Source organism: Denticeps clupeoides, unplaced genomic scaffold (genome assembly GCF_900700375.1).
Source record: "Denticeps clupeoides unplaced genomic scaffold, fDenClu1.1, whole genome shotgun sequence".
NCBI classification, from domain to species: Eukaryota; Metazoa; Chordata; class Actinopteri; order Clupeiformes; family Denticipitidae; genus Denticeps; species Denticeps clupeoides.
Genome location: NW_021629734.1, coordinates 1 through 70,020, shown reverse-complemented (window position 1 = coordinate 70,020; position 70,020 = coordinate 1). Strand labels below are relative to the sequence as shown.

Sequence of the window (70,020 nt, the reverse complement as noted above, 5' to 3'; positions counted from 1 at the left end):
AGCACAGCCACTTCCTTACCTGCCAGCCCCCCTCATGGGTTAAATGCAGATGCCATTTCGCTGTGTTGCTGTGCTGGGGTGCTAGTAGCCTAGTGGGGTAACACACTCGCCTATGAACCAGAAGACCCAGGTTCAAACCCCACTTACTACCATTGTGTCCCTGACCAGGACACTTAACCCTGAGTGTCTCCAGGGGGGGACTGTCCCTGTCACTACTGATAAATACTGTAAATGTAAAATAATGTAAATGTAAATGTAAATGCTGCTTTCTCTTTCTTGTAGGTCACATGACTTTAGAGGAGGGCAGCAGGCAGTGGGCGGCTGCAGATTGAGATCATCAGGAATAAAACCAGAAATCCAGCAGCTTCCTGACAGTGAGACAGCAGACCAGAGTCTCGGGTAAGAACCTGCTCACCTCTAGATAATCTCTAGTTCGTTTTAATAAGCATGTGTGTGCTGCTTGTGTTCTGTAGGTATTTTGGAACCCCTTTTGTCTGCTTTTAATAAAACTCTTCATAGTTGGCAGCTATGGCAGGGGAGATGAAGGGAAACCCTTTTCTGGGTTTTAGTGTTTCTCTTGATTTGTATAGAATTTTTTTCCCAAAATGTATTCAGTGATAAAGAAATGTAAATATATTTTAAATATTCTTACAATGTATTTTTTATTGGCATTTGCATATGTTGGTAAAGCCAAAAAAACATATTGTTTTCCATCTTCTTCTTCTCTTTATTATTATTATCGTGATTTCATTTTACAGCCTCAAAATTTCACACATTTATTCGGCTCATATCCACTGGGTGGATCAATCGAACATTCAGATTTTATAGTGGAAGCATTTTTCCACCGACACACACGTCTAGCTGTGGGAATGTGGTTCTTCTGTTCAAACCAGTCCTGTAAGTTCATAAGAACAATCTGGGAGCCGTCAGCGATGAGAGCCATGCTTCGACAGAGGCGTGGCTTTCCTCCTGAGCTACCCAGAATGCACTGCAGATATATATATATTAAAAAGTTAAAATCACACTGGTCATATAATTCACCTGCAGATTAAAAAAAAGACTCTTAGTGATTGTAATTGTGAAACGCAGCACATCATAATAAAAATGCATCATATTACATCATATTGCCTGATGAGACATTTATAAATGTAATTTTTTAATAAAAGCATCTTCGTAAAGGCTAGTTGAGGGAATGTGGTTCTTCTAATCTGATTACATGCCTTTTTCCCCATGAACAATACTCATGTTAGTCCAGGTTCTAAAAGAAATATTGTTCTGTTGATACAGCTACATGCTGATATATTAACGCTACTTTTATTATTCTGTCACATGATGGCTTATTCTTAACTTTATCATGTGTCAATAATTATACCTTTATTATCTATCTGTTCTCCTTCTTTTTCGGCTCTGCTAAGCCCATCTGGAGTTTGTTCACAGACTTTCATTCTAGTTAATAAATTGCTCTATTATTATTTTTCTCTTCACCTGAATAAAGTTTCTTCTCTACAGGACACTGAGCTTCTATCATGGCCGCAGCTAAGGAGATGAAGCCATGTGCTGTTCCACAGGGCACCTGCTCATCTGGTCAGGGTGGAGACACTGATGAGATGGTGTGGGTCGGGTTCCTAGACTCTCTTCCTGTCATCGGCTCTGTTAAAAAGGCTGTGGAGTGGGTCCTGGCTCTGGGTGAAGGAGATCCCATGCTTGCTGCTGAGAAGATGATGGTTGCACTGGGGCTGCAAAAGCAGACCAGTGGAAGAAGCTCTGGAAGATCATCTGGGTTCAGCTCAGCCGATGAAGGGGATGCAGGCGCGGCCATGGCGGGAACTGACGCTGCAGTCCATGGTAAGGTTCTGGCTCATGTTGGGCCCATTGTGGCCTGCAGACTCACCGCACAGAATCCTCAGACAGCAGGGTCAGCAACAGCGAGGGCGGTCAGGTAGAAGATCCAAGCAACGTGCATCCAGTCAACAAGGCGGGAATCCAAAGAGCGAAGGCCAGGAACGCAGGGGCTCTCACAGGCCACCAGACAGGCTGCCCCGCCCCTGCCTGCATTGATTGGCCAAGTACGTCCACGCAGTCAGATGAAAACAGAGATGTGGACATTTTGTCTTGCTAATGAAATAACTGAAGGGGTGAAATTATCGTACAGTATTTGATTTTTGGAATTATTGATCGTACATCGTATAAAATTAAAATTATAGTACAGTGGGGTGCAGTGGTGGTCTAGCGGTTAAGGAAGCAGCCCTGTAATCGTAAGGTTGTGGGTTCGAGTCCCGATCTGCCAAAGTGCCACTGAGGTCCCCTTGATGAACTGTCCCCACACACGGCTCCCCGGGCGCCTGTCATGGTGCCCACTGCTCACTCAGGGTGATGGTTATAAATACAGAGGACACGTGTCACCGTGTCCTGCGCTGCTGTGTTTCACATTGACAATCACTCAAAAAAAATTAAAATATGATAATTATTGTACGTTTGGAAACGTTGATGCGATGGTGGATGTGAGGATGAGCGTGTGCCCCCTGCTGGCGTGGTGGGTGAAGGAGAGCCGTGACAAGAAGGTGAATTTCAGTGTCTGTAAGGGGGACGTCTAGTTCTGCCCGTGTGAGACAGAGATGTCTCTCATGTCTCTCACTGATCATGTGTCAGTTCAGAAATGTAAAAACTCTGATGTCTACATAGAAGAATCATCTACACAGGTTACATGTCTACATAGAAGAATCATCTACACAGGTTACATGTCTACATAGAAGAATCATCTACACAGGTTACATGTCTACATAGGTTCATGCTGACATCATGCACCAGACCCCCACTGATTCGTCCTACAGAAGACCACTCTGATTTCTCTTGTTCTTACAGGTGTTCCACTCATCAGCCTGACTTCTTACATAGAGAACAAGGCACCTAAAGGGAAGAAAGGATCTGTGTCTCAAAAAGCCGATCAACAGCAGAAGAAAATGATTGGAATTAAAAACATGATAAAGAAGGCGATTCGCTGTATAGATCCAGACTACCAAATTGACGAGAAGCTTCTTAAAGACACTGGTGTACGTTCTCGAAGAGGAGAGCATGTGATCAACAACAATGTTCTTAAATTTCACACCAAAATCCTGACAGAGAGAAGAGTCCAGCGTGATGTGGAGTGTCCCCTGGATAAAAGTATTCAGAATGATATCATGTATGAGATGGTGGCAGAGTTTGAACCATACGAGCTGTACATCAATGTGAACGCTGTGATTTTTGGAGTTTATTGGGGTGTGTTAAAAATCGCTCTGTTTAAGCTGCTGCATCCAAACAATTACATGATATTCAGCTCCTTCCCAGCAGTTCATAACTGGATGACAGAAATAAGTAGGACTGAAAATGTGAACTGGAAAGATGAGGCCGACCGTATCATTACTAACATGAACGTCCACCAGGCTTATGTGGATCTTTTGGCGAAGGAGAAGTGGACTGGAAATTCACCTGACAACCTTAGAAAGTTTGAAGCTGCTAGACAAAGTGTAGCGGTCATGTACCAAGTCACATGTGAAACTCTTTACATATTCAGATTGTACACTCTAAGAACAACCCAATTTGGGTTATTTTGGTAACCCAGCGCTGGATCAAAAAGGGACCAACCCAACGCTGGGTTATTTTGACCCAACAAGTTGGGTTACACGTTTAACCCAGCATGCTGGGTTGTGATTATTAACCCAACTATTAGTTAAAAATGACTACGCTGTTGGGTTGAATGGAACCTAAAATGGGTCAGAAATTTAATATAGAAACTTGTGATTAAAATTACTAAAATAAAAACAATTATACAGCAATACATATTTCAATAATGGAATTTTATTAATGACAAAACATGTAAAAAATGTGTCCATATGAATTTAAGACTTTTTTTTCCATCTCCACCTCAACATTAAGACAATTTTTATGAAAATGTATCAAACTGTAGTCACAGTGTTTCTGGAATAAAGTCAGTAACAATGAATCAGATTGAAGCCAAATTAACTTTAGAAAAACACAATTTGACATGTAAATGTAATGAAAAAAAGTTTTCTTATCATGCATAAACTAAGATATAAGAGTCATCTGTAAGAAACACACAACAAAGCAGGCATTAAGAACATCTATGCAGTAAGGATCAGATTTGGTCAAAATAAACTTGCAACTTTCCTAAAATGTGCCCTCAGTAAAAAAAAATAATAATACAATACTAGACACATCAAGCACAAGAAGAATCAGATACAAAATGAACAACTGCAAGCTAATTTGCTCTAATCACTGCAAAGTAATTGTACAACAATCAGGCATGAAGAGCTGTGCTATAAGCATAATTGTGTCTTACCCTGCTAGCTCATTCTTCAGCTTCTGAACTTCTACCTTAATTTCACAGTGCCTGCTGAATGAAGGTAACTGTGTTTTCAAGCACTTTGGGTGCTGCAGGTGAAGTGCGTAGGTTAAGCCAAACAAGAGGCACATTGCTTGAGGTAGGTTGGTGAGTGCTTCCCTTGCCCTCTCGGTTGATGCCCAGTCTTGAGGGGTTGAGTTATGGCAATGCTGGGCTTGCTGAACTGTTGTCCTCATAATAGAGGATTCCCACTGGGATGTCCATGGAGTCTCCATAGACTCTACATAGTGCAAGAAACAAGACAAAAAGAGAATATTCAGGTTAACAGCAATTTGTCTACAATCAACTGTATAGAATCATCTAATATTATAGATTTTGTAATTCAATGTGATTTTATTTTAGGCACTGTAAACAATCTATTTTGTGTGTTTATATATAGGCGTCTTTCATGTTGTGACAGTAGGTGGTATATTACACAATTTGATATTTGAATGGTACAAATGGAGAAAGGGTTTACTCACTGAACTGCTCTTGAAGAACATAGATGCATCATCTCCAAGAATTATTGGAAGTCCTCTCAGGACAAGGCATCTAATGGCTGTTGGCTCTGTGCTCTGCAAAGTGGTATAAAACACACTTGAATGTAGAACAAAGGAAACAAATCTTATATCAGTTTATTTGTCCATATAGAGAAATACCACAAGAGATCAAGTTTATGTATTGAACTAACCATCAATACCATTATGAGAAGAAAAGAGAAATATCAACCCACCGTTGTGTTGTAGCAGGTCAGCTAATTGCTTTTCTATCCGACCTGTCTTCCTCTTGAAATTTCCATCAAAATTGGACACAACCCATCAAGAACACCAAAGAACTCTTCTTTAAAATTTCTACCAACAATCCTGTTAAACTCCAGGTAAAGCTGAAAAATATTAAATATGCTCAGTTTTGATATTCAGGCAGAGTTATTTATAACACAAATAAACCTCTCTGAACATCATGTATGTAAAACAAATAAGAAAAAAAAACATTAAAGGACACATCCACAAACCTGGTTTTCAGTGAAAAGCACTGGCCAGCTTTGGATCATCTGGTTGATGTCAGGTTCATCCTTTACAACCTCCTCTCGTCTAAGAACAAACATGATTCCTGATGCAAGCAAGGAAAGGGCTTAGTTCCTTCTTGCATAAGTTCCATGTTTTAGCCTGTAACGTTTATGTTAGCATAGCAAGTGTTAGCAAGATATTAAGCAGTGAAGTTTGCAGAAAAATGTCTCCTCTGTCCTTCTACCCGCAGCTTTTGCCTCAGAATTTTTTTCCGCCCGTCTCCTAACCCCGCGGCTTTCGCTCATAAAATAATTTTTTCGCCCTTCAGAAATTTTTTTTTTTCGCCCTTCAGAAACTAAAGACGGTGCAAAGACAATGGCGGCTTCTCTCGCTGATGTCCCAGGTAGTTGACGTGACGTGCGTGCTCTCTTTCAGGTCCGCGTTCCCAACCCAGCACCGCTGGGTTACAGATCAAGACCGATTTTCAACCCAAATTGGGTTAAATCAACCCAACAGCAGCCTCAACTAAGCATTTGGGTTGAAAAAACAACCCAGCGTTTTTTAGAGTGTAGCTGCTTGAGACCCAAGTATGAGATCTTCTGTCTTATCAGGGTTTAACAGGAGAAAGTTGGTGAGCATCCACTGTCTAATGTCCTTCAGACAATTCTCTATTCTGTTCAGCTGCTGCCTCTGATCTGGCATTGCTGACAGATACAACTGTGTGTCGTCAGCGTAGCAATGAAAGCTAATACCATGTTTGCGGATGACATTTACATTTAAATTTACATTTACGGCATTTGGCAGACGCCCTTATCCAGAGCAACTTACAATGATGAAGAGATCAATTCCGGTTCACTAGGACCCCAACTATGAATACATCTATTTTATTCACTCTGTTGTAGATTCTGTACACAAGTTCGACAACAAGAACATTACAATTTAATCTAAATCTTCTTTAAAGAGGAAGGTCTTGAGCTGCCGTGTGAAGGTGCTCAGTGACTGAGATGTTCTGACCTCGAGGGGAAGTTCATTCCACCACAGAGTGGCCAAGACGGAGAAGAGTCTAGATGGAGATGGAGGGACCAGGCGAGCAGTACTGGACGCTCGGAGTATACGAGGTGCAGTGCGAGGTGTAATAAGGGCTGTGAGGTAGGATGGTGCTGCTCCATGTTTGGCTTTGTAGGCCAGCATCAGTATTTTGAACCTGATGCGTGCAGCTACTGGGAGCCGGTGGAGGGAACGTAGCAGAGGGGCGGTGTGGAGAACTTGGGAAGGTTGAAGATCAGTCGTGCTGCTGCATTTTGTATGAGTTGTAGAGGTCGGATGGTACATAGTGGTAGACCAGCTAGAAGGGAGTTACAGTAGTCCAGTCGTGAGATTACTAAGGACTGAACCAGGATCTGGGTGGCCTGGGTTGACAGATAAGGGCGGATTCGTCTGATATTGTAGAGAAGGAATCTACATTTACATTTACATTTACATTTACAGCATTTATCAGACGCCCTTATCCAGAGCGACTTACAATCAGTATTTACAGGGACAGTCTCCCTGGAGCCACTTAGGGTTAAGTGTCTTGCTCAGGGACACAATGGTAGTAAGTGGGATTTGAACCCGGGTCCTACCCACTAGGCTACTACCACAGGCGAGTGTCTTACCCACTAGGCTACTACCACCTTATAGGCGTCCAAATGTGGGTCAGGTCTTTCTGTCACGTCCATGCGGGCATGGCGCGGCGGGTGATCGGAGAGGAGGACGAAGAGTCGAGAAGGAGAGTTGGTTGTCTATTGTTACTCCAAGGTTGCGGGCTGTTGTAGAAGGAGAGAGCTGTGAGTTGTCTAGGTAAATAGCAAGATCCTGATGTGGTGAAGAATCTGAAAATTAGTTCAGTTTTGGTGGGATTGAGTTGGAGGTGATGGGCTGCCATCCAAGACGAGATGTCGGTTAGACATGCAGAGATTTTGGAAGCAGCATGTAGGTCAGAGGGAGGAAAGGAGTTGTGTGTCGTCAGCATAGCAGTGGTAGGATAATCCATGTGAGGAAATAACCTCACCAAGTGATCTCGTGTAGAGGGAGAAAAGGAGAGGACCTAGCAGCGAGCCTTGAGGGACACCAGTGGAGAGTCTACTTGAGGTAGAGGTGGATCATTTCCAAGTCACTTGGTAAGATCGCTCATCAAGGTAGGAAGCAAACCACTGCCTACACAACGTCACCTAAAGGTATCATGTATAGGGAAAAAAGTAACGGACCTAGGACAGAACCTTGTGGAACACCAAACTCTACTTTACTATGTGAAGACGAAACACCATTGATGTCCACAAACTGATATCGGTTGGTCAAATATGATCTGAACCATTCAAGAGCTGTTCCCTTAATCCCAATAACATTCTCTAACCTGGCAAGGAGAATAGCATGATCGATAGTGTCAAACGCTGCACTCAGATCAAGCAGGACAAGCAGCGAGATGCGTCCCTGATCAGAGGCCAACAGCAGGTCATTAACCACTTTAACCAGCGCTGTCTCAGTGCTATGATGAGGTCTAAATCCTGATTGATATACTTCATGGATGTTGTTACAGTCTAGGTATGCGCTCAGCTGCTGGGCTACGACTTTTTCTAAGATTTTTGATATAAACGGAAGGTTGGATATCGGTCTATAATTTGAAAGCTGACTGCGATTAAGATCCGGCTTTTTAATCAGGGGTCTAATGACTTCTACCTTGAACAAACTTTGGTTACTTCCTGGTATTTTTGGTGTTTCTGTTCTGTGTTTGTGCTGTGTTTGCTGGTGCCTGGTGATTACAAATTCAGCCAACCTGTTCCTGCTGTGGACAAACAAGACAAAAGGAGCCTTAGTCTCCTTTTTCGGGGCTGCGTTTGCCGGTTAGGGATCAGAATTCCCACACACATACGTTGTTAAGGATGCGGATGAATTAAAGATGCACAAATATTCTTTACGGGAGCAGCAGATGCAATACGACGCAGCCAAGTGGAGATCTGAACGTGACAGCCGTGCTGTACGTGAGAAGGAGAATCTATTTGACCGCTGGTGTACGTCAGAACATGTTACAACCCACGAACAGTTGAGAGAGTTAATCCTATTGTTCCTGATGCTGTTGCTACCTATCTGCATGATCGACAGGTGACAAGCTGCTGTTTGTGCTGATCAGTATGCTCTGACACACAAAAGTGTCTTCGTCCCATTCTCTTCGTCTCCCTCACGCTGCATTCGCTTGCCACCTTTCAGTCCGAATTCCCGATAAATCTTCACCCTCCAAAGACCCTCGTGGGTGTTTTTATTGTCATGAGCCGGTAATTGCTGCATGTCCTCGGTTACAGAAAAAGAATTCAGCATCATCAAAATCACACCCAAGAAAGTTGGGCTGGTGCACACTTTAACTTTTGAAAACATTAACGATGAGGTTGATCCTGGCTATGAGCCTTTGGTTTTAAATGGAACGGTGTCTCTTACTGGCCGTGTGGAAGATGACGTTACTATTAAAATTCTGCGTGATACTGGTGCTGCACAATCATTCATTTTAGATTCGGCTTTCCCATTCTCTACAGAGAGTTGTTGTGATTCCGATGTGCTGGTGCAGGGAATTGAAATGGGGTTCACTAGAGTCCCATTTCACACTCTGCACTTAAAAAGCGAGTTGGTCTGGGGGGTTTTTAGGGTTGCAGTTTGTTCTTGGCTTCCATTGAACTTGAGGAAAAGTCCTTCCAGTTCCAGAAGTACCGATGTAGACGTACCGATGTTGGTTACAGACGTGGACTCTAGTCTGGCTTCAGTCTTTTCTGCATGTGTCGTTACTCGAGCTCGTATCAAGATTACGTCGGGTTATGTGGTCCGACCCTTCGCCTGCGAGATCTGCACCTGCCTCTTCTGCGCATGCACCTGAGGCGATTTCCACATCTGGTGGTACTGCAGCTGCTGATGACATGCGGCTGAGTGTAGATAAAGAGTTGATTGCTGATGAACAGAAGACCAATTCTTCTCTGGCCCGGAGCCAGATTGTGGTTCCTGCTAAATTTAGAGGTCAGGTACTGGCCGTCAGGCACCACCATGACTTTGCTGGTCATTTGGGGGTAAATAAGACATACCACCGTATAATACGCCACTTCTTTTGGCCAGGTTTAAAATCTGATGTGGTTAAAACTGCCGGTCATGCCATCTCTGTCAGATAGCAGGAAAACCAAATCAGGTGATTCCCCCTGCTCCGCTCCGTCCCATCCCAGTCATTTCTGAGCCATTTGAGAGAATTATTTTAGATTTTGTAGGACCTTTGCCTAAGACAAAGTCTGGGCATTGATATTTGCTGACTATTATGTGTGCTGCAACACGCTATTCTGAAGCTGTCCCCTTACGTTCACGCAAGGCTAAACCTGTGTTACGAGCACTGATCCGGTTCTTTTCTACGTTTGGACTACCAAAGGTAGTACAGACAGATCAGGGCTCTAACTTTCTATCACGCCTGTTTAAGAAAGTGAGTTGTCCATTTAGCATGTGGTGTCTAGTGCTTATCATCCAGAGTCTCAAGGAGCCTTGGAAAGGTTTCATCAGACGTTGAAGACCATGTTCCGTACGTACAGTGATGACACTAAAGAGTGGGATGATGGGTTGCCACTACTATTGTTCGCTGTTCGTGAAACACCCCAAGAACCACTAGGCTTTAGTCCTGCTGATTTGATCTTTGGTCACACCATCCGTGGCCCATTGAAGTTTTGCATGAGAAGTGGGGGTCTCAGGGCAAAGATCATCCATGGAACATCCTTGATTATGTGAGTTCATTTCGTGAGTGGTTGCATCGAGCATGTGAGTGTGCACGCGAAGCTTTATCAAAATTATCTTTAATATTTATTAAAGATGAAGGGGCGTTATGATCGTAAGGCTGTGAGTCGGGAGTTCCAGCCTGGTGAAAAAGTGCTTGTGCTCTTGCCTGTTGTAGGATCTGCTTTACAGGCAAGGTTTTCTGGCCCTTATGAAGTTGTGTCTAAACTGAGTGAAACAGATTATGTCATTCGTACGCCTGATAGACGGCGTAAAAGTAGAGTGTGCCACATCAATATGCTCAAGTCGTATGTTACAGGGATGTGGAGAAAGTAGCTGCTGGGGCAGTTCCAGTTGCAGCCGTGTCCTTTGCTGTGACTCTGTGCTACAGTCCTGAGGAGGACGGCCTTACTCTGTGAGACGTTCCTGTGACTTGTGCCTGTCTCCAGAACTCTGAAATGGTCTCTGATCTGGACTCGTTTCTGTCACATCTCTCTGATCAGCATCAAATAAAAATGTAATAGGCCTCTTTCCTTATTTGTTTTCAGTGGTGCCATCTTGTTGTAATGTCCTGTGCCATAATATTGACTCCCATAAAGCAGCATGCATACCGCCTCAATCCCGCAAAGAGGGCTATGATGGCAGCTGAGGTGGCCTATCTTGCTGATCAAGTTCCAGTGCCTGGAGTTCTGGTTCCTAAACCAGATGGCACTCATCGGTTCTGCACTGACTAAAGCGAGTGCAGTCACTCCACACTGTGTTTGACCGGTTGTGTAAGGCTTCGCTCAACCTAAACTTGGCGAAGTGTGAGTTTGCTAAAGAAACTGTGAGTTACTTAGGTCAGGGACCAACTTGTTGTTTTTCTAAGAAGTTCTTGAAGCTTCAACTCAACTACAGTACCATCGAGAAGGAAGCCTTGGCGTTGTTGCTGTCATTGCAACATTTCGAAGTTTATGTGGAGTCGCCAATCAGCATCTTATGCGCTGGTCCTTATATTTACAAGGGTTTAATTTGGAGATCAGGTATAAAAGGGGCTCTGATAATGTTTTGGCGGAAGCCTTGTCACGCTCCTACCAATAAATGTTTTTTGATCAACAGTAAATGTTTTTTAGTGGTGGGGGTGTTACGTCCTACTATTTTTGGTGTGTTTCTGTTCTGGGTTTATGTTGTGTTTGCAAATGCCTGGCGATAACAAATTCAGCCAACCTGTTCCTGCTGTGGGACCGACAGAATAAAAAGAGCCTCAGTCTCCTTTTTCGGGGCTGCGCTTGCCATGCCATCCACCCACCCACCTCCCTACCATTTCCCTTTTGCAGTGGTGGCCTAGTGGTTAAGGAAGCGGCCCCGTAATCAGAAGGTTGCTGGTTCGAATCCCGATCCGCCAAGGTACCACTGAGGTGCCACTGAGCAAAGCACCGTCCCCACACACTGCTCCCCGGGCGCCTGTCATGGCTGCCCACTGCTCACTAAGGGTGATGGGTTAAATGCAGAGGACAAATTTCACTGTGTGCTGTGCTGCTGTGTATCACATGTGACAATCACTTCACTTTCACTTTCATTTCCGGTTTCCCCATCGCTTCCCCTAGGAGAACAAGTTGTGTCTGCCTGCTTCGGTGTTTGTTTTCACGTTTTGTTTGTCGTTATGCGTTGTAATTCATTTCGTATGGATTTCTTCTTTATTTATATATTTATTTGTTAATAAAATACTTGTTAAATTTCTCTGTTTCATCTTAGTAGGTTTTATTTTTTGTCATTTCTTTTGTTATGGGCCGGACCCCCTAGATCGGCTCGTAACATGCGGCTACAGGAAAACTACATACAGGCAGATTATGAATGGATGCACAATACACAATGCATAATACAAAAATGGAACAAAACATGTAAAATTGTTATGAGCTACTTCAGCATCAAAAACAGGTTTAGGTCCTACAGGAAAAAGAGAGACACCAAGAAAAGCAAAAAGATTCAAGGTTTTCTTGAGTCATAAGACAGGTCAAATTCAGTTCAGGTGGAGTGGGAACAACATTCAACAAAGTTCTAAACATACAATGCAATCAGATTTTACAGTCTCACCAGTAGCTTCTGCAAGCAATAACCAGTTATTAATGTGGCCAGATATTCCTGTGATCAAATCAAAATAGTCATCAGTGTTTAGGCCAGAGACAAACACTAACACCTATGGAGACAGATGTGGGGCTCCGAGTGGGCTTGCTAGCGACATTCACAGGTTCCTGGCATAAAATATTAGAAAACAGGACATCGGTACAGCTACAATAAGTCCATAAGCAAAACAACAACAGTCATTGTGAAGGGCGTCAGAGGTTTCCTTTACTGATCTTGCTCGGGTTCGCTGTCTGCTCAGGTTGAACGGCCTTCTGGTGGTGCTCGAACCCTCTTACAGTGGGACGCATGGATCCATGTGGCTGTGTCTGCGATCTTGACTGCTGTGTGAGCTGTCAGCAGGATCTGGAAGTGTCCCATTCAGCGTTGATGGTTGGGGTGAAGTCTCCTGGCTGGAAGTGAAGAAGTTGGATCTCGGATAGTTGTGGAACTTTCACACAGGGCAGTGAAGGAGATATATTTCTGGAGGGAGAGAGACCTGTGTTAAGTGGCATTGCAAACAAGATTTCATATGGACTCGTGCCAATTCTGCTGCTTTTTCCTCATTGTCATGTAGGACAAGAAGTAGAGCTTTTTAGCCAGATGTGGGGAATGCCTCCACCCACTTTGACCACGTATAGGGTTTTTTTTCACTTTATGTGAAGTGCATATCATGCATGATTGACAGTATTTTGAGTAAAAACAATGAAATCTTTTTGTGAACCTGTCACGTCCCCGTCTAGGGGTTGGGAAACATGACAACAAACAAGGAATGTGTGCGGTGCGAATACACAGATACCAGGACCAAGTGAAATAGTGTGCTTTTATTTACAGTGAGTAGTGAACAACCAACCAAACCTAAAGTGCTACATACAACAACTACACAACAATCCACAGGAAGACAACACACCATGAAAGGAGAGACTCTACAAATACACAACAAACCCACAACTAACCACACTAATCATTAACACACAACAAAGGCTTATCTGCAACTCTACAAGAATCCAAAACGCTCCTCTCACTTCCTCCTCCTCCAGCTCCACAACAATGAGCCCCGACTGGTGGTTGGAATGGTCCTAAAGGGAAACACGCACAACACAGAGCACCCCAAACCATTCTACAGCCCAAAGGCCTTAACAACCAATGAGCTGCAATAGCAGACACCATCCCTCCTTTTGACACATGATCCAATCCATGGGTCAATTGAACATAAATTGGCAACTTAGGCTACTGAAGTGAGTTGAGTGGAAGAAGCAGAGCTGGCCTGAATCAGAGTTAGAAGTGGTGAAGTGCTAGTGCATTTAAGAGACCCTCCGTGTTTCCACAGGGTACCAAAGTCATGAACAACACCTATAGCATAACATGAATCAGTGTCGATGGTGACAGTTTGTTTGCAGCTAAAGTGCGTGCATGCGTGAGAGCCGCCACCTCAGTAATCCACGCTGAGAAAACAAAAAAGAGATTTCAAGGTGGAGTGGGCATCACAGAATGCATTCCAAACACAAGAAGAACCATCAGGTAGGCGCAAAGCTGATCCATCCACAAAGAAAACAAAATTCAGGGTTGTCAAGTGGACTGTCAAGACACTCAGCTTCCATCATGGCCGCAGCTGAGGAGATGAAGCCACGTGCTGTTCCACAGGGCAGCTGCTCATCTGGTCAGGGTGGAGACACTGATGAAATGGTGTGGGTTGGGTTCCTAGACTCTCTTCCTGTCATCGGCTCTGTTAAAGAGGCTGTGGAGTGGGTCCTGGCTCTGTGGGAAGGAGATCCCATGCTTGCTGCTGAGAAGCAGGAGAAGATGATGGTTGCACTGGGGCTGCAAAAGGAGACCAGTGGAAGAAGCTCTGGAAGATCATCTGGGTTCAGCTCAGCCGATGAAGGGGAACTTCTTCATGCATCACATGCATGTATGTATCACATGTATCACATGCATGCGTGGACATTTGAAACTGATTAAAATAGTCACAACCATGCGTGGACAGGAAAGAGGGAGCGAGGGCGGTCAGGTAGAAGATCCAAGCAAGGTGCATCCAGTCAACAAGGCGGTAATCCAAAGAGCGAAGGCCAGGAACGCAGGGGCTCTCACAGGCCACCAGACAGGCTGCCCCGCCCCTGCCTGCATTGATTGGCCAAGTACGTCCGCGCAGTCAGATGAAAACAGAGATGTGGACATTTTGTCTTGCTAATGAAATAACTGAAGGGGTGAAATTATCGTACAGTATTTGATTTTTGGAATTATTGATCGTACATCGTATAAAATTAAAATTATAGTACAGTGGGGTGCAGTGGTGGTCTAGCGGTTAAGGAAGCAGCCCTGTAATCGTAAGGTTGTGGGTTCGAGTCCCGATCTGCCAAGGTGCCACTGAGGTCCCCTTGATGAACGTACTGTCCCCACACACGGCTCCCCGGGCGCCTGTCATGGTGCCCACTGCTCACTCAGGGTGATGGTTATAAATACAGAGGACACGTGTCACTGTGTCCTGCGCTGCTGTGTTTCACATTGACAATCACTCAAAAAAAATTAAAATACGATAATTATTGTACGTTTGGAAATGTTGATGCGATGGTGGATGTGAGGATGAGCGTGTGCCCCCTGCTGGCGTGGTGGGTGAATGAGAGCCGTGACAAGAAGGTGAATTTCAGTGTCTGTAAGGGGGACGTCTAGTTCTGCCCGTGTGAGACGAGATGTCTCTCATGTCTCTCACTGATCATGTGTCAGTTCAGAAATGTAAATATTCTGATGTCTACATAGAAGAATCATCTACACAGGTTACATGTCTACATAGAAGAATCATCTACACAGGTTACATGTCTACATAGCTTCATGCTGACATCATGCACCAGACCCCCACTGATTCGTCCTACAGAAGACCACTCTGATTTCTCTTGTTCTTACAGGTGTTCCACTCATCAGCCTGACTTCTTACATAGAGAACATGGCGTCTAAAGGGAAGAAAGGATCCAGGTCTCAAGAAGCCGGTCAACAGCAGAAGAAAATGATTGAAATTAAAAACATGATACAGGAGGCGTTTCGCCGTATAGATCCAGACTACCAAATTGACGAGCAGCTTCTTACAGACACTGGTGTACGTTCTCGAAGAGGAGAGCATGTGATCAACAACGATGTTCTTAAATTTCACACCAAAATCCTGACAGAGAGAGGAATCCAGCGTGATGTGCAGTGTCCCCTGAAGAGAAGTATTCAGAATGATATCATGTATGAGATGGTGGCAGAGTTTGAACCATACGAGCTGTACATCAATGTGAACGCTGTGATTTATGGATTTTATTGTGGTGTGTTAAGAATCGCTCTGTGGAAGCTGCTGGAACCAACCAGTCAGATGAAATCCAACCCCCTCCCAGCAGTTCAGAACTGGAGGATACAAATGCATAGAAGGACTGAAGAGGTGAACTGGAGAGATGAGGCCGACCATATCATTACTAACATGAACGTCCACCAGGCTTATGTGGATCCTTTTGCAAAAGTTAAGTGGACTGGAAATTCAAGTGCCAAACTTAGAAAGTTTGAAGCTGCTAGAGAAAGTGTAGCGGTCATGTACCAAGACATACGTGGACCTGGTTACTTTGAGAATCTGTCAGTTTCTGTTTAGATGGGTGAGGAGGTCTTATTAAGCTCGACTAAATCATTACTCCTTCAGTATGCATGTGGAGTAATAAAGAGATAATAACTACTTTATTACTGTAAACTCAGTGCTCAGTGCTGTTTTGATGGTACCATGTCTCCTCGCATCTTTCTCGTTTTGTTTCAGGCCATCAAGAAAAAATCTTGAATCTGTTTCTGCTCTATTGGTTTCTAGTAACTACATTAAACAAAATAAAGGTGGGATTTTGTGTATTTGTCTTACTCGCTTACAAAGACATAATATGTTATCATGCACAAATCTAGTGATGGTCCAGCATTTTATCTTAGCGTACATGGGTTAGCATGCAACCGTGCAAGCAAGCAAGCAGCAGGATATAGTCAACAAAAAATACGTCTCCGCCCACTCCCACGTACACAGGTGTGCAGATGTTAATAAGCACGACCTAACATTAAATAACTGGCTCCGCCCACTCCCACGTACACAGGTGTGCAGATGTTAATAAGCACGACCTAACATGAAATAACTGGCTCCGCCCACTCCCACGTACACAGGTGTGCAGATGTTAATAAGCACGACCTAACATTAAATAACTGGCTCCGCCCACTCCCACGTACACAGGTGTGCAGATGTTAATAAGCACGACCTAACATGAAATAACTGGCTCCGCCCACTCCCACGTACACAGGTGTGCAGATGTTAATAAGCACGACCTAACATGAAATAACTGGCTCCGCCCACTCCCACGTACACAGGTGTGCAGATGTTAATAAGCACGACCTAACATTAAATAACTGTCTCCGCCCACTCCCACGTACACAGGTGTGCAGATGTTAATAAGCACGACTTAACATGAAATAACTGGCTCCGCCCACTCCCACGTACACAGGTGTGCAGATGTTAATAAGCACGACCTAACATTAAATAACTGGCTCCGCCCACTCCCACGTACACAGGTGTGCAGATGTTAATAAGCACGACCTAACATTAAATAACTGGCTCCGCCCACTCCCACGTACACAGGTGTGCAGATGTTAATAAGCACGACCTAACATGAAATAACTGCCTCCGCCCACTCCCACGTACACAGGTGAGCAGATGAAAGTGAACACACAGCACACGGTGACACAGTGAAATACATCCTCTGTATTTTACCATCACACAGATTTCTATATCGGCGCTGATGTTCCGGCTGAACGTGGTACAGTCCTGACTTCCCAGATGTTCTCCACTCCGATCTCTGAATCCTGGATTCGTTCTGATTCCTGCCTGATCCAGCGATCCGTGTTTCCCTGCCGACTGTAAGCGTTCTTATTAAAACTTCTTCATTAAGTGTCTTCATTTGGTCAAACATCCTCAGTGTTCACACATTACATCCCGTGACCAGAGGGAACTCATCTCAACTGTTACCACATGACATTGAGACCTGAAAGAGGAGCAGATATCCAGGTCCAGGTTCTTTCATGTTCTGTCAGGGGGAGTGACTGTGGACTTGAGGTTTTGATGGTGTAGAGGAGGGCGCAGGTTGGGGTTGAAAACCTGCAAGAACACCTGATTTGGAAGAAGAGCAGAAGAGAAAATGTTTGGAATTGCATTTTAAAGTATAATAATTGAGTATGTTTGACAAATGAGAAATATCATTATGTCATGGGGTGGTAGTATCCTGGTGGGTAAGACACTCGCTTCTTAACCAGAAGACCACAAAGTCCCAGGTTCAAAGTCCACTTGCTGTAAATGTCACAGAAACTGGTCAGCTGTTCTGTTTCAGAAATATGAAGCCAGCAGGGCCACCAAGACCCTGTTTTCCTGTTCAGTGACGTTAGGAGGTGTCAAGTCTCACAACTTACAGCTTGACAGTCAAACCACTTTGTTTACGCTCCATTAGTATTTCATGCTTAACACACCATGGATTAATAATGTACGCACATGGACTTGATTAGCCAAGATGGCGGCGCGTGCACACGCAGCGGCTTCACTCTCTCCTGACCAAACAGCGTTTTCATGTTTGTCGTCCTGTAAGTCGCAGTGTTTTTGTACGTCTTCGTCACGATTATCTGCCCTTAAGCGTTCGTATAGCCGAACATTTTTGCTCGACGTTGGCAGAAACAAAGTTTTTAAGTTGAACTGAAGAGCTGAATGACCTGGGTCTGCTCCGGAGGCCTACTCAATCACCGACCCCCACTCCTGCACCTCGCCCACAATGGAGGCGCCTCAAGCGGTGTGAGAGAAAGCAGAATAGGGGTAAGCGTGGAGGTATCCGAGCTAGGCTAGCGGCTAGCCCACACAAACCCGCTATCCCTTCCATCGTTCCGGCCAACGTTCGCTCATTAGAAAAAAAACTGGACTACATCCGACTACTACGTTCATCTCAAAGGAACGTAAAGGACTGTTGTGTTTTTGTGTTCACGGAAACATGGCTCAGCGACAGTGTCCCGGACCAGCTGACATGCTATCGTGCCGACAGGGTTGTCGTCACGGGGGGTAAGACACGCGGTGGCGGACTCTGTGTTTATATCAGTGCCGCTTGGTGCCGCGATGCTGTTGTAGTCTGTAAATACTGCTCACCAGTGCTGGAAGTTATGGTTATTAAGTGCCGGCCGTTCTACCTACCGAGGGAATATACAGCCATACTGCTGTGTGCGGTGTACATCCCTCCCACCTCCAACAACAACAGGAGCGAGGCACTACACCATCCCTCCCACCTCCAACAATAACAGGAGCGAGGCACTACACCATCCCTCCCACCTCCAACAACAACAGGAGCGAGGCACTACACCATCCCTCCCACCTCCAACAACAACAGGAGCGAGGCACTACACCATCCCTCCCACCTCCAACAACAACAGGAGCGAGGCACTACACCATCCCTCCCACCTCCAACAATAACAGGAGCGAGGCACTACACCATCCCTCCCACCTCCAACAACAACAGGAGCGAGGCACTACACCATCCCTCCCACCTCCAACAACAACAGGAGCGAGGCACTACACCATCCCTCCCACCTCCAACAACAACAGGAGCGAGGCACTACACCATCCCTCCCACCTCCAACAATAACAGGAGCGAGGCACTACACCATCCCTCCCACCTCCAAAAACAACAGGAGCGAGGCACTACACCATCCCTCCCACCTCCAACAACAACAGGAGCGAGGCACTACACCATCCCTCCCACCTCCAACAATAACAGGAGCGAGACACTACACCATCCCTCACATCTCCAACAACAACAGGAGCGAGGCACTACACCATCCCTCCCACCTCCAACAATAACAGGAGCGAGGCACTACACCATCCCTCCCACCTCCAACAAGAACAAGAGCGAGGCACTACACCATCCCTCCCACCTCCAACAATAACAGGAGCGAGGCACTACACCATCCCTCCCACCTCCAACATCAACAGGAGCGAGGCACTACACCATCCCTCCCACCTCCAACAACAACAGGAGCGAGGCACTACACCATCCCCCCCCACTTCCAACAACAACAGGAGCGAGGCACTACACCATCCCTCCCACCTCCAACAATAAAGGGAGCGAGGCACTACACCATCCCCCCCACCTCCAACAACAACAGGAGCGAGGCACTACACCATCCCTCCCACCTCCAACATCAACAGGAGCGAGGCACTACACCATCCCTCCCACCTCCAACAACAACAGGAGCGAGGCACTACACCATCCCTCCCACCTCCAACAACAACAGGAGCGAAGCACTACACCATCCCTCCCACCTCCAACAACAACAGGAGCGAGGCACTACACCATCCCTCCCACCTCCAACAACAACAGGAGCGAGGCACTACACCATCCCTCCCACCTCCAACAACAACAGGAGCGAGGCACTACACCATCCCTCCCACCTCCAACAATAACAGGAGCGAGGCACTACACCATCCCTCCCACCTCCAACAAGAACAGGAGCGAGGCACTACACCATCCCTCCCACCTCCAACAATAACAGGAGCGAGGCACTACACCATCCCTCCCACCTCCAACAAGAACAGGAGCGAGGCACTACACCATCCCTCCCACCTCCAACAATAACAGGAGCGAGGCACTACACCATCCCTCCCACCTTCAACAATAACAGGAGCGAGGCACTACACCATCCCTCCCATCTCCAACAACAACAGGAGCGAGGCACTACACCATCCCTCCCACCTCCAACAAGAACAGGAGCGAGGCACTACACCATCCCTCCCACCTCCAACAATAACAGGAGCGAGGCACTACACCATCCCTCCCACCTTCAACAATAACAGGAGCGAGGCACTACACCATCCCTCCCATCTCCAACAACAACAGGAGCGAGGCACTACACCATCCCTCCCACCTCCAACAACAACAGGAGCGAGGCACTACACCATCCCTCCCACCTCCAACAACAACAGGAGCGAGGCACTACACCATCCCTCCCACCTCCAACAACAACAGGAGCGAGGCACTACACCATCCCTCCCACCTCCAACAACAACAGGAGCGAGGCACTACACCATCCCTCCCACCTCCAACATCAGGATTGCCTGCAGCTGGGCTCCACACCTGACTCCAATCCTGACGCCCCATAAATGCCGGATGTTTCCGCCCCTTCTAGGTCTCCGGCATTTTGGTGAACTTCATTTGGCAACTGTGTGTATGTTTGTGATTTGAGTTCTGGCAATCGCCCCACGCCTACGGGTTAGTTTGTGTTCTTTGTTTAAGTTAAATCGTTTTCGGCCACCACGCCCGTCTTTATTTGTGTTTAGTGTTTGTTTATTAATAAAAACCCCCTTCCCAGTATGTCCTTCCCCCGTAAGTCCGTAGTCGTGACAACATCAGTGAGCAGCAAACAGCCCACCCCGATGCTTTTCTCAATGTGGCTGGGGATTTCAATCCTGCAGACTTAAAAAATACAGCAACACATTGACTTTCCAACACGGGGAAATAACACTCTGGACCTTGTTTACACCATCCAGAGAGGAGCCTACAACGCTTTTCCCCTCCCTCACCTCGGCGCCTCTGATCACATCTCTGTCATGCTAATGCCCTCTTACAGACCGCTGGTAAAAGTCAACAAACCAGTTCATAAGCAGATACAAGTGTGGCCAGAGGGATCTTCAGAGGTTTTACAGGACTGCTTTAACACCACAGACTGGAATATGTTCAAACAGGCTGCCACTTACAACAACATCACTGACCTCCAGGAGTACACAGAGACTGTTAGAGCCTACATCAACAAATGCACTGGTGTAACAGTCACCAAAACCATCACTGTCCGTGCCAACCAAAAGCCATGGATGACATGGGAGGTCTACAGGCTGCTGAAAGCTCGGAACGCTGCCTTCAGAGTTGGAGACAAGGCGAGCCTGAAGACAGCCAGGACCAACCTTTCCCGTGGCATCAGAGAGGCTAAGAGACAGTACTCCAGAGGAATATCTTGTCGCTTCAATGACAGCAGAGACACACGGAGCCTGTGGCGGGGCATACAAACCATCACGGATTACAAGCCCCCTCCACAGACCTGTGATAGCACCATCTCCCTGCTGAATGAGCTGAACACCTTTTTCGCTCGCTTTGAAGTGAAAAACAGCCCCACAGCACAGAAGACCCCACCCCCTCCTGGTGACCAGGTAATGACTCTGTCCCTGGACAGTGTGAGGAGATCCCTCGGCAGGATCAACGCTCGCAAAGCTCCGGACCCTGACAACATTCCTGGTCGTGTACTGAAGGACTGTGCAGTGGAACTCACTGATGTCTTCACAGACATCTTTAACATCTCACTCTCCCAGGCTGTCGTCCCCACCTGCTTCAAAGATACCACAATCATTCTGGTGCCAAAAAAGTCATCTCTTTCCTGCTTTAATGACTACCATCCAATTGCACTTACCCCCATCCTCATGAAGTGCTTTGAACTGCTAGACATGAAGCACATTAAGTCTGCCCTCCCCCCCTCACTGGACCCCTTCCAGTTTACATATCGGCCCAACCGCTCGACCGATGATGCCATCTCCACTGCACTCCACTCAGCACTCACACATCTGGACAAAAAAGACTCATATGTCCGAATGCTGTTCATAGACTTCAGTTCAGCATTTAACACTATAATCCCACAACAGCTCACACAAAAACTGATCCAGCTGGGGCTCAACACCTCACTGTGTAACTGGCTGTTGGACTTCCTCACAGGAAGACCACAAGCAGTAACACATCCAGCACCATCGTTCTAAACAAGGGGGCTCCTCAGGGATGTGTGCTGAGCCCCCTTCTCTTCTCTTCACTCTGCTGACCCATGACTGCACTCCGTCACACTGCTCCAACCTCTTCATCAAGTTTGCGGATGACACGCCTGTGGTGGGTCTCATTAATAACAGGGATGAGTCCAACTACAGAAGCGAGGTGAGCCGCCTGGCCACGTGGTGCGGAGACAACAATCTCTCTCTGAATGTGGAGAAGACTAAATAGATTGTTGTTGACTTCAGGAGAGGAAATACTCAGCATGCTCCTCTGAACATCAACGGTGCATCTGTGGAGAGAGTGAGCAGCACCAAATTCCTGGGTGTGCACATCACTGAGGATCTCTCCTGGACAAATAACACCACTGCACTGGCCAAGAAAGCACAGCAGCGTCTCTACTTCCTCCGCAAACATAGAAGAGCAAGAGCACCAGCCCCCATCATGTACACATTCTACCGAGGAACCATCGAGAGCATCCTGTCTAGCCTCATCACTGTGTGGTTTGGAGCCTGCAATGCGTCCTGCCATAAAACTCTCCAACGCATAGTCAGAGCAGCTGAGAGAATCATCGTGTCCCTCTCCCCTCCCTCCAAGACATCTACAGCACACGCCTCACCAAGAAAGCCCACAATAAAGCTGACTTTGACTTTGACTGATGAAGAAGAATTTTTACTTCCTGCCTTCTGAAGAGCGTCTCAGTGAGGTTCCTGCACCATGTTGTATGAACGCTCTGTCCAGCGCTGGTACCTCCCCATCACAGTCACCTCCTCCTTCACTAGAACGCTTCTCTCTGTAGGAGTTTCTTCTGTCAGCTTCTTCCAGCACTGATGAAAATGCAGAGAATTCAGAAACGTGAGTCTCATTAATTAAAATCTCACTAATTTCTATGGGTCATATTTCTAAGTGTTTGGGGCAGTTCAAGGTTGCTCATAAACGACAGAACAGGCCTCTCTGGAGCGCTCGGTCTGGAGAGTGCAGGGGAGCGTAGAGCTGACCTCTGACCTTCTGACTTGTAGATGTCACTGCGTTTTTCTTATTCTGTAATCTTCACGGGGTCTCCGGTCCCAATCGACTCTGTTCTCCTGTGTTGTCCCTGACATGGTGGGACAACTTGTCCTGCTCCATTCGACTAGCTGAGACTACCACCACCTTTAAGATGCAGCTGAAAACCCACTTGTTCAAAAAGTATTTCAGACAAAGTCTGAACACGCGCACACACTCACAAAATAAAAAAATCGTCTAGCACTTAACAATTCCCTTGCATGTTCTATTCTTGACAAGTTAGGCCTTATAGTATGGAGGGTGGAGAGTGCCACAATACAATAAATATAATAAGCTCTCCATATTATCAGGGCTATTAGTTTTTAACTCAAATTCTATAGAAACAGAGTGAGAATTGCTGGTGTCTTCCTCTTGTAAGTCACTTTAGATAAAAGTGTCTGCCAAGTAAAGTAAAGTACAGTAAAGTAAAATAAATTAGTGTGTATATACATATATATTTTTCTTATATAATTGTACTATGGTGGGGTCTGTGTGAAACATTATTTCAATACACGGTGTACTGTGTTGTACTGACAATAAACCAAATTTGAATCTTGAATCGGGTTCAGAGTTGTGATGGTGGCTCATGAAGCATCGAACCACTTCCTTGACCACTAGGCCACCGCTGCCCCATAGATTTATATGTATAGATTTATATATTTATAGATTCTTACAGTGTATTTTTTATTCTCTTTTGCAAATATTGGTAAAGCAAACAAAAACATATTGTTCTTCTATCATCTTCTTCTCTTTATTATTATTATCGCGATTTCATTTTACAGTCTCAATATCTCACACAATTATCCACTGGGTGGATCAATCGAACATTCAGATTTTACAGTGGAAGCATTTTTCCACCGACACACGCGTCTAGCTGTGGGAATGTGGTTCTTCTGTTCAAACCAGTCCTGTAAGTTCATAAGAACAAGTCATTGTCCGGATTCACAATCATTTTACATGTGACAATCATTTCACTTTCTTTCTGATTCAACTCAAAGCTCCATGTACACACGACACTGGCCAGGTGTATAATTACACAACATTACAACAACAACAACATTTATTTCTTATATAGCCCAAAATCACATACAGTATGTCTCAATGGGCTTTGACAGGCCCTACAGATGACACCCCCCCACACTTGACCCTTCTGCACACAAGGAAAAACTCCACACAAAAAAAACTGTAGGAGAGAGAAAAAAAGAGAGGAAGAAACGTTGGGAAGGAGGGATACAGAGAGGGACCCCCTTCCAGGGTAGAGTGATAGAGAGAGGGACCCCCTTCCAGGGTAGAGTGAGCCTGCAAGTGGTGTCAGTGCAGGGTTGGATATGATATAATGAGTCCTACAGTTGTAGGGTTGGAGAAGTCCAGGATGTATTAAGTGTCATGGTCTAGATTACGTGTCCATAATGATGCTACTGTCCATTTGAAGATCCCTGAAGCTGTAGTTGTAACGGTGGTGGTGGCTGTGGTGACCCTCTGGTTTGTTTCATGTTTTGTCCTTGTAAAGCAGTTGTCAGGAACCAGGATTTATCTGCTGGTCTCTTCACTGGGGTCTGCCAGTAGTCTGGGTGCTTGATTCCGTGTCTCGGAGAAAAACAAACAGAAGCAGCGGCAGACGGTTGGACTGTACGACCGATACTGAATTATGTGGTATATTGGTGCTACAGTGGCCCGGTACCCTAACTAGGACAGCCTAACTGGTGAATTTAACTTTGTCTGTGTCTAACAGGGGGACTCTGTGATAAACTGGACTTTATAATTGACACTGCGTCAAAATCAAGTGAAATGAGGGTCTAGGACTTTAGCAAAAAGCCAGAGAAAACAGATAGGTTTTGAGATTGGAAGAGTCTCTGAGCAGGACACTTAACCCTGAGTTGCTCCAGAGGGGGACTGTCCCTGTAACTACTGATTGTAAGTCGAACATTCAGATTTTATAGTGGAAGCATTTTTCCACCGACACACACGTCTAGCTGTGGGAATGTGGTTCTTCTGTTCAAACCAGTCCTGTAAGTTCATAAGAACAAGTCATTGTACGGATTCACAATCATTTTACATGTGACAATCATTTCACTTTCTTTCTGAGTCAACTCAAAGCTCCATGTACACACAACACTGGCCAGGTGTATAATTACACAACATGAAGAGTCTCTGAGCAGGACACTTAACCCTGAGTTGCTCCAGAGGGGGACTGTCCCTGTAACTACTGATTGTAAGTCGCTCTGAATCGAACATTCAGATTTTATAGTGGAAGCATTTTTGTGGTACAGTTTTAGAGACTGTTGTCTCGGGACGTCCTTTTTAAGATAAGATAAGATCGACCTTTATTAGTCCTTTCCCACTTTATTAGTGGGAAATTGGATAGAAGAAAGGTAATAGCAGATATGCAGTATATATCTACACCTGTACAATGGGTAACTACCGTGGTGTGTCTGTGTGTGTGTGTTTGTCTGTGTGTGTGTGGTCAGCTGCGAGGTCTTTGTTATAGAGTCTCACAGCAGTTGGAAAAAAAGACCTTCTGAACCTCTCCTTCCCACATCATGGGTGCAGCAGCCTGCCACTGAAGGAGCTGCTCAGTGCTGTCAGAGTTTCCTGCATGGGGTGGGAGATGTTGTCCACCATTCTCCTGTCACTCACTACCTCCACTGGGTCCAGAGGGCATCCTAGAACAGAGCTGGCCCTCCGGATCAGCCTGTTCAGCCTCTTCCTGTCCCCAGCAGAGATGCTGTTGCCCCAGCAGACCACACCATAAAAGATGGCCGATGCCACTACAGAGTCATAAAAAGTCTTCAGCATTTTCCAGACGCCCTTATCCAGAGGGCCCTACAATCAGTAGTTACAGGGACAGTCCCCCCCTGGAGACACTCAGGGTTAAGTGTCTTGCTCAGGGACACAATGGTAGTAAGTGGGGTTTGAACCTGGGTCTTCTGGTTCGTAGGCGAGTGTGTTACCCCACTAGGCTACTAGCACCTATTTTCTTCCTAGCTAGCTCCACCCTCTTATCTATCCTTCTGTAATCTCTCTCTAAACTCTCCAAAGTATCTCCAAACTGTCCAAACTCTGAATTCTCTATCAAAAACCCCACAAAAGCAGTGACGTGACACAGCCGGGCAGCAAGGCTTCTGATGTCACCGATCTGGCTCCTCCCCTGAACGAAGCAAGAGTTGACATAATACAACATCCATTAAACACTTCATTGTGGCTTAATGTTATAATACTATGATGATAGATTTGACATAATACAACATAATACAATTTCTTAATTAAATCATCCTCAAAAAGTTTGAGAGCAAATACTTTCATCTTTTTAAAATTAAAAATGCCTGTAATGTCCAGAATGGGGGATTTAATCTACTTTAGGTGAAAGTGAAAATGATGTGATTGTCATTGTGAAACACTGCAGCACAGCCACTTCCTTACCTGCCAGCCCCCCTCATGGGTTAAATGCAGATGCCATTTCGCTGTGTTGCTGTGCTGGGGTGCTAGTAGCCTAGTGGGGTAACACACTCGCCTATGAACCAGAAGACCCAGGTTCAAACCCCACTTACTACCATTGTGTCCCTGACCAGGACACTTAACCCTGAGTGTCTCCAGGGGGGGACTGTCCCTGTCACTACTGATAAATGCTGTAAATGTAAAATAATGTAAATGTAAATGCTGCTTTCTCTTTCTTGTAGGTCACATGACTTTAGAGGAGGGCAGCAGGCAGTGGGCGGCTGCAGAACAAGATCATCAGGAATAAAACCAGAAATCCAGCAGCTTCCTGACAGTCAGACAGCAGACCAGAGTCTCGGGTAAGAACCTGCTCACCTCTAGATAATCTCTAGTTCGTTTTAATAAGCATGTGTGTGCTGCTTGTGTTCTGTAGGTATTTTGGAACCCCTTTTGTCTGCTTTTAATAAAACTCTTCATAGTTGGCAGCTATGGCAGGGGACATGAAGGGCAGGGTTCACCCCAGGCGGGGCTCAGCCATTGCACTCCGGCTGTGCTGACCCCAAATGTGGCAATCTCAACAGCATAATTTCTGGTAGTGGGGGACTGATTTTTTGGGGACGGTGGGCTGAAGGTCAATTTATAATTCTATTTATATAAATCTAACAACTGGGGAATCATACAAAAAGATTGACTTATTACAAGAATTATTTTATCATCTTCAACCTTTTCTGGGTTTTAGTGTTTCTCTTTATTTGTATAGAATTTTTATCCCAAAATGTATTCAGTGATAAAGAAATGTAAATATATTTTAAATATTCTTACAATGTATTTTTTATTTGCATTTGCATATGTTGGTAAAGCCAAAAAAACATATTGTTTTCCATCTTCTTCTTCTCTTTATTATTATTATCGTGATTTCATTTTACAGCCTCAAAATTTCACAAATTTATTCGGCTCATATCCACTGGGTGGATCAATCGAACATTCAGATTTTATAGTGGAAGCATTTTTCCACCGACACACACGTCTAGCTGTGTGAATGTGGTTCTTCTGTTCAAACCAGTCCTGTAAGTTCATAAGAACAAGTCATTGTCCGGATCATTTAAACCAAACCCGGCTTGTAGTGCATGCTGGGAGCCGTCAGCGATGAGAGCCATGCTTCGACAGAGGCGTGGCTTTCCTCCTGAGCTACCCAGAATGCACTGCAGATATATATATATATTAAACAGTTAAAATCACACTGGTCATATAATTCACCTGCTGATTAAAAAAAAGACTCTTAGTGATTGTAATTGTGAAACGCAGCACATCATAATAGAAATGCATCATATTACATCATATTGCCTGATGAGACATTTATAAATGTAATTTTTTAATAAAAGCATCTTCGTAAAGGCTAGTTGAGGGAATGTGGTTCTTCTAATCTGATTACATGCCTTTTTCCCCATGAACAATACTCATGTTAGTCCAGGTTCTAAAAGAAATATTGTTCTGTTGATACAGCTACATGCTGATATATTAACGCTACTTTTATTATTCTGTCACATGATGGCTTATTCTTAACTTTATCATGTGTCAATAATTATACCTTTATTATCTATCTGTTCTCCTTCTTTTGCGGCTCTGCTAAGCCCATCTGGAGTTTGTTCACAGACTTTCCTTTCTAGTTAATAAATTGCTCTATTATTATTTTTCTCTTCACCTGAATAAAGTTTCTTCTCTACAGGACACTGAGCTTCTATCATGGCCGCAGCTAAGGAGATGAAGCCACGTGCTGTTCCACAGGGCACCTGCTCATCTGGTCAGGGTGGAGACACTGATGAGATGGTGTGGGTCGGGTTCCTAGACTCTCTTCCTGTCATCGGCTCTGTTAAAAAGGCTGTGGAGTGGGTCCTGGCTCTGGGTGAAGGAGATCCCATGCTTGCTGCTGAGAAGCAGGAGAAGATGATGGTTGCACTGGGGCTGCAAAAGGAGACCAGTGGAAGAAGCTCTGCAAGATCATCTGGGTTCAGCTCAGCCGATGAAGGGGATGCAGGCGCGGACATGGCGGGAACTGACGCTGCAGTTCATGGTAAGGGAAAGACGGAGTGAGGTAGGGAAGGCAGGTGGTTCTGGCTCATGTTGGGCCCATTGTGGCCTGCAGACTCACCGTACAGAATCGTTAGACAGCAGGGTCAGCAACAGCGAGGGCGGTCAGGTAGAAGATCCAAGCAACGTGCATCCAGTCAACAAGGCGGGAATCCAAAGAGCGAAGGCCAGGAACGCAGGGGCTCTCACAGGCCACCAGACAGGCTGCCCCGCCCCTGCCTGCATTGATTGGACAAGTACGTCCGCGCAGTCAGATGAAAACAGAGATGTGGACATTTTGTCTTGCTAATGAAATAACTGAAGGGGTGAAATTATCGTACAGTATTTGATTTTTTAGATCACCGTGTCACTGTGTCCTGCGCTGCAGTGTCTCACATTGACAATCCAAAAAAATTTAAAATACGATAATTATTGTACGTTTGGAAACGTTGATGCGATGGTGGATGTGAGGATGAGTGTGTTCCCCCTGCTGGTGTGGTGGGTGAAGGAGAGCCGTGACAAGAAGGTGAATTTCAGTGTCTGTAAGGGGGACGTCTAGTTCTGCCCGTGTGAGACAGAGATGTCTCTCATGTCTCTCACTGATCATGTGTCGGTTCAAAAATGTAAATACTCTGATGTCTACATAGAAGAATAATCTACTGTTCTTACAGGTGTTCCACTCATCAGCCTGTCTTCTTACATAGAGAACATGGCGTCTAAAGGGAAGAAAGGATCCAGGTCTCAAAAAGCCGATCAACAGCAGAAGAAAATGATTGGAATTAAAAACATGATAGAGGAGGCGATTCACTGTATAGATCCAGACTTCCACATTGACGAGCAGCTTCTTAAAGACACTGGTGTACGTTCTGAAAGAGGAGAGCATGTGATCAACAACGATGTTCTTAAATTTCACAAAAAAATCGAGAACTTCCTGACAAACAGTTGTGATGTGGAGTGTCCCCTGGATAAAAGTATTCAGAATGATATCATGTATGAGATGGTGGCAGAGTTTGAACTAGATGAGCCGTACATCAATGTGAACTCTGTGATTTATAGAGTTTATTGTGGTGTGTTAAAATTCGCTCTGTTTAAGCTGCTGGAACCAAACCATTACATGATATTCAGCTCCTTCCCAGCAGTTCAGAACTGGATGAGAAAAATGCATAGAAGGACTGAAGAGGTGAACTGGAGAGATGAGGCCGACCGTATCATTACTAACATGAACGTCCACCAGGCTTATGTGGATCCTTTTGCGAAGGTGAAGTGGACTGGAAATTCACCTGACAACCTTAGAAAGTTTGAAGCTGCTAGACAAAGTGTAGCGGTCATGTACCAAGTCACATGTGGAACTTTTTACATATTCAGAATTCATCAGTGTAGATGTAGTTTCTGCTCTATTGGTTTCTAGTAACTACATTAAACAAAATAAAGGTGGGATTTTGTGTATTTGTCTTACTCGCTTACAAAGACATAATATGTTATCATTCACAAATCTAGTGATGGTCCAGCATTTTATCTTTGTGTACATGGGTTTGCATGCAACTGTGCAAGCAAGCAAGCAACATATAGTCAACAAAAAATACGGCACCGCCCACTCCCACATACACAGATGAGCAGATATGTAAAAGCACGACCTAACATTAAATAACTGGCTCCACCCACTCCCATGCCTACTAGTGAACAGATGTTTAAAAAAAATTACCTAACATGAAATAACTGTGGCTTTTTATGGCGAGCAGATGTTTAAAATTTCGACCTGTCACGATCCGGTCCGAAATGGGGGTTACTGTTGGGGGTTTAATTGTTGTCCTGTGTAATGTTCCCTAATCGTTTTCACCTGTGTTAATTGTATAAAGCTGCCCTGTTCGTTTCTGTTTGCTGTCAGGTCTTTGAAGTTATGTTCCGTGTTCACCAGTGTCTACGTCTCGGATGTCTCCCCTGTCCTGTAATTCACCATTAAACCCCTGTTCCGTGATGTCAGGTGAAAGCGTCCTTCATCCTTCGTTCCTCGTCACTCCTCGTCATCCTCTCCGTTCACCCGCCGCGTCATGCCCGCATGGACGTGACACGACCTTTCCGCCCTTTCCCAAGCCCACTGGTGAGCAGATGTTTAAAAGCACGACATAACATGAAATAACTGGCTCCACCCACTCCCACGTACACAGGTGAGCCTGATCCAGCGTTTCCCTGCCGACTGTAAGCTTTCTTATTAAATCTCTTCATTAAGTGTCTTAATTTGGTCAAACATCCTCAGTGTTCACACTTTACATCAGGTGACCAGAGAGACGATGTGAGAACTCATCTCAACTGTTACCAGATGACACTGAGACCTAAAAGAGGAGAAGATACAGTAGAGAAAATGTTTGGAATTGCATTTAAAAGTATAATAATTGAGTATATTTCAGAAATGAGAAATATCATTATGTCATGGTGTGGTAGTATCCTGGACACACGCTTCAAAACCAGAAGACCACAAAGTCCCAGGTTCAAAGCCCACTTGCTGTAAATGGCCAGCTGGTCTGTTTCAGAATTATGATCCAGAAGGGCCACCAAGGCCCTGTTCTCCTGTTTGGTGACGTCAAGTCTCGCTACTCACAGCTGGACAGTCAAACCACTTTGTTTATGCTCCATAAATATTTAATGCTTAACACACTATGGATTAATAATGTAGGCACATGGACATGAAGAAGAATTTCTACTTCCTGCCTTCTGAAGAGCGTCTCAGTGAGGTCCCTGCACCATGTTGTATGAATGCTCTGTCCAGCGCTGGTACCTCCACCTTCAGAAACATGTGTCTAGGTGGAGAACATCAGTGTTACTAGAAGTATGACTACAAAACTCCTCACTGTCATCTTTTCAGCCAAAACCTCATTCTCACCACCATGAAGATGATCACTCTGTGTGCTGGTCTTCTCACTGGTCGGTGGGAAGATTGTGCAGAACCTTCAAGACGGTAATGGCGCCGTCTATCCTACTGTTCTAGCTAATGTTTCTCCAACGCTACAACTGTAGGACTTATTATTATATCATCACCACCCTGCAATGACACCATTTGCAGGCTCACTCTACCCTGGAAGGGGGTCCCTCTCTGTATCACTCCTTCCCAACGTTTCTTCCTTTCTTTTTTTTCTCTCTCCTAGAGTTTTGCTCCTAGTACTCTCGCTGAGAGTAGATGATCTTCCAGGTAGATGATCTCTGCAAGCAACATTTAGATCCTTCATATTTGAATGCAGAGGATCTTGTTGCTGGTGTCATGAGAGTAGAAAACCTACATCTGCTGATGTTCTTCTCCATGCTCATCTGGCAGATCATCTTGTTCCTTTCCTGATTACTAGATTAGTAGATTAGTGGCTGCAGCATTCTGTACTAGCTGGAGTTTACTCATGCACCTACTAGAAAATCCAGACAATAATGCATTGCAGTAATCTAACCTTGATGTAATAATGCATGGACCAACTTTTCTGCATCATGCATTGAGATTCTTATTTTTGCAATATTTCTAAGATGAAAAAATGCTGTTCTAGTGATATTATCTACATGAGAATCGAATGAGAGACCTGCGTCGATGATGACACCTAGATCCTTTACTTCAGTACTTGGTGAGATAGAAAGTCTATCCAGAGTTATGATGTAGTCAGCCAGCTTATGTCTGGCTGCTTGAGGCCCAAGTATGAGATCTTCTGTCTTGTCAGGGTTTAACAGGAGAAAGTTGGTGAGCATCCACTGTCTAATGTCCTTCAGACAATTCTCTATTCTGTTCAGCTGCTGCCTCTGATCTGGCATTGCTGATAAATACAACTGTGTGTCGTCAGCATAGCAATGAAAGCTAATACCATGTTTGCGGATGACATTTACATTTAAATTTACATTTACGGCATTTGGCAGACGCCCTTATCCAGAGCAACTTACAACATGCTAAAGTTACCATCGATGAAGAGATCAATTCCGGTTCACTAGGACCCCAACTATGAATACATCTATTTTATTCACTCTGTTGTAGATTCTGTACACAAGTTCAACAACAAGAAAATTACAATTTAATCTAAATATTCTTTAAAGAGGAAGGTCTTGAGCTGTCGTTTGAAGGTGCCCAGTGACTGAGTTGTTCTGACCTCGAGGGGAAGTTCATTCCACCACCGAGGGGCCAAGACGGAGAAGAGTCTAGATGAATGTCTTCCTTTTACCTTCAGAGATGGAGGGACCAGGCGAGCAGTACTGGAGGCTCGGAGTATACGAGGTGCAGTGCGAGGTGTAATAAGGGCTGTGAGGTAGGATGGTGCTGCTCCATGTTTGGCTTTGTAGGCCAGCATCAGTATTTAGAACCTGATGCGTGCAGCTACTGGGAGCCAGTGAAGGGAACGTAGCAGAGGGGCGGTGTGGAGAACTTGGGAAGGTTGAAGATCAGTCGTGCTGCTGCATTTTGTATGAGTTGAAGAGGTCGGATGGTACATAGTGGTAGACCAGCTAGAAGGGAGTTGCAGTAGTCCAGTCGTGAGATAACTAAGGACTAAACCAGTAGTTGGGTGGCCTGGGTTGACAGGTAAGGGCGGATTCGTCTGATATTGTAGAGAAGGAATCTACATTTACATTTACATTTACAGCATTTATCAGACGCCCTTATCCAGAGCGACTTACAATCAGTAGTTACAGGGACAGTCTCCCTGGAGCAACTTAGGGTTAAGTGTCTTGCTCAGGGACACAATGGTAGTAAGTTGGATTTGAACCCGGGTCTTACTCACTAGGCTACTACCACCTTATAGGTGTCCAAATGTGGGTCAGGTCTTTCTGTCACGTCCATGCGGGCATGGCGCGGCGGGTGATCGGAGAGGAGGACGAAGAGTTGAGAAGGAGAGTTGGTTGTTGGTCTATTGTTACTCCAAGGTTGCGGCCTGTTGTAGAAGGAGAGAGCTGTGAGTTGTCCAGGTAAATAGCAAGATCCTGATGTGGTGAAGAATCTGAAAATTAGTTCAGTTTTGGTGGGATTGAGTTGGAGGTGATGGGCTGCCATCCAAGACGAGATGTCGGTTAGACATGCAGAGATTTTGGAAGCAGCATGTAGGTCAGAGGGAGGAAAGGAGTTGTGTGTCGTCAGCATAGCAGTGGTAGGATAATCCATGTGAGGAAATAACCTCACCAAGTTATCTCGTGTAGAGGGAGAAAAGGAGAGGACCTAGCACCGAGTCTTGAGGGACACCAGTGGAGAGTCTACTTGAGGTAGAGGTGGATCCTTTCAAAGTCATTTGGTAAGATCGCTCATCAAGGTAGGAAGCAAACCACTGCCTACACAACGTCACCTAAAGGTATCATGTATAGGGAAAAAAGTAACGGACCTAGGACAGAACCTTGTGGAACACCAAACTCTACTTTACTATGTGAAGACGAAACACCATTGATGTCCACAAACTGATATCGGTTGGTCAAATATGATCTGAACCATTCAAGAGCTGTTCCCTTAATCCCAATAACATTCTCTAACCTGGCAAGGAGAATAGCATGATCGATAGTGTCAAACGCTGCACTCAGATCAAGCAGGACAAGCAGCGAGATGCGTCCCTGATCAGAGGCCAACAGCAGGTCATTAACCACTTTAACCAGCGCTGTCTCAGTGCTATGATGAGGTCTAAATCCTGATTGATATACTTCATGGATGTTGTTACAGTCTAGGTATGCGCTCAGCTGCTGGGCTACGACTTTTTCTAAGATTTTTGATATAAACGGAAGGTTGGATATCGGTCTATAATTTGAAAGCTGACTGCGATTAAGATCCGGCTTTTTAATCAGGGGTCTAATGACTTCTACCTTGAACAAACTTTGGTTACTTCCTGGTATTTTTGGTGTTTCTGTTCTGTGTTTGTGCTGTGTTTGCTGGTGCCTGGTGATTACAAATTCAGCCAACCTGTTCCTGCTGTGGACAAACAAGACAAAAGGAGCCTTAGTCTCCTTTTTCGGGGCTGCGTTTGCCGGTTAGGGATCAGAATTCCCACACACATACGTTGTTAAGGATGCGGATGAATTAAAGATGCACAAATATTCTTTACGGGAGCAGCAGATGCAATACGACGCAGCCAAGTGGAGATCTGAACGTGACAACCGTGCTGTACGTGAGAAGGAGAATCTATTTGACCGCTGGTGTACGTCAGAACATGTTACAACCCACGAACAGTTGAGAGAGTTAATCCTATTGTTCCTGATGCTGTTGCTACCTATCTGCATGATCGACAGGTGACAAGCTGCTGTTTGTGCTGATCAGTATGCTCTGACACACAAAAGTGTCTTCGTCCCATTCTCTTCGTCTCCCTCACGCTGCATTCGCTTGCCACCTTTCAGTCCGAATTCCCGATAAATCTTCACCCTCCAAAGACCCTCGTGGGTGTTTTTATTGTCATGAGCCGGTAATTGCTGCATGTCCTCGGTTACAGAAAAAGAATTCAGCATCATCAAAATCACACCCAAGAAAGTTGGGCTGGTGCACACTTTAACTTTTGAAAACATTAACGATGAGGTTGATCCTGGCTATGAGCCTTTGGTTTTAAATGGAACGGTGTCTCTTACTGGCCGTGTGGAAGATGACGTTACTATTAAAATTCTGCGTGATACTGGTGCTGCACAATCATTCATTTTAGATTCGGCTTTCCCATTCTCTACAGAGAGTTGTTGTGATTCCGATGTGCTGGTGCAGGGAATTGAAATGGGGTTCACTAGAGTCCCATTGCACACTCTGCACTTAAAAGCGAGTTGGTCTGGGGGGTTTTTAGGGTTGCAGTTTGTTCTTGGCTTCCATTGAACTTCCAGTTCCGGAAGTACCGATGTAGACGTACCGATGTTGGTTACGGACGTGGACTCTAGTCTGGCTTCAGTCTTTTCTGCATGTGTCGTTACTCGAGCTCGTATCAAGATTACGTCGGGTTATGTGGTCCGACCCTTCGCCTGCGAGATCTGCACCTGCCTCTTCTGCGCATGCACCTGAGGCGATTTCCACATCTGGTGGTACTGCAGCTGCTGATGACATGCGGCTGAGTGTAGATAAAGAGTTGATTGCTGATGAACAGAAGACCAATTCTTCTCTGGCCCGGAGCCAGATTGTGGTTCCTGCTAAATTTAGAGGTCAGGTACTGGCCGTCAGGCACCACCATGACTTTGCTGGTCATTTGGGGGTAAATAAGACATACCACCGTATAATACGCCACTTCTTTTGGCCAGGTTTAAAATCTGATGTGGTTAAAACTGCCGGTCATGCCATCGCTGTCAGATAGCAGGAAAACCAAATCAGGTGATTCCCCCTGCTCCGCTCCGTCCCATCCCAGTCATTTCTGAGCCATTTGAGAGAATTATTTTAGATTTTGTAGGACCTTTGCCTAAGACAAAGTCTGGGCATTGATATTTGCTGACTATTATGTGTGCTGCAACACGCTATTCTGAAGCTGTCCCCTTACGTTCACGCAAGGCTAAACCTGTGTTACGAGCACTGATCCGGTTCTTTTCTACGTTTGGACTGCCAAAGGTAGTACAGACAGATCAGGGCTCTAACTTTCTATCACGCCTGTTTAAGAAAGTGAGTTGTCCATTAAGCATGTGGTGTCTAGTGCTTATCATCCAGAGTCTCAAGGAGCCTTGGAAAGGTTTCATCAGACGTTGAAGACCATGTTCCGTACGTACAGTGATGACACTAAAGAGTGGGATGATGGGTTGCCACTACTATTGTTCGCTGTTCGTGAAACACCCCAAGAACCACTAGGCTTTAGTCCTGCTGATTTGATCTTTGGTCACACCATCCGTGGCCCATTGAAGTTTTGCATGAGAAATGGGGGTCTCAGGGCAAAGATCATCCATGGAACATCCTTGATTATGTGAGTTCATTTCGTGAGTGGTTGCATCGAGCATGTGAGTGTGCACGCGAAGCTTTATCAAAATTATCTTTAATATTTATTAAAGATGAAGGGGCGTTATGATCGTAAGGCTGTGAGTCGGGAGTTCCAGCCTGGTGAAAAAGTGCTTGTGCTCTTGCCTGTTGTAGGATCTGCTTTACAGGCAAGGTTTTCTGGCCCTTATGAAGTTGTGTCTAAACTGAGTGAAACAGATTATGTCATTCGTACGCCTGATAGACGGCGTAAAAGTAGAGTGTGCCACATCAATATGCTCAAGTCGTATGTTACAGGGATGTGGAGAAAGTAGCTGCTGGGGCAGTTCCAGTTGCAGCCGTGTCCTTTGCTGTGACTCTGTGCTACAGTCCTGAGGAGGACGGCCTTACTCTGTGAGACGTTCCTGTGACTTGTGCCTGTCTCCAGAACTCTGAAATGGTCTCTGATCTGGACTCGTTTCTGTCACATCTCTCTGATCAGCATCAAATAAAAATGTAATAGGCCTCTTTCCTTATTTGTTTTCAGTGGTGCCATCTTGTTGTAATGTCCTGTGCCATAATATTGACTCCCATAAAGCAGCATGCATACCGCCTCAATCCCGCAAAGAGGGCTATGATGGCAGCTGAGGTGGCCTATCTTGCTGATCAAGTTCCAGTGCCTGGAGTTCTGGTTCCTAAACCAGATGGCACTCATCGGTTCTGCACTGACTAAAGCGAGTGCAGTCACTCCACACTGTGTTTGACCGGTTGTGTAAGGCTTCGCTCAACCTAAACTTGGCGAAGTGTGAGTTTGCTAAAGAAACTGTGAGTTATTTAGGTCAGGGACCAACTTGTTGTTTTTCTAAGAAGTTCTTGAAGCTTCAACTCAACTACAGTACCATCGAGAAGGAAGCCTTGGCGTTGTTGCTGTCATTGCAACATTTCGAAGTTTATGTGGAGTCGCCAATCAGCATCTTATGCGCTGGTCCTTATATTTACAAGGGTTTAATTTGGAGATTAGGTACAAAAGGGGCTCTGATAATGTTTTGGCGGAAGCCTTGTCACGCTCCTACCAATAAATGTTTTTTGATCAACAGTAAATGTTTTTTAGTGGTGGGGGTGTTACGTCCTACTATTTTTGGTGTGTTTCTGTTCTGGGTTTATGTTGTGTTTGCAGGTGCCTGGCGATAACAAATTCAGCCAACCGACAGAATAAAAAGAGCCTCAGTCTCCTTTTTCGGGGCTGCGCTTGCCGTGCCATCCACCCACCCACCTCCCTACCATTTCCCTTTTGCATCACTTCCGGTTTCCCCATCACTTCCCCTAGGAGAACAAGTTGTGTCGGCCGGCTTCGGTGTTTGTTTTCCCGTTTTGTTTGTCGTTATTCGTTGTAATTCATTTCGTATGGATTTCTTCTTTATTTATATATTTATTTGTTAATAAAGGGAGAGAGACCTGTGTTAAGTGGCGTTGCAAACAAGATTTCATATGGACTCGTGCCAATTCTGCTGCTTTTTCCTCATTGTCATGTAGGACAAGAAGTAGAGCTTTTTAGCCAGATGTGGGGAATGCCTCCACCCACTTTGACCACATATAGGGTTTTCCTTTCACACTTTATGTGAAGTGCATATCATGCATGATTGACAGTATTTTGAGTAAAAACAATGAAATCTTTTTGTGAACCTGTCACGTCCCCGTCTAGGGGTTGGGAAACATGACAACAAACAAGGAATGTGTGCAGTGCGAATACACAGATACCAGGACCAAGTGAAATAGTGTGCTTTTATTTACAGTGAGTAGTGAACAACCAACCAAACCTAAAGTGCTACATACAACAACTACACAACAATCCACAGGAAGACAACACACCATGAAAGGAGAGACTCTACAAATACACAACAAACCCACAACTAACCACACTAATCATTAACACACAACAAAGGCTTATCTGCAACTCTACAAGAATCCAAAACGCTCCTCTCACTTCCTCCTCCTCCAGCTCCACAACAATGAGCCCCGACTGGTGGTTGGAATGGTCCTAATGGGAAACACGCACAACACAGAGCACCCCAAACCATTCTACAGCCCAAAGGCCATAACAACCAATGAGCTGCAATAGCAGACACCATCCCTCCTTTTGACACATGATCCAATCCATGGGTCAATTGAACATAAATTGGCAACTTAGGCTACTGAAGTGAGTTAAGTGGAAGAAGCAGAGCTGGCCTGAATCAGAGTTAGAAGTGGTGAACGTGCTGCAGTCTTCGCAGCTGCATCTGCTAGTGCATTTAAGAGACCCTCCGTGTTTCCACAGGGTACCAAAGTCATGAACAACACCTCTAGCATAACATGAATCAGGGTCGATGGTGACAGTTTGTTTGCAGCTAAAGTGCGTGCATGCGTGAGAGCCGCCACCTCAGTAATCCACGCTGAGAAAACAAAAAAGAGATTTCAAGGTGGAGTGGGCATCACAGAATGCATTCCAAACACAAGAAGAACCATCAGGTAGGCGCAAAGCTGATCCATCCACAAAGAAAACAAAAATCAGGGTTATCAAGTGGACTGTCAAGAGGTCGGGCCTAGAGGAGCATGACAAAGAAACATCCAAATTGCATCCAAAACCCGTGTAGAAACACATCCTCCGTCATGCTGAAAATCCGAGGCTATTATAGCAGTAACTTTTCGTTTGGTACATTCACATGGACCGTGTAACAGTACATCCAACAGTGACTCCAATAGTAACTCCCAGATCTCTACATCACCGGCCAGGTCCAGATTTTCATCCAGCACCTGGTCCTACCTGCCAGACCTTCACAGTTTCCTTCTACACAGACTTACTAGTACCTTCCTCCACACAGCAACCTGCCAATAGGGAATAAGTAGCATCACTTCTCATTAACACTCATTATCAGCAGTAAAACAAATATAATTCATTTATGCACCTAATTTTTCTTTACTTAAAAAAGGCAAGTTGCCCCTCCCAAAAACAAACAAACAAACAAACAAAAAAACAAAAAAACTATGCATGAAATTTACATTTGGCAGACGCCCTGATCCATGTCACCATGGATGAAGTGATCAGTTCTGGTTCACCAGGACCCCCAACTATGAATACAATCTTTTTATTCACTCTGTTCTAGTTTCTATACAGAAGAAGGTTACAAGTTCATCTAAATCTTCTCTAAAGAGGAAGGTCTTGAGCTGCCGTGTGAAGGTGCTCAGTGACTGAGCTGGAAGTTCATTCCACCACCGAGGGGCCAAGATGGAGAAGAGTCTAGATGAGCGTCTTCCTTTTACCTTCAGAGATGGAGGGACCAGGCGAGCAGTACTGGAGGCTCGGAGTATACCAGGTGCAGTGTGAGGTGTAATAAGGGCTGTGAGGTAGGATGGTGCTGCTCCATGTTTGGCTTTGTAGGCCAGCATCAGTATTTAGAACCTGATGGTGCAGCTACTGGGAGCCAGTGGAGGGAACGTAGTAGAGGGGTGGTGTGGAGAACTTGGGAAGGTTGAAGATCAGTCGTGCTGCTGCATTTTGTATGAGTTGTAGAGGTCGAATAGAGGTAGACCAGCTAGAATGCATGCGTGAATGCATGAAAAATAAGCTACAGGACGCAGTGAATCACCATGTGGTCATATAGTCACATTCCTGGAGGGGTCGGACCAGCCTAATGTGGGTGGGGATTGCAGGGCCTGTTTAAAGCTAAGAGGACCTTCTCTGCATCAGGGTTTTTTTCCCCCAAACACTGCATGGGCGGTGGTGGCCAATTCAGGGGGGTCAGATGGAGAGAGAGCTGTAAATAAACAGATCTTAGACATAAAACAAAAAAAATCGGTCCAGTCAGTTGCATCACAACATGATTTTTACCAGTGAAACATGTAGGTAACAGTCAGGTAAAATAACCAAGAAAATGCTCTTGGTCTGGGTTCAGGGAAACAAAAAAGTTCTAACCAGAACAATGTCTTCATCTCAATGCTATCATTTAAATCATGAAAAAAATACAGCGTCATATTGGTCATCAAAATGCTGTGGCTGGAGCAACACAATAAAATAAAAGCCACAGTACAATATAAATGCTTTTTTTTATTTCACGCAGGCAAATCAGATGTTTTTTTTTTTTACACGGCTGCACTACAATCAACCATGAAAAAAACTATGACTTCTCAGAGGGAGCCGGATGTGTGGAATGTCTGGAGCTCCACCCCACTTCACCTTTTCAGTCCAATTGGGGATGTCCTTGGTGGACATGTCCTCCTCTGTGTTCAGGTCTCTCGCCACCGGGAATGCCAAATCCTCTTCTTCTGTGTTTGCCTGCTGCAAAAGAGTGAGTTGGGTCCTCTGGGTCAAATCTTTTTTGTCTTCCTTGACCTTTGCTTCAACCTGTCTGGCCTGGACGTGGTGCAGAACGTTAGCGAGACGCAAATGGATGTCGGTGTGAATTCTCTGATGAAATCATTCACGGCTCTGGACAGGGCTGCACCCCCTATATCTGCATTTGGGAGGTGCTCAGAAGAGTTCAGAAGATCTTCAGTTGTTCATGGTCTGCACACATACACAGGGGGGTCCATGGGGAGGGTTGAAGTTGAGGGTCCTGATTGTCCAGATGATGGTGAGCCAACTCGTAAGTGGCGCCTGAACGAGTCTTGGGAGGAGAGAATGGGTCAGCTGCTCTGATGGTGGGTTTCTCCTGTGGAGTTGAAGCAGTGACGTCATCGTGCTGTGGTGGTTTCTGTTGCTCCAGCAGGGGTCATGAGGGTTTTTAGGGCGGAAGGGTGGAGCTTCAGATTCCGGTCGGCCTGCGGGTCCAAGAGTTCTGCAAAAGGGGGATTGAAAGACACAAGAGCAGAGACAAACAGTGCAGCTGCTGGGAAATCGCCCTAAAATCAAATCAAAACCCAGAAAAAAGTGTAGCCACAAGCAAAGTGCACATACAACAGTACAAAATTCATGTAAAATTGCACAGTTTAGGTGTCATATATATATATTACTGCGCAGCAGCTTCACCAGCTGATCTTAAGTCATGCTGGAAAACTCCTCTGCTGCACATGCCTCAGGAAAGTGAACATGGGCGTAGTTTTCTGTGAATCCAAGCAGGTCTTGGAAGGTGATTTGTTCCAGGAACTGATATATGCCCACGCAGTTGGAGGGATCCATGCGTCCTCCATGTAGAAACTCACCACAGATGGCCACAACTTCATTCAGCTGCAGCATGTCTGCAGCCACCATCAGCTCCTGCACATTGTCCACGGTGACATCCACAGTTCCTGTGTAAATAAACTCCAACATTTTCTCCTCAGGCTCGACCCCAGATATTCTCTTCCTGACGGGCTTCGCCCATCGACCCCGGAAAAGAGTGTGGTGGAGTAGGGGCCACTGGCAGGACCAGCTTGTGAGACGCATCTTGTTCATCTGGGCCAGCAGGAGGCGCTCTTACACACATACATCAGAGGGGGAGAGAGAAGGTCTGCCCTCTCTCTCTCAGGACACATAAACCATTAGTGACACTTTTCCCATTTTTATTTCTCATATTTTACTGGTCTCATTCCCACAAGCTCTCGACTTTTTTAAAATTTCTTTTCTATATTATTATAATTTTTTGCGCACACAGCTTTACTCGATCTTGCTTTTGCTAAGAAAGCTCACAGATAACGAATCTCTAATTGAATCTTGTACTAATGGATCACAATTCTCTCGTTTTACGTTTTCTTTGTTGTTGCTCTCACCTTATTATCTCACAGATCATTTCCGATCTTGTTAAAAAGGCTCACACTCACGGGGAACCCGCTCTTATCTCGCACCCTTATTTCACACTCGATCTCCAAGATCGTTTGGTTCACACGACTTTAAAGTCAGTTCTTGCCCCCCAGGTCAGAGTACTCTGTTAACAAATAAGAAAAGTGACGCCCTTCACTTGGATCAATTCAGTTGACTACAGAATAAAGCAAATATGCAATTTCCCTTATCAATTTGGTTTTGGATTTATTAATCTTCTAGATTCTCCAGTTTTAATTAAATGTTTTAAGGTGTGGTGTTTTTAGCTCAAAAAAAAAAGGAAACTCCCGGCGGATTCGGCCAAGGACACTGACCGAAGTCCCAGTCACTCTGAAACTCTGAAAGGAGGTTTTGGAGATGGATCTTGGTGACCCAGGGTGATCAGCCCCTCCGGTCAGGTCCTGGCAGATTCACGTGGATCCTGTTCATGGCGCCAATTGTGGTGGGAATTGTCCCGTCTGGGGAGCTGCAAATGAAGAAAGTCAATTGAAGTTTTATTCAGCATGCGCATGGGGGGACTCGCAAGAAAAACTCCCCCCGTTAGTAAGTTCACAAGCCTAAGTGAACCTCCAATTCGCCTCTTGGATCCAGTAATTCAGGTATTAAATTGTCTTCTATGTCTCCTATGTATCAGGTTCTACGTTCTGTCTGTGTGGGAGGGGTTTTCAAGTAAGAATTTCATTGTGCTCTGTACGCTGTACAATAAACTTCAACCTCAACCTTGATTTGAAACTGATTAAAATAGTCACAACCATGGTGGCATGCCGAGGCAGATGAACGGAGACAATGAGACGAAACTAATGAATTACTGTGCTGCCCGGACCTCTGGAGACATGAATCTAGCTGAAGGTAAAGCCCCACGCTCTTCTACAGGGCATCTGCTCATCTGCCACTGAGATGGTGTGGGTTGGGTTCCTGGGCTCTGGTAAAGAGGCTGTGGAGTGGGTCCTGGCTCAGGGTGAAGGAGATCCCACCCTGACTGCTAAGAAGCTGGAGAAGATGATGGTTGCACTGGGGTTGCAAGAGGACACTTGCTCAGCAGATGAAGGAAAAGTTCTTCATATAGAAGGTGAGTTTCAGAGTCTGTAATGAAGACAGAAATACATCCGGTTGCTGTGATGACCACCTAGTGGGACCAAGTGGTGGTTCAATTGGAGTCATCAGTGCACAAGCTCTCCACTAATTCATCCTACAGAAGATCACTCAGATCTTCTTACAGATGTTCCACTCTTCAGACTGACTTCCTACATGGAGAACATGGGGTCTAAAGGAAAGAAGGGAATTGGACTGAAGCAGCAAAAACCACATCAGCAGGTCAAGAGCAGAATAATATGAGAACCCACCAAAAAAAAAGCTGAGGAGCTGATTCTAGCCTTGATGGAAGATGGCTACAAGATTCCATAGGTCTCGTTGGAAGTTACTCATCCATCTGACAAAGGTGAACATGTGATTAAGAAAAATGTAGTTTGCTTTCACAGCAATATTGAACGCGAGTACAGGGAAATGTCATTAATTGTCCCCTAGATGACAAGAAAGCAATCCATGACATGACAGTACGTGTAGAAACACCGTATCTGGACTCGAACGCAACTGTCTATGGTATCTACAGTGCAGCGCTAAAAACGAGTCTGTGGAAGGTCCTGTGTCCCACAGAAACAATTCGGTGAAACCCTACACCTGTAATTCAGCAGTGGAGAGAGAGAAGAGGAGACGAATAAAGAGGTGACCTGGAAAGTCGAGGCAGATCAAATCATTACAAACACGAGGTTTACATGGATCCTGTTGTGAAGGAGACGTGGATTTGTGAAAAACAAAATTAGTGGTGGATTTGTGAAAAAGCATTTACCAGAGGCCCTTATCCAGAGCGACTTACAATCAGTAGTGACAGGGACAGTCCCCCCCTGGAGACACTCATGGTTAAGTGTCCTGCTCAGGGACACGATGGTAGTAAGTGGGGTTTGAACCTGGATCTTCTGGTTCATAGGCGAGTGTGTTACCCCACTAGGCTACTACCACTCCAAAAAAGGGCTTCTCAAATTTGCCAGGTTATGGTTGTTTTTTTTCTTGTTCGAGTGTGACGTCACCATCTGTGTAGATCGTCCAGGTGAATTTATTTGAAATTTGAATCATGGCAACTGGGTGGGTAGACGTGACAGCCCCGCCCTGCCAGCTCCTCCTGCCCACAACCTGGTGGACGTGTGAATTGGGCCTGATATTCCTGGGGATGGATGAGAGGGCAGCATTATAGGTTGGAGATAAGTTGTGTCTGTGGCCTCCACCTCTGTTGAGTGAGAGTTGGTTGATTTGCACATACAAAAGTGTGAGGGAAGCTTTGCATGTGTAAATGTGTGTAGATCATGCATGCACGCATTAACTATAAAAATCTTTACATTTGTGTTGCCTTTCAGCATGTGGACGACTGGTAAATGGTGTATAATTTCATTTGAATTCCAGAGTTGATAATTTGTTATTAAAATGTTTTGGTAGACACACGTCATCAAGATGTCACTTCGGTCAGATAGATTTCTTTTCTTTAATATTCATTAAATATAAGTTCATTTATGAATGGTTTCTTGTTCTGAGGTACAGATACTTTCCACGGAAATTATAAGTGGGCAACATAATAATGATTTTTATTTCCTACATAAAACAATATATTTTTTAAATTGTGCATATAATTAAATGATATTTTTTCTAATATAACATCCATTAAACACTTCATTGTTGCTTAATGTTATAATACTATTATGACAGATTTGACATAATACAATATAATACAATTTCTTAATTAAATCATATACTTTGATATTTTTCTAAATTAAAAATGCCTGTAATGTCAAGAATGGGGGATTTAATCTACTTTAAGTGAAAGTGATGTGATTGTCATTGTGAAACACTGCAGCACAGCCGCTAGTTACCCACTAGGCCCCCGCTATCCCCGCGCTCTCCCCTGATCACACACACACACATACACACAAGACCACTCACACACACACACACAGTGTGGGGCAGCAGCGGACCCGAATCTCATGGGTTAAATGCAGACAACATTTTCATTGTGTTGCTGTGTGTTTGCTCTTTCTTGTAAGTCACATGACTTTAGAGAAGGGCAGCAGGCAGTGGGCAGCTGCAGATTGAGATCATCAGGAATAAAACCAGGAATCCAGCAGCTTCCTGACAGTCAGACAGCAGACCAGAGTCTCGGGTAAGAACCTGCTCACCTCTAGATAATCTCTAGTTCGTTTTAATAAGCATGTGTGTGCTGCTTGTGTTCTGTAGGTATTTTGGAACCCCTTTTGTCTGCTTTTAATAAAACTCTTCATAGTTGGCAGCTATGGCAGGGGAGATGAAGGGAAACCCTTTTCTGGGTTTTAGTGTTTCTCTTGATTTGTATAGAAATGTTTTCAGTGATAAAGAAATGTAAATATATTTCAAATATTCTTACAATGTTTTTTTATTTTCATTTGCATATGTTGGTAAAGCCAAAAAAAACATGTTGTTCTTTTACCATATTTTTCTCTTTAGAGCGATTTCATTATGCAGCTCAGAATCAGACTGGTCATATTTGTGATTGTAATTGTGAACACAGCACAGCACAATAAAAATACATCATATTACATCATATTGCCTAATTTTTAATTAACAAAGCGTCTTTGTAAGGCTAGTTGAGGGAATGTGGTTCTTCTGGACATTAAGTAATCTGATTACATGCCTTTTTCCCCATGAACAATACTCATGTTAGTCCAGGTTCTAAAAGAAATATTGTTCTGTTGATACAGCTACATGCTGATATATTAACGCTACTTTTATTATTCTGTCGTATGATGGTTTAACCTAACGGTAACTTATTCTTAACATTATCACGTGTCAGTAGCAATAATTTGGGCCTGTCAGTATGACGGACCATTTATTATTGTCCTGGGAATACGTTTTTGGCTCCCTGAGGGCACCCGCTGCCACCAACGGGGGATTAAAAAACCCGGAAAAAGACAAAAAAGGACATGTTTTAAATTGAAGGCTGCCACGCTAAGACCGTGAAATGGCCACGCCCTGTTTGCGTTTTGGACGTTAGCATCAAAACACATGCTAACATGCTAATTTTTTAACTTGGTCCAAACGTCACCAAATTTAACGTGACGCATCTTGGCCACACCCTGTTAGCATTTTTGACATTATCATGCTGGCATTAGCATGCTTACATGTTAATTTTTCAAACGTCACCAAATTTCATGTGACCGCCTGTGACCGTGACGTATGTGGGGAAGTGGTGGCCTAGCGGTTAAGGAAGCAGCCCCATAATCAAAAGGTTGCCGGTTTAAATCCCGATCCACTGAGGTGCCACTGAGCAAAGCACCATCCCCACACACTGCTCCCCGGGCGCCTGTCATGGCTGCCCACTGCTCACTCAGGGTGATGGGTTAAATACAGATGAGACATTTCACTGTGTGCACCATGTGCTGTGCTGCTGTGAATCACAAGTGACAATCACTTCACTTTTATCAGCTACTTTAATAACATCGCCTGATTTTACAGCTGACACCAGATCAGGAGGCCACCCCCGCTCCTGTGACAAACGGCCGCACAGGACCATTAAAATTTCCTCTGGAATTTTTGGTTTCAGACTTTTATTGGCATGCAATATATAAAAAATGAGTACTTTATTGTGTGAGGTGTGCTATTACTTTTATAAGCGATCGGACTGGGCGTGGCCGAGCTATTAAGGCTCAAACAGGGTCATAAACCAGCAGCTTCATTAGGATGCCAATCAGCCACATTATTAAGACCGCCTGGTCCTTCGGCCACTTTATTAGGAACGCTCAGTCCCCCGGCCACTTTATTAGTGACACCTGGTCATTCAGCCACTTTATTAGGGACACCTGGTCATTCGGCCAATTTATTAGAGATGCCCGGTCCTCCGGCCACTTTATTAGGGAAGCCCAGTCCTCCGGCCACTTTATTAGTGAAGCCCGGTTATTTGGCCACTTTATTAGGGACACCCGGTCATTCGGCCACTTTATTAGGGACGCCCGGTCATTCAGCCACTTTATTAGTGACACCTGGTCATTCGGCCACTTTATTAGGGATGCCCAGTCCTCCGGCCACTTTATTAGTGAAGCCCAGTCCTCCGGCCACTTTATTAGGGACACCCGGTCATTCGGCCACTTTATCAGTGACACCTGGTCATTCGGCCACTTTATTAGGGATGCCCGGTCCTCCGGCCACTTTATTAGGGAAGCCCAGTCCTCCGGCCACTTTAGTAGTAAAGCCCGGTCATTTGGCCACTTTATTAGGGACACCCGGTCATTCGGCCACTTTATTAGGGACTCCCGGTCATTCAGCCACTTTATCAGTGACACCTGGTCATTCGGCCACTTTATTAGGGATGCCCGGTACTCCGGCCACTTTATTAGTGAAGCCTGGTCATTTGGCCACTTTATTAGGGACACCCGGTCATTCGGCCACTTTATTAGGGACACCCGGTCATTCGGCCACTTTATTAGGGATGCCCGGTCATTCAGCCACTTTATCAGTGACACCTGGTCATTCGGCCACTTTATTAGGGATGCCCGGTCCTCCGGCCACTTTATTAGGGATGCCCAGTCCTCCGGCCACTTTATTAGTGAAGCCCGGTCATTTGGCCACTTTATTAGGGATGCCCGGTCATTCGGCCACTTTATTAGGGACACCCGGTCATTCGGCCACTTTATTAGGGACGCCCGGTCATTCAGCCACTTTATCAGTGACACCTGGTCATTCGGCCACTTTATTAGGGATGCCCGGTACTCCGGTCACTTTATTAGGGAAGCCCAGTCCTCCGGCCACTTTATTAGTGAAGCCCAGTCCTCCGGCCACTTTATTAGGGACACCCGGTCATTCGGCCACTTTGTCAGTGACACCTGGTCATTCGGCCACTTTATTAGGGATGCCCGGTCCTCCGGCCACTTTATTAGGGAAGCCCAGTCCTCCGGCCACTTTAGTAGGAAAGCCCGGTCATTTGGCCACTTTATTAGGGACACCCGGTCATTCGGTCCACTTTATTAGGGACTCCCGGTCATTCAGCCACTTTATCAGTGACACCTGGTCATTCGGCCACTTTATTAGGGATGCCCGGTACTCCGGCCACTTTATTAGTGAAGCCCGGTCATTTGGCCACTTTATTAGGGAAGCCCAGTCCTCCGGCCACTTTAGTAGTAAAGCCCGGTCATTTGGCCACTTTATTAGGGACACCCGGTCATTCGGCCACTTTATTAGGGACTCCCGGTCATTCAGCCACTTTATCAGTGACACCTGGTCATTCGGCCACTTTATTAGGGATGCCCGGTACTCCGGCCACTTTATTAGTGAAGCCCGGTCATTTGGCCACTTTATTAGGGACACCCCGGTCATTCGGCCACTTTATTAGGGATGCCCGGTCCTCCGGCCACTTTATTAGGGACACCCGGTCATTCGGCCACTTTATTAGGGACGCCCGGTCATTCAGCCACTTTATCAGTGACACCTGGTCATTCGGCCACTTTATTAGGGATGCCCGGTACTCCGGCCACTTTATTAGGGAAGCCCAGTCCTCCGGCCACTTTATTTGTGAAGCCCAGTCCTCCGGCCACTTTATTAGGGACGCCCGGTCATTCAGCCACTTTATCAGTGACACCTGGTCATTCGGCCACTTTATTAGGGATGCCCGGTCCTCCGGCCACTTTATTAGGGAAGCCCAGTCTTCCGGCCACTTTATTAGTGAAGCCCGGTCATTTGGCCACTTTATTAGGGACACCCGGTAATTCGGCCACTTTATTAGGGACGCCCGGTCATTCAGCCACTTTATCAGTGACACCTGGTCATTCGGCCACTTTATTAGGGATGCCCAGTCCTCCGGCCACTTTATTAGTGAAGCCCGGTCATTTGGCCACTTTATTAGGGACACCCGGTCATTCGGCCACTTTATTAGGGACACCCGGTCATTCGGCCACTTTATTAGGGACGCCCGGTCATTCAGCCACTTTATCAGTGACACCTGGTCATTCGGCCACTTTATTAGGGATGCCCGGTCCTCCGGCCACTTTATTAGGGAAGCCCGGTCCTCCGGCCACTTTATTAGTGAAGCCCGGTCATTTGGCCACTTTATTAGTGACACCTGGTCATTCGGCCACTTTATTAGGAACGCCGGTCCTTCGGCTCTTACAGCTGACACCAGATCTGGAGGCCACGCCCGCTGCCGTGACCAACGCCCAGACAAGCCCATCAAAAATTCATTTGGAATGTTGGTCTCTAGTTATACCTTTATTATCTATCTTTTCTCTGGAGTTTGTTCACAGACTTTCCATTCTAGTTAATAAATTGCTCTATTATTATTTTTTATAAGTTTCTTCTCTACAGGACACTCAGCTTCCATCATGGCCGCAGCTAAGGAGATGAAGCCACGTGCTGTTCCACAGGGTATCTGCTCATCTGGTCAGGGTGGAGACACTGATGAGATGGTGTGGGTTGGGTTCCTAGACTCTCTTCCTGTCATCGGCTCTGTTAAAGAGGCTGTGGAGTGGGTCCTGGCTCTGGGTGAAGGAGATCCCATGCTTGCTGCTGAGAAGCAGGAGAAGATGATGGTTGCACTGGGGCTGCAAAAGGAGACCAGTGGAAGAAGCTCTGGAAGATCATCTGGGTTCAGCTCAGCCGATGAAGGGGAACTTCTTCATGCATCACATGCATGTATGTATCACATGCATCACATGCACGCTGCAGTCCATGGTACAGGAAAGAGGGAGCGAGGTAGGGAAGGCAGGTGGTTCAGGCTCATGCTGCAAGGTCAGCAACAGCGAGGGCGGTCAGGTAGAAGATCCAAGCAAGGCGCATCCAGTCAACAAGGCGGGAATCCAAAGAGCGAAGGCCAGGAACGCAGGGGCTCTCACAGGCCACCAGACAGGCTGCCCCGCCCCTGCCTGCATTGATTGGCCAAGTACGTCCGCGCAGTCAGATGAAAACAGAGATGTGGACATTTTGTCTTGCTAATGAAATAACTGAAGGGGTGAAATTATCGTACAGTATTTGATTTTTGGAATTATTGATCGTACATCATATAAAATTAAAATTATAGTACAGTGGGGTGCAGTGGTGGTCTAGCGGTTAAGGAAGCAGCCCTGTAATCGTAAGGTTGTGGGTTCGAGTCCCGATCTGCCAAGGTGCCACTGAGGTCCCCTTGATGAACGTACTGTCCCCACACACTGCTCCCCGGGCGCCTGTCATGGTGCCCACTGCTCACTCAGGGTGATGGTTATAAATACAGAGGACACGTGTCACTGTGTCCTGCGCTGCTGTGTTTCACATTGACAATCACTCAAAAAAAATTTAAATACGATAATTATTGTACGTTTGGAAACGTAGATGCGATGGTGGATGTGAGGATGAGCGTGTGCCCCCTGCTGGTGTGGTGGGTGAATGAGAGCCGTGACAAGAAGGTGAATTTCAGTGTCTGTAAGGGGGACGTCTAGTTCTGCCCGTGTGAGACACAGATGTCTCTCATGTCTCTCACTGATGATGTGTCAGTTCAGAAATGTCTACATAGAAGAATCATCTACACAGGTTACATGTCTACATAGAAGAATCATCTACACAGGTTACATGTCTACATAGAAGAATCATCTACACAGGTTACATGTCTACATAGAAGAATCATCTACACAGGTTACATGTCTACATAGAAGAATCATCTACACAGGTTACATGTCTACATAGAAGAATCATCTACACAGGTTACATGTCTACATAGAAGAATCATCTACACAGGTTACATGTCTACATAGAAAAATCATCTACACAGGTTACATGTCTACATAGGTTCATGCTGACATCATGCACCAGACCCCCACTGATTCGTCCTACAGAAGACCACTCTGATTTCTCTTGTTCTTACAGGTGTTCCACTCATCAGCCTGACTTCTTACATCGAGAACATGGCGTCTAAAGGGAAGAAAGGATCTGTGTCTCAAGAAGCCGGTCAACAGCAGAAGAAAATGATTGAAATTAAAAACATGATAGAGGAGGCGTTTCACCGTATAGATCCAGACTACCAAATTGACGAGAAGCTTCTTACAGACACTGGTGTACGTTCTCGAAGAGGAGAGCATGTGATCAACAACAATGTTCTTAAATTTCACACCAAAATCCTGACAGAGAGAGGAATCCAGCGTGATGTGCAGTGTCCCCTGAAGAGAAGTATTCAGAATGATATCATGTATGAGATGGTGGCAGAGTTTGAGCCATACGAGCTGTACATCAATGTGAACGCTGTGATTTATGGATTTTATTGTGGTGTGTTAAGAATCGCTCTGTGGAAGCTGCTGGAAACAACCAGTAAAAAAAAAACAGTGAAATCCAACGCAGCAGTTCAGAACTGGAGGATACAAATGCTTAGAAGGACTGAAGAGGTGAACTGGAGAGATGAGGCCGACTGTATCATTACTAACATGAACGTCCACCAGGCTTATGTGGATCCTTTTGCGAAGGAGAAGTGGACTGGAAATTCACGTGCCAAACTTAGAAAGTTTGAAGCTGCTAGAGAAAGTGTAGCGGTCATGTACCAAGACATACGCGGACCTGGTTACTTTGAGAATCTGTCAGTTTCTGGTTAGATGGGTGAGGAGGTCTTATTAAGCTCGACTAAATCATTACTCCTTCAGTATGCATGTGGAGTAATAAAGAGTACTCTTTGGCATTATTCCATTATTCAGGGCCGAGAGGAGAAAAATCTTTGAAAGGACAAACAGAAAGACTGACAGAGGGACTAACAGAGGCATACTGACTGACAGAGGGACTAACAGAGGCATACTGACTGACAGAGGGACTAACAGAGACATACTGACTGACAGAGGGACTAACAGAGACATACTGACTGACAGAGGGACTAACAGAGGCATACTGACTGACAGAGGGACTAACAGAGACATACTGACTGACAGAGGGACTAACAGAGACATACTGCACAGCCCTGCTCTGGATCTGACTGACTTTCTGCACATTTATATTTCAGTATTTTGTTCACTCAGTAAATAAAAATGGCATCTAAACATTTGAAAATATTCTGGCAGTCACTTTAATCCCATAAAACAGACTGTTTTACTTGTACCGATATGAGTCTTCAGTCCAATTTAAAGCAATACCCTATTAAAGTAGTAAAGTACTGTAATTACTGTTCGATATGTAAAGGTGGCTTTCCATGTGAAAGCCAGGTCTTACTGTGATGGATTAACATGCGTTAATGTTTTAATTAAAAATGAACCATGTTGGATCCAGGAGAAAATATCTCTATAGGAACAGGTTGGACCCCAGGGTCTGGTCATTCTGGTCATTTTAAATAAACTAAACTGTTGCTACTCAGGACCAAATGACTTAATTATTTCACACTAGCAACACAATCATGACCTTACATTCACTATGTGAGGGACTTCAACACAAATATGGAAATGAGTACATTTCCCACTTATATCATCTTATAACCTGGAACCTTCAACAAGACTGACAGGAGGGCAGTGTCACTTCAATTCACATAATACCCATGATCATTGTTATTTTAAAATATGGGTCCGTAATACTGTCATCATTACTGAGAAATGAGCACAGAGGTGTGGGAAGAACAGGACGCTGATGACCCCCAATCTAAACCATGAACTCTTGCTGCTTGTCTAGGTGGAATATGCTTCTGGAACTCTTGTTGCATGGCAAATGTGCAGCAGAATTATATTTTGACAGAATACTGAAGTATCTGCAGAACACTTGCATAGCTTAAAATCACAAATACAGACATACAGCAAACTATGAGAATAAGAATTGTATGTTTGTGCTCTTTCTTCTGTTTATGAATACACGGGAAGTGCAGCAGTTAGTATTGTTGGCAGGGCTGGTAGTTAGTTGAGGGTTAGTAAAGCCCGTTGTCTAGTCTTAATGGGCCTTAGGCAGGTAGATCTCAAATTGTGCTTTTTTTTTTTTTTACAAACCAGCTGATGTCTATGAATCTTTAATAAATAAATAAATAAATAAATAAAGCAAAGCAGATAGCAGCCATTTTTAAACTGTAAAACCATCATGGACGCTGGAAGGTTGGACCACTGTAGAACCTCATTGTGCTTCTGGCCTCTGCACTGCTGACGAACTCTGTATGTAAGTAAGAACATGATGAACGAGTCTGTTCACTCTCACATTACCTGCATCTACAGTCTATAGTTTTGCTGATTTCTCCTTTTCCTTTTTGAGGCTATTTCCTGTTTCGTTGGTGTCAACTTCCTGTTTTAGCAACTCCATTATTGAAGTAGCAGGAAGAGACCATCACCAGTTCAGGAGTCATGTTCACCTCTTACTAATCCAGCATAGCTTCAAGCTGGTCAGCAAGGTCATCAAACATGCTTCCAATGTCATCAAGGATATTCACTGTGGGTTTCGTCTCAGACACAGATCTAGAAAGAAAGAAAGAGCAGAATAAGAAGGAGAAGGTGCAAAAGACAGGAGAGGAGTGTGGAAAATCTTATCAGATCTTGTCGGTTTTTATGGTTTCTTCCATGGCCATCAGTACCACGTCCAGAGAGGACTTTGCCTCCTTTTTTTTTTTTGCACACCAACCCCACGCACCTCTCGCAACTCACGTCACGTGTCCATGACGGGTCTCCAACCCACTAACCCAAGGGCACGGTGATCAAAGTTTTTACAATAACCATAAATTGAACAAACAAAAATCCATATTTGACATAACCAGAAACATTAACACACTTCAACATTCTACAATTAATTCAACACCCGGATTGTCATTATTATTCCCTCTCACCCACACCAGAATATAGGTACCCAAAATAAAAGTCTTTAGAAAATAAGAAAATAAAAGACACAAAGCACACATTTAAAGAAATATACTTATAAATCTAGTGTAACCATTTCACTCCGGCACACTTGCATCAGGTGCATGATGGGAAATGAGCCCAAAATATTGGTCTCCGTAATGAAGTTGATTCGTGTAAACTCAGCGCCTCCTTTCTGACTCCAGAAAGACTGAAGTGACCAGAATTCAGGGCCTCAGTTCTGCTCTGCTCCGTCCACGTCAGCATGGTTCTAGATTTGACTGCAGGGCGCCACCTAGTGGTCAGAAACAGATAGTGCTACCAGAGTCCAGCTCAGGAGCACAATGGTAGTAAGTGGGATTTGAACCTGGTTCATAGGCGAGTGTTACCCGCTAGGCTACTACCACCCTATTAAAAGATTATTTCCGGACCCGCTCTTCATGTTGTCGTGTTGATGTTTTACATTTAATGTGTTTATCTTGTTAAATTGACGAATCTGCTGCCACCAACAGGTCCTTATCTGTTTTAAAGTGCTTTATAAACAAGGATCCTATCTTCTGCTGAGAAGATGATTTATTTAATACTGTGTAATAAAGTGGGCTGAGTTTCTTCTTTACTTTACTTGGCAGTCCGATCCCAATCGACTCTGTTGTCGACTAGTCGAGACCACCACCACCTTTAAGAAGCAGCTGAAAACCCACTTGTTTAAGCATTTCAGACGAATATAACACTTATGCACACACTCACAAAATAAAATAAAAATCTTCTTCTAGCACTTAACAATTTCCGAGCATGACAAGTTGGGTCTTATCAGGGCTCTTAGTTTTTTTTAAACTCAAAATCTACAGAAATTGCTGGTGTCTTCCTCTTGTAAGTCGCTTTGGATGAACGCGTCTGCCAAGTAAAGTAAAGTGCTAGATGATTATTTTTTGTGACTGTGTGTGTTAGCGTTATACTTGTTTGTTTTTTCAAGATGGTAATTCTTCTTCTCCTCAGTATTCGGATAATGATGAATAAATACTATCTTACGGAAATAGTTGTTTGGAAGGTCACGTGGCGCGCCGCCGCTTGGTGACGCGTCGGCGCCTCTGCGCATGCGCGCCACTCCAGCGGAGCCCGGTGCGCATGCGCGTTGCGCAGTTCGGACCTGCGCGAACCCTCCGCTCGACACGACATTTTCTCCGCCCGGGCCAGCATGGCCGCCACCAGCCGCAGCCCCCCCGGCTCCGAGGCGGCCTCCGTCGGGCCGCAGCCCCGCCGGGACGCGGCGACCCGGTGAAGCGCCTCCACTTCCGCTCTCTGCTCCGCCCGCTCGGCCGCCCGGATGTTCGCCGACCTGCGGGACAAGCTGCGGGCCATGACCCCGAACCGGGAGCCGCTGGCCGAGCGCCGGGCCGCAGTGAAGCGCAGCCGCCGCGCCGACTCGGACCCGGACCCGCACTCAGACCCGGAACCGCACCCCGACCCCGAGTCCGAGGCGCGCAGGGTCCGCGGCGGCATCGTGCAGGCGCGCGTCTTCACCGACGCCGAGTGCGCGCGCATCGAGCGCCGGATCGACGACGTGGTGGCGCGCGCGGACCGTGGGCTGTGGCGCGCGCGCACCGTGGACCGCGCCCCGCTGCGCAGCAAGTACTTCTTCGGGGAGGGCTACACGTACGGCGCGCAGCTGCGGCGCCGCGGGCCCGGCCAGGAGCGCCTGTACCCCCGCGGCGAGGTGGACGACATCCCGGCGTGGGTGCGGGAGCTCGTCATCGACCGCCTGGTGGCCCGCGGCCTCATCCCGGACGGCTTCGTCAACAGCGCCGTGATCAACGACTACCAGCCCGGCGGCTGCATCGTGTCCCACGTGGACCCGGTCCACATCTTCGAGCGGCCCATCGTGTCCGTGTCCTTCTTCAGCGACAGCGCGCTCTGCTTCGGCTGCCGCTTCCGCTTCAAGCCCATCCGCGTGTCCGAGCCCGTCCTGCAGCTGCCGGTGGTCCGGGGCGGGGTCACGATGCTCAGGTGACCGACCAGGGCCGCCGAGGCCCCGCCCCGCCGAGGCCCCGCCCCCGCGCCGCCCCTTAACGTGTGTCTGTGTTTCAGTGGCTACGCGGCTGACGACATCACGCACTGCGTCCGGCCGCAGGACATCAAGGAGAGGAGAGCCGTCATCATCCTCAGGAAGTGAGAGGGGGGGGTGATGGTCACTGTGAGACGCTGCAGCGCAGCACGCGGTGCCGCGGTGACACGTGTCCTCTGTATTTAACCGTCACCCTTGGTGACAGTGGGCACCGTGACAGGCGCCCGGGGAGCAGCGTGTGGGGACGGGACCTCAGCGGCACCTCGCGGTTCGGGACTCGAACCCGCAACCTTATGATTACGGGGCCGCTTCCTTAACCGCTAGGCCACCGCCGCCCCTAATATAGTGCATAATCGCACATTAAACCACAATAAAATCGCTCAGCCCGACTGTCTGGGGGGTTTTACTGATCACCGCTGTCTTTTCAGAACCAGACCAGATGCCCCACGATTGGATGCAAGCCCCACAAGCCCCGCCCACCCGGTTACCGAACACCGACACACACTCAAAGCTAAACGTTCACACCGGAAGGCCGATCCTGATGCTGCTCACAGGTACACCGACACCCTCACTCACCTACACTTATACCCGCACACCTACAACCGCACGCACCTACACCCACACTTACACCCGCACACACACACCCTCACCCACACACAACCATACACCTACACACACCCTCACTCATATACACACCTACACACCCTCACCTACAACCGCATGCACCGACACCCGCACACACCTACACACAACCTCACTCACCTACACCCACACTTACACCCGCACACCCACCGACACCCACACCCTCACTCACCTACACCCACACATACACCCGCACACCCACCGACACCCGCACACACACCCACACACAACCCTACACACACCCTCACTCACCTACACCCGCACACACCTACACACACCCTCACTCACCTACACCATCACTCAGCTACACCCTCACACACCTACACTCACACCCACAGAACAGTAGAATAAGGTGTGTGGTGGTAAAACGGACTCTGTGTGTTTAGGCCACGTGTTCTGGAGATGGATAAAGAGGAGAACCGCCTCTCACGATCGCGCACAGATCGTACGTCACCGGATGTGGACACGCCCCCCCGCAAGGTGAAGATGAGGAGGCACTGAGGGACACGCCTCTCTCTTCCTGCCCGAATCTGATGAATGATCATGTGACTAGGGTTTATGGTGGAAATGACGTCTAAAGAGACGCAGAAGAGGATGAAGAATTCAGTTGTGAACCCACCAGGTGGGTTGGTGTAAATATGGACTTTTTGGATTTTTATTTTATTTTTTGTCCTTGTTTCCTGGTTCAGCGGTGGTGGGTGGAGTTCTGAACCCTGCGCTCCATCACCTGTCTTCTGGTTGGACGATTTGTTTTGTTTGCACTGTTGATGGTGCTTTAAAAGAAGTGATGAACACTGCGACTGTCGGAGGTCAGCTGACCCGCCTGCATACTCTGCAGTGGCCAATCACGTGTGTCCATCTGATTTTTGGAAATCACAGTAAAAGAAATGGAGTTGAATGTCTGTGTCGCTTATTTACCCACGTAGGAAACTACACACATTACCGCCTTGTCCATGGCGCTGGGAGCCACGCCCACTTTACTTCTCCACCCGACATGAACTTTCCGGCATTTTCCGGTGTCAGGAAACGTACTTCTTACTCAGCAGCCGAGTTTTAACGCGGGAATGAAGCCGTATTCAGTCTCGTACGTGCACCGCGTTCGCAGCAGGTTCGGAAACCTGAAAGCGGCTTTACTTTATGTACGTTGGTGATGAGGACTTGATGACTTCCGCTTTCCCACGGCGTCCAGGTGAGCTACGTAATACGAATACGTCAGCGTTTTCACAAAAAAGACGCTCCGTCCACACGGAATTCACTCTGGAAGCCATTTCGGAAAATAACCGTTCTGCGTCGCATGAAATGCAAGAGAAACGTTCTCGTGTGGATGGGACCTGAGTGGAAACGAGCAGCTGCCTGATAATTCATGGTGCGTAGTTTAAAAACAAGATCATCACTTATTACATTAACATTATTAATCACACATATTTAAAATATGGAATAATTACACTAATATACTAAATGTGTTTCAATGGTCATTGCAAAGTGACTAAAACAGTCAGAATTACAAGCAGTAGTTACAGGGACAAGTCATCTGTTACAATGATTTAAATGGTTTATTATCTATTTATTATGTTACATTTATTGGTTTTTAAGAGTCATGACCCTTTCTCGTGGATATATGGGGCGCATCTTTCGCACCAGAGTTTTGTCCTTTAAAGCCCCGCCCCCCGCGTAGCCACGCCCCCTGTGGGCGGCGCGGTGACGTGTGACGGTGAAGCGGAAGCAGCGCGCAGGTGAAGTAGGTAAATAAAACGGTCCGGGTTTCGATGTTCTGGTGGACGGAACCGAGATTCGACTCGGTCACGTAAATCACCACGAAAAGAGCCGAACGGAGCGTGACTATAGACGCGGGGTAACGTGTCCCCACAACACGTGTCCTGGTGTCTATTTCTGAGGCGCCAGCTGCAGTGACTATAAAGAGCAGGAAGGAGGAACTTCAGGACCCGTGTCGGGTGTCCCAGCAGGTCCACTTCTACTTGTAGATCTACTGGAGTGTGTTGGTGGTGACAGTAAAAACACGATTCATTTACATTTAAGGCATTTGGCAGATGTTATGATGTTATGGAAACTGATTTTTAAAAGAGCTGAAGGTCCTGCTTCACGTAACAGGTGGACCGGGTTAAAGTGAGACCGGGGGACGGGTGGATCGGGTTAAAGTGAGACCAGGAGACTGGTGGACCAGGTTAAATTGAGACCAGGGGGTGGACCGGGTTAAAATGAGACCGGGGGACGGGTGGATCGGGTTAAAGTGAGACCAGGAGACTGGTGGACCAGGTTAAATTGAGACCAGGGGGTGGACCGGGTTAAATGAGACCGGGGGACGGTGGATCGGCTTAAAGTGAGACCAGGGGACGGTGGATCGGCTTAAAATGAGACCGGGGGACGGTGGATCGGCTTAAAGTGAGACCAGGGGACGGTGGATCGGCTTAAAGTGAGACCAGGAGACTGGTGGACCAGGTTAAATTGAGACCAGGGGGTGGACCGGGTTAAAATGAGACCGGGGGACGGTGGATCGGCTTAAAGTGAGACCAGGGGACGGTGGATCGGCTTAAAATGAGACCGGGGGACGGTGGATCGGCTTAAAGTGAGACCAGGGGACGGTGGATCGGCTTAAAGTGAGACCAGGGGACGGGTGGACCGGGTTAAAGTGAGACCAGGAGACTGGTGGACCAGGTTAAATTGAGACCAGGGGGTGGACCGGGTTAAAATGAGACCGGGGGACGGGTGGATCGGGTTAAAGTGAGACCAGGAGACTGGTGGACCAGGTTAAATTGAGACCAGGGGGTGGACCGGGTTAAAATGAGACCGGGGGACGGTGGATCGGCTTAAAGTGAGACCAGGGGACGGTGGATCGGCTTAAAATGAGACCGGGGGACGGTGGATCGGCTTAAAGTGAGACCAGGGGACGGTGGATCGGCTTAAAGTGAGACCAGGAGACTGGTGCACCAGGTTAAATTGAGACCAGGGAACGGGTGGACCGGGTTAAAATGAGACCAGGAGACTGGTGGACCAGGTTAAATTGAGACCAGGGGGTGGACCGGGTTAAAATGAGACCGGGGGACGGGTGGATCGGGTTAAAGTGAGACCAGGAGACTGGTGGACCAGGGTTAAATTGAGACCAGGGGGTGGACCGGGTTAAAATGAGACCGGGGGACGGTGGATCGGCTTAAAGTGAGACCAGGGGACGGTGGATCGGCTTAAAATGAGACCGGGGGACGGTGGATCGGCTTAAAGTGAGACCAGGGGACGGTGGATCGGCTTAAAGTGAGACCAGGAGACTGGTGGACCAGGTTAAATTGAGACCAGGGAACGGGTGGACCGGGTTAAAATGAGACCGGGGGACGGTGGATCGGCTTAAAGTGAGACCGGGGGACGGGTGGACCAGGTTAAAGTGAGACCGGGGGGGACGGGTGGACCGGGTTAAAGTGAGACCACGAGACTGGTGGACCAGGTTAAATTGAGACCAGGGGACGGGTGGACCAGGTTAAAGTGAGACCGGGGGACGGGTGGACCGGGTTAAAGTGAGACCGGGGGACGGGTGGACCGGGTTAAAATGAGACCGGGAGACGGGTGGACCGGGTTAAAGTGAGACCGGGGGACGGGTGGACCGGGTTAAAGTGAGACCGGGAGACGGGTGGACCGGGTTAAAGTGAGACCGGGGGACGGGTGGACCGGGTTAAATTGAGACCAGGGGGTGGACCGGGTTAAAGTGAGACCAAGAGAGGTTGGAACGGGATAGGACTGAGACCAGGAGACAGGTGGACCGGGTTAAAGTGGAGACCGGGGGACGGGTGGACCAGGTTAAAGTGAGACCGGGGACGGTGGATCGGCTTAAAGTGAGACTGGTGGACCAGGTTAAATTGAGACCAGGGAACGAGTGGACCGGGTTAAAATGAGACCGGGGGACGGTGGATCGGCTTAAAGTGAGACCGGGGGACGGGTGGACCAGGTTAAAGTGAGACCGGGGGACGGGTGGACCGGGTTAAAGTGAGACCAGGTTAAATTGAGACCAGGGGACGGGTGGACCAGGTTAAATTGAGACCAGGGGACGGTGGATCGGCTTAAAGTGAGACCAGGAGACTGGTGGACCAGGTTAAATTGAGACTAGGGAACGGGTGGACCGGGTTAAAGTGAGACCGGGGGACGGGTGGATCGGGTTAAAGTGAGACCGGGGGACGGGTGGACCGGGTTAAAGTGAGACCGGGGGACGGGTGGATCGGGTTAAAGTGAGACCGGGGGACGGGTGGACCGGGTTAAAGTGAGACCGGGGGACGGGTGGACCGGGTTAAAGTGAGACCGGGGGAAGGGTGGAACGTGTTAAAGTGAGACCAGGGGACGGGTGGATCGGGTTAAAGTGAGACCGGGAGACGGGTGGACTGGGTTAAAGTGAGACGGGTGGACCAGTCACCCGCTAGGCTACTTCCACCCAGATAATCAGTTAATTGAGCAGGTTCTGGCATCAGGTTGGTTCCTGTAGGTTCTGGAGCCGTCATGTGATCTCTTGTACATGTGGTTCCAGGTACAGCGAGTGATGTACTCGGCCGGGAGGAGACGTGGCGAGGACGGGATCGCGGTGGTGATCGACTTCTTGCTCGCCAACGCACGACTGGTGATGGGAGTGGGCGGGGCCGCGGTGCTGGGCGTGGCCACGTTGCTTGTGAAGCGGGTGAGCGTGATGTGACGGGTACAGATTGGTACAGGGAAGATCATATTTTCATAATTCATGATGACCCCCTCACGTCTTCACCGCCATCACGTTACGGCGGAGGAGGCCGCCAGTCAGGACTTCATGGTAGAGACGTGTGGAGTTTCTCACACTGTAAGAAAACTAGACATTTCTGGACCACTGAGTCCCGTGTGTGGAGGAGAGCAGACATCTGCCGGTTATCACCGTCCTTACTGTGGACCATGGTGCTGGTGGCATCATGCTGTGGAGTGTCTGCTGGACATGGTGTCTTCAGGAGAGAAAGTGTGGATTCAGTGAAAATTCTCTACGTTCACAGCTGATGGAACGAGCCGGACGGGCTGCCGACCAGGAGAAGGATGAGAAGCAGCCGGCCGACAGCTGGGAGGAGCTCAGCCTCGTCAACTCCGCCCCCAAACTTCTCAAAAAAGGGCATTGAGGGTGTGGCCATCAAGCAGATCTCTGCTGCAGCCAGGAAGGGTGAGAAAGTCCTCGGCGGGGACAGCAGCAGTGCGGGTGATGATGATGATGTGTGTGTGTGTGTCCAGTTGACCTGTCTCAGCAGCACTCAGGCTGTCCCCCGGCGGCGTCTCCTGTGTCTGACGTGAAGCTACGCCACGCCCCGCCCACCCTGCAGGACCGCCTCCAGCAGTACTACCACACGCGCGTGTGTGTGAGTCGCGCCGAGGCCCAGCGCGCCCACCGGGTGGCGCTGGAGGTCGGCGCCGAGATCCAGGCCTTCCTGAGGACCAAGCACCCGGAGATGCCGCTGGGGGACGTGAGCGTGGCGGGGTCCCTGCTGGACGAGCTGCAGGTCCTGAGGGCCGACCGCGCCTGCCTGCTGGTGGCGCTGCAGGTGACGATGACGTTTCCGCGAGTGGAACTCGAATGAAGGAGTAAACTCTTCCTCTGTCCTCAGGTGGAGGAGACGCTCTGGACGCCTCTCAGGGGCGAGGACACGTTCTTGTCCCACCCCCACCTCTGCATGCTGCGGCGGGAGAACCTGGAGTACTTCCCCAGGGGGCGGAGCTACTGGGACCGCTTCCTGGTGGGCGGATACATGTCGTCCCGGCTGATCGGCGACCTGCTCAGGAAGTCGGTGACCGAGGCGATGAACTGGCCGTCTCTGAGCGGGACGCTGGACTGCGAGGTGCGGCCGCTGCTGGGGCGCGGCCGATATCGAGCTGGAGGTCCTCGCCGGTGACGACGTGGCGCGTCTGGTCGTCACCGTCCTGCCCGCCGCCCGCTTCGTGGACCGCCGGGTTCTGAGCGCGCAGCTCAGCCGGACCGGCCCGTACGACCACGCCTGGTACCACAGCCTCTACAGCGGCGAGGCGGGCCGCCTGGCCGCTCTCGACCAATCAGACGGCGGCGTGAGGAGGAAGTGCTTGAAGACGCTGACGGCGGTGTGCCGCACGTGCCCCGCCCTCAGTCGCCTCGGTGGCCGGCACCTCAGGAGCCTGATTTTGCGCCTCAGCGACCAGGAGTCCGATTGGTCGGAGGGGCGTTCAGTGGGCGGTTCCGCCAGGCTATCGTGGAGCTGATTGGCTGTCTGGAAGTGGGGCAGCTGCCCAGTTATTTTAAGCCAGCGGTCAATCTCCTGAGCCAATTCGGTGAGGACGACATCGATGAGATGGGCTTCCTGCTGTACTGTGCTCTGTCCGAGCCAGAACAATTACTCATGTAGCGTGCGAGTGTGCACACACACACACACACACACACACACACACAGGCTCCTCCCACTGTTCACTGTGCCACTTGTGCATGAATGTTGTATTTTTATAATGTCTCTAGAAGTGTGTTCTGCTGTTTTTATGCGTATGAATGTTAAGCTCACGGCTTCCGCCACTTTAAAGTCCAGCAGTCAGAAGTGACTGGGACTGAAAATGAAATAAAATCCCAACTGGACTCCTGGCTCCGCCTCTTCTGACGTCACGCACCCACCTCACCCTGATTGGCTGGAGAACAGTGCAGCGTAACCATTAAGACGGTTTAATACTTCAGTTCACGTCAGTGCTTTTAAAGTTATTGTGACATTAAAATAAAATGCAGAACTCTCCAGAAGCCACAATTTCTCACGTTCTCTTTCAACATCCGGAACGTTTGACTACGTGTTGTCCCGCTGTGACTCCGCCCCCCGCCTCTCATGCGCGCTCCCGCTCGGGCGCGTGACCCGCTCCGCTCCCCGCGTCGCGCGGCGGCCGCCGCTGTCCGGTAAGCGTCCGGCGCTCGTGGTTTCCGTGATTCCGTGTAGCCCCGCCCTCCCGGGGCGTCATGTCGGCACTTTCTTTTCTGCCGCTTCTTACCATGTTGGTATTCGAGGCCGTGATCACGTGGTTTGGTGACGTCACGGCTGTTTACGGGACCGTGAATATGGAGCCGGTGTGGAGGTGGTGGAGTTATTAATTCTAATATTATGTGAAGGTGGTGGAGTTATTAGTTGTGATTTTATGTGAAAGTGGTGGAGTTATTAATTATAATTTTATGTGGAGGTGATGGAGTTATTAGTTGTGATTTTATGTGGGGGTGGTAGAGTTATTAATTCTAATTTTATGTGGAGGTGGTGGAGTTATTAGTTGTGATTTTATGTGAAAGTGGTGGAGTTATTAATTATAATTTTATGTGGAGGTGGTGGAGTTATTAGTTGTGATTTTATGTGAAAGTGGTGGAGTTATTCATTATAATTTTATGTGGACGTGATTGAGTTATTAGTTGTGATTTTATGTGGAGGTGGTGGAGTAATTAGTTCTAATTTTATGTGGAGCTGATTGATTTATTACTTTTAATTTTATGTGGAGGTGGGTGGAGTTATTAGTTTATGATTTTATGTGAAGGTGGTGGAGTTATTCATTATAATTTAATGTGGAGTTGATTTAGTTATTAATTATAATTTATTGTGGAGGTGGTGGAGTTATTAGTTGTAATTTTATGTGGAGGTGATGGAGTTATTAATTATAATTTTATGTGGAGGTGGTGGAGTTATTAGTTATGATTTTATGTGAAGGTGGTGGAGTTATTACTTATAATTTAATGTGGAGTTGATTTAGTTATTAATTATACATTTATTGTGGAGGTGGTGGAGTTATTAGTTTGTGATTTTATGTGGAGGTGGTGGAGTAATTAGTTCTAATTTTATGTGGAGCTGATTGATTTATTAATTCTAATTTTATGTGGAGGTGGTGGAGTTATTAGTTGTGATTTTATGTGAAAGTGGTGGAGTTATTAATTATAATTTAATGTGGAGTTGATTTAATTATTAATTATAATTTATTGTGGAGGTGGTGGAGTTATTAGTTGTGATTTTATGTGGAGGTGATGGAGTTATTAATTATAATTTTATGTGGAGGTGATGGAGTTATTAGTTGTGATTTTATGTGGGGGTGGTAGAGTTATTAATTATAATTTTATGTGGAGGTGGTGGAGTTATTAGTTGTGATTTTGATTGTTTTCAGGTCTGTGAACATCTGGTGAAGATGTTATGAACTCGGACTCCTTCATGATGATTGGCTCTTCAGACATTCTGGCTCTGGCGAAGGAGGAGTATGCTGATGTGCTTGCTGAGCAGCAGGTGATGGCAGAGAAACTGGCCCCTCCCCTGTCCCCCCATGTACGTGATGCCACGCCCTGGTCCAGCTCTTCATGCGCCCGCTTTGTCCGGGACTTTCGTCCTGGTTGTCGGAGTTCTCTGAGCAGGTGGGACCTCAGCCCCTCTTTCACCGTGCCAGAGGACTCGTTCACCCCGCAGGCCCGTTCGACCTGAACCGCTTCTCGCTGCGCATCATGTCGGTGGACTACCAGCCGCCGGGAGGCGGGGCCTGCAGCCGACAGCCAATCCGCTTCGTGGAGGATTCTCACGTGCTGCTGGGCGACTCGAAGGAGAGCGCGTACGCGTACGTGCACCACCTGATGCTCCACGACGTCGCCGCCCGGGGATTCGTCCGGCCCGTCTGCCTGGCGTACGTCTCCACCGACGAGCGCAAGCTGCTGCAGGAGCTGCCACGCCTGCTGGCCGCGTTCGGCCACGCCTCCGAGTGCCTGAAGACGGGGAACCGGAAAGTGTTCGCGCGGCAGCTGGAGCAGCAGCTGGGCGAGCTGGAGAGGCAGCGGCAGCAGCTCCATCAGGAGGAGGGGGAGGAGTCCTGTCCAGGGGGCGGGGTGTGCGACCTGGCCACCGTGGAGAGCACCATGCTGGACCTCACGGTCCTGCTGCAGCAGGTGGCATCTTATCCCGGCAGGAAGCGGGAACAGCCCGACTTCCTGCCGTATCCCATGCCCCCGCCCACGGCCCGCCCGTCGCCACGCCCACAGCAGCAGAAGCCCCTGGATCAGCTGTGCGACGCGTACTTCTTCCTGCAAACAATGCAGCAGCTTCGCGCCATCCAGCGGCGTTTCCGCGGCGACGCCTGGCAGCTCAGCCAGCGGCGCACCTGCGACCGCCTGCTGCACCAGCTCTCCGTCACCAACTTCCTGTTCGAGGAGCCGAGTGAGGCGGAGGAAGACGATGGCGCGGTGGGCGGGGCTTTCTCACCATGTGACCCCGGCTGCCGTGGACTCCTTCGTGTCGTGTGTGGAGATGGTGCCGATCAAACTGCAGATGGAGTCGTGTGGACCAGTGAGTCTGGTTCTGCACGACGTCCAATCACAGCAGACCCCGGCACTGGCACGCTGTCGTCATGACGACGACGTCACGGGTGAGGTGGTCCAATCACAGCAGACCCCGGCACTGGCATGCTGTCGTCATGACGACGACGTCACGGGTGAGGTGGTCCAATCACAGCAGACCCCGGCCCTGGCATGCTGTCGTCATGACGACGACGTCACGGGTGAGGTGGTCCAATCACAGCAGACCCCGGCCCTGGCATGCTGTCGTCATGACGATGACGTCGTGCCAAGTGGCAGCGTGAGCAGCGGAGACAGTTTCGAGGTACTGGGTACTGAGCGCTCTTTCAGGGTACAGGAGCTGTCGCTGGCCGCCGCCCACTCCGCACCGAGACACGCCCCCGAGGCGGGGCCGCCACGCGTATATGTGAGACGGGAGGACAGTAGGGACAGCATCGAGGTACTGAGCGTTACCGTCGTCCCAGATGACCTGCGCCCCCCCTGCACCATACACGAGGAGGAGGAGCATCACGAAGGACCGCTGGCCAATCAGGTTCTGTTCGGTGCCGCCCCTATCCTGGAGGATTTGGTAGACGGCGCCAGCTTCAGCAGCTGCCCTTCATCCCTGGACTCAGACTCCACCTACCTCCCCAGTTACCATGGAAACAGAGCGGCGTCAAGGCGTGGCCCGGGGAGCTCCGGCCATGCCTCCCTGAGCTTTGTGCGGCGCTTCAGGTTCGCGCGTCACGTGCTGTACAGCCTGATGATTGGCCGAGCGACGGTGGTGCTGGGCCGTGACGAGGCGGCCGTGCGGCAGCTGGTCGACGCCCTGAGTCTCTTCCTGCCCAACGCTGGCCCCGCCCACCACCGAGTCCTGCCCTGGTGCTGCCGAGCGCTGCAGACCAGCGACCTGATGGACTACGGGATAATCGGGCTCAACAGGTACTACGGTTCTCTTTTTTGTGTCGCTGAAACGACACAACGGCACGGTTACCGAGAGCAAAAAACGTCTTCTGATCCATCCGAAACGCACGATTCTCCGCAATAACGTCACGTCTGGCCATTCACAACCAGCGCCAATTCCCAGCATGCTCTATTCGGCCTTATCAGGGCTCAAAATCTACAGAAACCGAGCGAGAATCGCTGGTGTCGTCCTGCTGTAAGTCGCTTTAGATAAAAGCGTCTGTAAAGTAAAGTAAAGAGTAAAGTCCAGAGTAAAGTAAAGTGAAGTAAAGAGTAAAGTCCAGAGTAAAGAGTAGTCCAGAGTAAAGTCCAGAGTAAAAAGTCCAGAGTAAAGTAATGAGTAAAGTCCAGAGTAAAGAGTAGTCCAGAGTAAAGTCCAGAGTAAAAAGTCCAGAGTAAAAGTAAAGTTAAGTCCAGAGTAAAGTAATGAGTAAAGTCCAGAGTAAGGTAATGTCCAGAGTAAAGTAAAGTGAAGTAAAGAGTAAAGTCCAGAGTAAAAGTAAAGTAAAGAGTAAAGTCCAGAGTAAAGTAAAGAGTAAAGTCCAGAGTAAAGAGAAGTCCAGAGTAAAAAGTCCAGAGTAAAAGAAAAGTTAAGTCCAGAGTAAAGTAATGAGTAAAGTCCAGAGTAAGGTAATGTCCAGAGTAAAGTAAAGTAAAGAGTAAAGTAAAGAGTAAAGTAAAGAGTAAAGTAAAGAGTAAAGTCCAGAGTAAAGTCCAGAGTAAAAGTAAAGTCCAGAGTAAAGTAAAGTGAAGTAAAGTCCAGAGTAAAGTAAAGTTCAGAGTAAAAGTAAAGTAAAGAGTAAAGTCCAGAGTAAAGTAAAGTGAAGTAAAGAGTAAAGTCCAGAGTAAAGAGTAGTCCAGAGTAAAAAGTCCAGAGTAAAAGTAAAGTTAAGTCCAGAGTAAAGTAATGAGTAAAGTCCAGAGTAAAGAGTAGTCCAGAGTAAAGTCCAGAGTAAAAGTAAAGTTAAGTCCAGAGTAAAGTAATGAGTAAAGTCCAGAGTAAGGTAATGTCCAGAGTAAAGTAAAGTGAAGTAAAGAGTAAAGTCCAGAGTAAAGTAAAGAGTAAAGTCCAGAGTAAAAGTAAAGAGTAAAGTCCAGAGTAAAGTAAAGTCCAGAGTAAAAGTAAAGTAAATAGTAAAGTCCAGAGTAAAGTAAAGTCCAGAGTAAAGTCCAGAGTAAAGTAAAGTAAAGAGTAAAGTCCAGAGTAAAAGTAAAGAGTAAAGTCCAGAGTAAAGTAAAGTCCAGAGTAAAAGTAAAGTAAAGTCCAGAGTAAAAGTAAAGTAAATAGTAAAGTCCAGAGTAAAGTAAAGTCCAGAGTAAAAGTAAAGTAAAGAGTAAAGTCCAGAGTAAAGTAAAGTGAAGTAAAGAGTAAGTCCAGAGTAAAGAGTAGTCCAGAGTAAAAAGTCCAGAGTAAAAAGTCCAGAGTAAAAGTTAAGTCCAGAGTAAAGTCCAGAGTAAGGTAATGTCCAGAGTAAAGTAAAGTAAAGAGTAAAGTCCAGAGTAAAGTAAAGTGAAGTAAAGAGTAAAGTCCAGAGTAAAGAGTAGTCCAGAGTAAAAGTAAAGTTAAGTCCAGAGTAAGGTAATGTCCAGAGTAAAGTAAAGTCCAGAGTAAAGTAAAGAGTAAAGTCCAGAGTAAAGTAAAGTAAAGTCCAGAGTAAAAGTAAAGTAAAGAGTAAAGTCCAGAGTAAAGTCCAGAGTAAAGAGTAAAGTCCAGAGTAAAGTAAAGTGAAGTAAAGAGTAAAGTCCATAGTAAAGAGTAAAGTCCAGAGTAAAGAAAAGTGAAGTAAAGAGTAAAGTCCAGAGTAAAGTAAAGTCCAGAGTAAAGTAAAGTGAAGTAAAGAGTAAAGTCCAGAGTAAAGTAAAGAATGGTTTAGTCTCCTTCACCATGAGGTAAATGTATCTGCTGTGCACGCATTGCGCGGACTTGCATGCGAGTATCTGCGGGTATTTCTGTGCGAGTATTTTCACTCGGCGTCATCGTCATGCCCACCAATCTGCTGGCACGATAACGTGCTGTTTGATTTGGATGATTCGAAATGCAGTTTTGTGCGAAACGAGTTGCAAAAATGGGCCTTGTTGTCAATATTGGAGCTTTAGCAACACCGAAAACGGCAAATTAAATTACCGGCTGCCTTCCGTCTCTTCTGATCCTAGAGCCTTCGGCCCTTCACTTCCCAGCATGCCTCACTGCCTGCAGCACTACGCTCGCTACGTAAGCATTCTGGACGCCGACCAGAAGACCTTCTGTGCCCCGCATACTGTGGCTCTCTGATTGGCCGGCTGACGGACCAGTCGCCGCTCGGCCACGGCAGGACGTACTGTCTGTGGGTGCAGAGCGCTCTCACCAGATTGGCCGCTCGTGCCTTCCTGTTCACGTTCTCCCAGGGGCCCGCGCGGCGCCGAGAAAAGATGGAACCCGACAGGTCACATGACCAGGGTGGCGTGGACTGTGACTGGCACATCGTCCACTTCCTGTCTGAGGCTCAATCAAGCTCCGCCTCACCGAGGCCCCACCCACCGTACTGATGTTCCGGTACCAGCACCGCACGCTGTTTAAACTGTGAAGATCAGCAGCTCCGCCCTCCTCAGGATTGGAACCAGGTCCAGTCCAGCAGCATATTCTCCACTTCACAGACACAACGGAATGTCGAGGAATAAAACGTTTATTCAAACCTTTTAATAAAGAGCCATGAAATATAGAACTAAATTTATTATAAATAATGATCAGGGGAAAACAGAGTTTGTGTGTCTGAGCGCAGTGATTCTGAAACGCGAGAAAAGGACTTCGTAGGAGAGGAGCTCAGTGGCGACGCATCACTTGCAGGATCTTGAACTTGTCCGAGGTCAAGCGCACCACCTAGACACAAAGAGAAAGTGTGTGAGTGTGTGTGTCTGTATGTGAGTGTGTGTGTGTGTGTGTCTGTATGTGAGTGTGTGTGTAAGTTCATACGTTCTGCTCAAGGGCCTGGTGAAGATGGTACTGCCAATCATACAGAGACCTGTAGAATAGAACACACACATTCAGGGGCTG

General features: G+C 46.9%; 6 protein-coding genes, 1 long non-coding RNA gene and 1 pseudogene across 10 annotated transcripts; 7 read left to right on the top strand and 1 right to left on the bottom strand.

Moving 5' to 3' along the window:
- Positions 1-344: 344 nt before the first annotated feature.
- On the top strand, positions 345-3,670 carry LOC114773118 (uncharacterized). 3 transcript variants are annotated; one of them, XM_028965643.1, is made up of 3 exons: positions 345-399; positions 1,510-1,845; positions 2,863-3,670. In XM_028965643.1, the coding sequence occupies exons 2-3, from the start codon at positions 1,527-1,529 to the stop codon at positions 3,594-3,596; spliced, it is 1,053 nt and encodes a 350-aa protein (XP_028821476.1). In that variant the 5' UTR covers positions 345-399; positions 1,510-1,526; the 3' UTR covers positions 3,597-3,670. The 3 variants fall into 3 exon arrangements, 2 of the variants coding, with proteins under 2 accessions (XP_028821476.1, XP_028821477.1); XR_003744211.1 differs by having other exon boundaries at positions 364-399; positions 1,510-2,066; XM_028965644.1 differs by lacking the exon at positions 345-399 and having other exon boundaries at positions 1,496-1,845.
- Positions 3,671-13,857: 10,187 nt separating this feature from the next.
- Positions 13,858-17,075, top strand: LOC114773121 (uncharacterized). Its single transcript, XM_028965647.1, has 4 exons — positions 13,858-14,167; positions 15,159-15,477; positions 15,565-15,667; positions 17,028-17,075. The coding sequence occupies exons 1-4, from the start codon at positions 13,858-13,860 to the stop codon at positions 17,073-17,075; spliced, it is 780 nt and encodes a 259-aa protein (XP_028821480.1).
- Positions 17,076-26,890: 9,815 nt separating this feature from the next.
- On the top strand, positions 26,891-30,484 carry LOC114773117 (uncharacterized). 2 transcript variants are annotated; one of them, XM_028965640.1, is made up of 3 exons: positions 26,891-26,914; positions 28,282-28,626; positions 29,294-30,484. In XM_028965640.1, the coding sequence occupies exons 2-3, from the start codon at positions 28,299-28,301 to the stop codon at positions 30,028-30,030; spliced, it is 1,065 nt and encodes a 354-aa protein (XP_028821473.1). In that variant the 5' UTR covers positions 26,891-26,914; positions 28,282-28,298; the 3' UTR covers positions 30,031-30,484. The 2 variants fall into 2 exon arrangements, with proteins under 2 accessions (XP_028821473.1, XP_028821474.1); XM_028965641.1 differs by having other exon boundaries at positions 28,282-28,879.
- Positions 30,485-45,399: 14,915 nt separating this feature from the next.
- Positions 45,400-52,118, top strand: LOC114773123 (uncharacterized). The gene is made up of 3 exons (XM_028965650.1): positions 45,400-45,434; positions 49,601-49,927; positions 51,131-52,118. Exons 2-3 carry the CDS (start codon positions 49,618-49,620, stop codon positions 51,844-51,846), a joined length of 1,026 nt encoding a protein of 341 aa, XP_028821483.1. The 5' UTR covers positions 45,400-45,434; positions 49,601-49,617; the 3' UTR covers positions 51,847-52,118.
- Positions 52,119-55,146: 3,028 nt separating this feature from the next.
- LOC114773124 (RNA demethylase ALKBH5-like) lies at positions 55,147-57,641 on the top strand. Its single transcript, XM_028965651.1, has 4 exons — positions 55,147-56,043; positions 56,125-56,205; positions 56,530-56,655; positions 57,130-57,641. Exons 1-4 carry the CDS (start codon positions 55,364-55,366, stop codon positions 57,242-57,244), a joined length of 1,002 nt encoding a protein of 333 aa, XP_028821484.1. The 5' UTR covers positions 55,147-55,363; the 3' UTR covers positions 57,245-57,641.
- Positions 57,642-60,822: 3,181 nt separating this feature from the next.
- On the top strand, positions 60,823-63,335 carry LOC114773120 (mitochondrial dynamics protein MID51-like; annotated as a pseudogene).
- Positions 63,336-63,759: 424 nt separating this feature from the next.
- On the top strand, positions 63,760-69,515 carry LOC114773113 (guanine nucleotide exchange protein SMCR8-like). Its single transcript, XM_028965635.1, is given in 6 exon segments — positions 63,760-63,817; positions 64,880-65,091; positions 65,094-65,950; positions 65,952-66,968; positions 69,144-69,232; positions 69,235-69,515. Coding segments are annotated over 5 exon segments (2,430 nt in total). The 5' UTR covers positions 63,760-63,817; positions 64,880-64,905.
- Positions 69,516-69,684: 169 nt separating this feature from the next.
- On the bottom strand, positions 69,685-69,988 carry LOC114773125 (uncharacterized). The gene is made up of 2 exons (XR_003744212.1): positions 69,940-69,988; positions 69,685-69,846 (listed from the first exon to the last, which is right to left on the bottom strand). It is a non-coding gene; the product is annotated as an uncharacterized LOC114773125 (long non-coding RNA).
- Positions 69,989-70,020: the final 32 nt, after the last annotated feature.

Coding starts and splice junctions, on each gene's coding strand:
- LOC114773118 (XM_028965643.1), top strand. CDS start 1,527: ATGGCCGCAGCTAAGGAGATGAAGCCATGTGCTGTTCCACAGGGCACC. Junction 1,846..2,862: donor AACTGACGCTGCAGTCCATG/GTAAGGTTCTGG, acceptor TTGTTCTTACAG/GTGTTCCACTCATCAGCCTG.
- LOC114773121 (XM_028965647.1), top strand. CDS start 13,858: ATGGCCGCAGCTGAGGAGATGAAGCCACGTGCTGTTCCACAGGGCAGC. Junction 14,168..15,158: donor TCTTCATGCATCACATGCAT/GTATGTATCACA, acceptor TTGTTCTTACAG/GTGTTCCACTCATCAGCCTG. Junction 15,478..15,564: donor AGTATTCAGAATGATATCAT/GTATGAGATGGT, acceptor TGGTGTGTTAAG/AATCGCTCTGTGGAAGCTGC.
- LOC114773117 (XM_028965640.1), top strand. CDS start 28,299: ATGGCCGCAGCTAAGGAGATGAAGCCACGTGCTGTTCCACAGGGCACC. Junction 28,627..29,293: donor AACTGACGCTGCAGTTCATG/GTAAGGGAAAGA, acceptor CTGTTCTTACAG/GTGTTCCACTCATCAGCCTG.
- LOC114773123 (XM_028965650.1), top strand. CDS start 49,618: ATGGCCGCAGCTAAGGAGATGAAGCCACGTGCTGTTCCACAGGGTATC. Junction 49,928..51,130: donor TCTTCATGCATCACATGCAT/GTATGTATCACA, acceptor TTGTTCTTACAG/GTGTTCCACTCATCAGCCTG.
- LOC114773124 (XM_028965651.1), top strand. CDS start 55,364: ATGTTCGCCGACCTGCGGGACAAGCTGCGGGCCATGACCCCGAACCGG. Junction 56,044..56,124: donor GGCGGGGTCACGATGCTCAG/GTGACCGACCAG, acceptor TCTGTGTTTCAG/TGGCTACGCGGCTGACGACA. Junction 56,656..57,129: donor GATCCTGATGCTGCTCACAG/GTACACCGACAC, acceptor CTGTGTGTTTAG/GCCACGTGTTCTGGAGATGG.